Below are 62,500 nucleotides of genomic sequence, written 5' to 3' on the forward strand. Positions count from 1 at the left end.
ATACCTTTTACCTGCACCCCATAGAATGAGATCTCATACCTACCCCATTAAATAATGGGCCTGGATTTCCATTCTCCAATCCATGCATATGGGACTCTTTGTACTCATACCATTACACTACACTTAATTAAACCAAATCCCCCCTAGAAACATATATACTCCTCATGGCGGCAGTCGAGCCCTTCCTCTCCTTCTGGGTTTCTTTTGGTTTTTATTTTAGCGTTTTGTTGTCAAGTAGGTGTCGCTGGTTGTTTTCCCCCCTCCCCGTCGGCGCGTCGTTCCCCCGCCCCTGGTTCGTCTCCCCCATCCCCGTCGTCGCGTCGCTGCCCACCTCCGTTGCTGGTTGTTCTACCATACACCTGTTGCCGCGTCGCACCCCTACCCCGTTGCTGGTTGTTTTCTCCCGTCCCCGCCGTCGCGTCGTTCCCCACCCCTTTTCCCGTCGCTGGTTGGTTATTGGTGCCCTATTGTGGTGTTTTCCCCGTTCCCTTTTCCCTCCTGTTTTGTGTCGGCCCTCCCTACCCCTGTCCCCCCTGAATCTGTCGGGCCTCCCTTTCCCCTTCCCCTCCCCTGGTTGTCTCGGGCTTCCCCCTCCCCTTCCCCCCTGGTCTTTGGGCTTCCCCTTCCCCTGGTTCTTAGGTTTTCCCCTAAGTGGGTTAATTATCAGTTTGGTTATCTATTTCCTAGTATGTGTGGAACTTATTCAAAGTGTAGGAGTAACTTGTTCTGGTAAGGCATGGGGAACCATAGCAGTAGATATTGTGGTATTTTTGGACTTTGTGATGCGGGTTAAGGTGAATCAAGAGGATTGTGCGCGTGGTCGAAGCAGTGACTGTTTTTCATGGTTGGGACATGTTTTTTCCGGTTTCAAAAACCGGCAGTCGGTTCGAGAGCTCTACTTATTTAGCTCTCTTCTTATCTCGACATTGATCTTTATGGTCCTTGTCTTGCAAAATACAAATCTGAAGGCGGCATACCAGTTGAATCTGGTGGTTTGCAGCACGCCCACTCAAATGTGTTTCTCCTATCTAATGGAGAAACCTTTCCTACTCTCTCACGAGAGTACCGAGTCACAACGGAACGTGACTCTTCACATGAGCTTGAGCCCAGAATCCCAAACAATAGTTGTTTGTTGGGATTGCTCATGCAGCGAGATGCAATGCTCGCTATTGGTTGTTCGTTGTCCAACTCATGATCTACGCTCGCTTTTCTCACTATTGCAATCAGCCATCAAAGTTGTGCCTCCACCATCACAAGCATTGACCAGCGACGCCCCCCTTCACATGCGACTCCTTTCCGTTGTTGTTTATTTCTGTTTTCTATGGTTTGTAAGAGCTCCTATAGCTCCTTTAGGTTTGTTTGGTTTAGATTTGTTTGTATTATTATTAGGTTGTAATTCCTCTTTTAATTAATGTACGATTTCTTGATGTCAAAAAAAAAAAAAAAAAAAAAAAAAATCTTCCTTTGCCGTGGGACCAAATAAATATGACATAATCCTATTCGAGACTCCAGCTCCTAACTACAAGCATGGAAATCATAAAAAGAGATAAAACATGTAAGGATAAGCCATATGTCATGGTTGTAAGTGCTCGTAGGGTAACTTAGCTTCTATGTGCACGAATTCTCCCTCCTTCAAGTATTAATTTGTTGCTCTTTCACAGCATATTGCTCCACTCCTAGTCTCCTAGTAACATTTACTAACGTCAAACCTTCTTTACACTTGCTTGAGTCCACCTAAGACTAACTCACATACCAATTCAACTTCTAATTTTATTTATCCTTCTCCACCTTGTACTTGAACTATCACATCAGCATGCACTTTTACAAAACAATGCAATTCATTATAAAACGATAATTAGGTTTATCTCCATAGTGAGTACCTTTAGCAACTAATTATCACCAGAAACTTCAAGAATACTACCAAGGAAAAACTGAGTTTAAGAAATTAACAAAGATCCATCTCGAGGAAAATAGAGAAGCAACTTAACAACACCTCAGTGAACCACATATATCACCTCGTTACAGACATTTATATCAGTACTCCGATCAAAGAAGAAATGTAATAATGCCTTCTCTACTCTTTCCTCTTGTAGATTCTTCCATCGTAATACATATACATTATATCCATATGATCTCCACGTCCTACTTACCTAAGTAACCATCAAAAACTGATTTGGCAACTTAAATTTGAGACGACAAAATTTGAAGCATCACAGTTCGGAATGATTTGTCTTAAATTTCATAATTTCTTATTCCTAATAACTCCGCAAAATTCAATTACGTAGATATCATCACGAATCGACACCAAAATTCCGGGAAATTCGAGTAAGAAAGCGAAACTCAGCAGTAAAAACGAAACAGAATTAGAATTTGAACAAATAAAAATTCAAGAAAGTAAACAAACAGAGATAAAATTCACATGAACTATCATCATTCGCGAAACATAATTCGAACGAAAAAAAGAATTGAAAGAAGCCTAAATGCGGATGACCTGAGAAATGAGAATATGTTGAATGTAATACACAGAATTAGCAGAAGAAGGGGCTCTTAACTAATTAACTTCCACATCCCCAATCTCTATTCTATATGGGAAGAGGGGTAGGACACCAAAATATTAGAAACCCCATTTTACCCTCATAACATCTCTATTATAACTACTTCCTTTAATGAAAAATAAAAAAGAAAACTACCTAATTAATTTAAAAAATAAAAAAATATTACAAAAAAAAAACCATCAAGAATTCAAATATTCCTAATTTATTAGAAATAATTAATAATTAATTTAATTTTTTTCATCTCCTAAAAAAATAATTTTGTACGTATGTAATCACGCATCGCGTGCATATAAAAACTAGTACGTCTGAATGAAGCAGTGGCATTGCAGTTTGAAGATGAGAGAGAAAGACAGACGTGAAATTGGTGAGGAAAGGAAGGTGGGAAGTTTTGATGAGACGAGAGGAGGGAAAATGGCCGAGGAATTGCCTTTTGATGGGGCTCATGTGTCAATTCAATTTGACGGTTTAGTTATGGTTATATTCAAACAGTTCAGTTCAGTTTAATTTATAACAGTAAAAATTATTAACAGTTTAGTTTAGTTAATAAACTTTTCAGTTCAGTTTAATTCATTTATTTTTCTTCTCAATTTCAGTTCAATTTATTTGCAATTTAAATCAGTTTTACCCCAAAACATTTAAATCAACCAACGATTGAACCCATAGCAGTTAAAACACGTTGCGGTTACTTGCAATTTCGTTTCAGTTTATTTCAATTATTGACGAAAATCATATAAGTTCAATAATAATCGCATCGGATCGGGTAAAAGTTGGTCACATTCTTGTATTTGTTCGGGAAAATTGAAACTTTGTGTCGGGTTTTGGCCAAATATTTTCCCGGATTCAGTTAAAAGTAATGTGGCAAATAAGTGTAGTCTAACACTTGCCTCGAAAAACCCCAGCTGTACTTCACAAAAAAAAGTGTATGAAGGTGACATTGATATATGTGTACAAGACCGATATGTTCGACAATTCAGATTAAGACAATTTCATATAAGTCAATATTCAAACTTTAGTTGTATGCAAATTACATCGTGTTTCATATTTGGTTAGAAAGGACGTCTCATAAATTCTTATCAACTTACTCGAAAGACGAGTTATACATCTTTTAAAAAGTCGATTAGATCAATGTCTACTCTTACTATGTTAGATCAAATGGATTAATATAACTATATACTAGTCATTATGTTGTATGCATTTGAAAACTGAAAACATATAATCGACGTAAAAATAAAGTTAATAGTGGATTAGCTCAAGGTATTTATGTGAATCAATAAGTTAAATCGAGATAACAATACTCCATTTAAGTTAATCGTTAACAAGTTATATTCAATTTGAAACTCATGTATCTTAGCCGAACTGAAAGAACCTGATATTAAATTAATGAGATGAATGTATCAATGTACGTAAGTCGATAAAGTAACTGAAACTCAAAACATTTACTTAAATTCAAACATGTTGTTGGAATGAGTATATCAATGTAAGTCGATAAACTAATTCAAGATAATAATATTACTTTACTTAAGTTAATCATCATTAAGTTGAATTTATTTAGGAATCAAAAGCATATAATTCAATTGCAACAAATGCATAACAATGTAACTCAGTAGATTGGTTCAATATAACAATATATAGTCCGTTTAAGTTAATGTCTCTAAGTTAAATTCATATTGAAACTCAAAACATCTACTTTAACAGTACGTACCCTAAGTTTTAATTCAAGATAATAACAGTACTCTACTTAAGTTAATCATCTTTAAATTGAATTCATTTCGAAATCGAAAGCATCTAATTCAGTTGCAACAGATGTAGAACAATGTAACTCAATAGATTGGTTCAACATAACAGTGCTCTATTTAAGTTAATCGTCTCTAAGTTAAATTTTATTACGTTGTATTCATTTCGATACTCAACATCCAATTGAACTAAAATGAGTTGTTAATGGATAAGCAATGTATTAATGTAACTTAATTAATTAACTTAATACAAGATAACAATACTCTATAAGGTAACTGCCTTTAAGTTAAACTCATTTCGAAACCTAAACCATCTAATTGAAATGAAACAAGTAGTTACTTATTGTTGTTATGTCGTATTAAACCTCATTGCTTATTAGTAAGATCCTGATATGAAGCGAAAATTCGTATATGTAGTATACTATATAAGATCCATTATTGATTAAGGCTTGTTAATACAATTAAATTATTATATAGCTAAGTGATAATAAATAATTGTATAAGTAACGTTATAGGAAATCTAACTTAGAGAAGAAATAATCGTAGATTAATTATATAAGTTTATAACCAATAACTTAATAAGTATTAATGGAAGACCTATAAAAGTAGTAGTAGTAGTAGTGACTTGTGATTGGTCAAATAAAGCAAACACAGATCCTCATCTACCAAGTACCATCGTTGATTTGCTTCACCCACTTTCTACAACCATTGATTTACATAAAGAAGGATCACCACATTAGCAAAAGTTGACATAACCGTTGGTCATCATCCCCACAAATCAATACCATCGATTTGCCTCCCCCCATGTTTATGAAACCTTAACCTTCATCTCTCTTCCTCACCCGCCTCCCTCTGTTCAAGAAGTATGTATATAGAGTTTCCTAATATATTTGTATAGGGTTTCCTAAATAGCTTTGTATCATATATATTGTAAATCAATCAATGAGAAGGCAAGCAATTTCAGTCCCATATTATTTTCTCATGGTATCGGAGCCATAACCTATTTTTTTCTCTCTCTCACGCTGCCGCCTTGCTGCAGCCATGACTGGCGATGATCTCGCCCAGCCTAAAACACCACCTCCTTCTGCCATTAATATTAATTCTCCTTTTTATCTTGGTACGGGTGATCGTCCCGGCGATTTTATTACTCCAACTCGTCTCCGGTTGGACAATTATGATGACTGGGTTGCCGACATTCAGATGGCCCTCGAAGCTCGGCGTAAATTTGTCTTTGTTGATGGCACCATCACCGCTGCTGTCCCGCCTTATACAGTTTCGGATTGGATCACGGTGAATGCCATGATAATTTCGTGGATCACTAATACCATTGACGTTGAGGTAAAGTCCACTCTTTCGAAATTCCATGAAGCTTATCAGCTTTGGGATCATCTCCGTACCCGTTTTGCCATGGTTAATGGTCCAAAGCTTCACAATATTAAAACTTTAATTTCTAAATGTGAACAAACCAAATCAATGTCAGTCCATATATTATGGTAAATTGAATAGTTTGTGGGAAGATTTAAATAAACATGAACCTTTAATCTCTTGTTCATGCTGTTCTGGTTGTGATGCGGGCTCCCGTCATGCACTTCGACGTGATGCTCAACGTTTACATGAGTTTCTAATGGGTTTGCATTTGGACTTTGCTAATCTTCGTACCAATATTTTATCATTCGATCCTCTGCCGTCTCTTGACCGTGCATATCACTTGGCAGTTCAAGACGAGCGGCTTCGTACTTCTTCTTTGCCTCCTGATAAGCCCTCGGATGTGCTTGGTTTTGCTGTGCAAGTTGCAGGTCGTGGCCGTGGGAGGACTGAACATCCCACTTGTACTCACTGCCATAAACCCGGTCATGACTTCCTATTGTTAGTCCCTTCATGAGTGTAAGCATTGCAAAAAATTCGGCCATGATGCCAGCAAGTGCTATGAACTTGTTGGCTACCCCGAGGGCTCACCTGCTGCCAAAGATTCTCGGGCCTCCAAGGCCCCCCTCCTGGCCGTGGCCATGGCACTACTAAGGCCAACGCCGTACATGTTCCTTCTACGGCTGCTGCTGCCACCTCTTCGGCCGACTCCTCTTCGACTTCTCTTTTTTCGGCAGATCAATGGAAGGCTTTGGCCGTTTTACTTGGTAATACTCATGTTCCTGATGATCGTTTAAATGGTATGTTATCTTCTTCCTCTTATTGGATTATTGACACTGGCGCTACTCATCATATCACTGGCACGAAAGATTGGTTGTATGATATTGTTGATGTTCTGGATTGTCCCGTGGGTCTTCCTAACGGTGCTTCTGTTGTTGCTACTCATAAGGGCTCTGTACAGTTATCGGATTCCATTGTTCTCACTAATGTTCTCTATGTGCCTCAATTTTGTTGCAATTTACTTTTGATTTCACAACTTACCTCTGCTTTATCATGTGTTCTACAATTTAACTCTTCTATGTGTGCTATACAGGACCCCATGAGGGAGCTGATTAGAACGGGGCATAAATGAGATGGACTTTATTTCTTCTGCGGGGGTGCACACGTGCAGCATGTTTCGGCACATCATACTTCTTCGGAATTCGAGTTGTGGCATCAGCGCATGGGTCATCCTTCAGAATCTGTAGTGAAGTTACTTCCTCCTCTTTGCGGTCATAAGGGTAGTCTTAATAAGGCATGTGAGATTTGTTTTCGTGCCAAACATCACAAGTTTTCTTACAGTGATAGTCGTGCTAGTCGCATTTTTGAGAAAATTCATTGTGACTTATGGGGCTCTTATAGACATGTTTCTTCTTGTGGTGCTCGTTATTTTCTCACTATTGTTGATGATCATTCTTGCGCAGTTTGCGTTTATTTGTTGGTTGATAAATTGGAGGTTTTTCGTATGTTTATGTCTTTTGTTGCTATGGTTGACCGTCAATTTTCTCAAACCATTAAAATTGTTCAAAGTGATAATGGCACTGAATTTAATTGTCTTCATGATTATTTCAATGCTACTGGTATCATTTTCCAAACTTCATGTGCAAACACTGCACAACAAAATGGGAGGGTAGAGCGCAAACATAAACACATTCTCAATGTAGGGAGGGCTCTTCGTTTTCAAGCACATTTGCCTATGTATTTTTGGGGGGAAAGTGTCCTAGCTGCTGCCCATCTTATCAATCGCACACCATCTCCTCTTTTAGGCAACAAATCTCCTTTTGAACTCCTTCATGACACTATTCCTGCATATGAGGCCATTCGCACTTTTGGTTGTCTTTGTTTTGCTTATAATCATAAAACTAAGGGTGATAAGTTTGCTAGTCGTAGTCGCAAATGCATGTTTGTTGGGTATCCTTTTGGGAAGAAGGGGTGGCGATTATTTGATTTAAACACCAAAGAATTCTTTGTTTCTCGTGATGTCAAGTTTTTTGAGGATGTTTTTCCCTTTGCCAGTTCGGAAGATGTTAATATTATCCCTGACACTTTGGTGCCCCCTAATCCCCACCCTATTCATCCTGATTTTGCAGAAGAAATTTTTTTATCTTCTGAACCTTCGACCCCTCAAAAGCCGCCCAGCCCATTTCCCTCTATCTCACAGCAGCTGCCCCTTTCTCCTCCCTCTTCTCTCTCACAAACGGCCCAGCCCTCTTCTCTCTCACAACCGGCGCAGCCCGCTTCTCTCTCACAAACGGCCCCCCACTCACAGACGGTCCAGCCTCATTCTCCTTCAAACACGTACGGTCCCCTCTTCTCTCCCTTTGGGCCAGCCCGCTAATCTCTCTTACTCTCCCACACACACGCCTCCCTCTATTTCTTCAATTGATAACTTGGGCTCCTCATCTCAGCCCACTACTAATCCATCTCCTTTGGTTTCTAAGGCCCAGTCATCCTCTTTATCTCCTTCTAAGTCTCCTGATGAGTTGGGGCGTGGAAAAAGGGATAAAATCCCTTCTGTGTTGCTTCTTGATTTTGTTACCCATGCAGTTGCTACTCAAAGTCCATCTCCTAATGCACCGTCTCCTTTCGCTTCTTCAGGTACTCCTTATCCTATAGCACATTATATATATTGTACTAATTTTTCTGTGATATACCGAAAGTTTATTGCTGCTCTTGTTGCTACCACTGACCCCCGTTCTTTCAAAGAGGCTATGAAAGATGCTGCTTGGCAGGCATCTATGCAGGATGAAATTCGTGCTTTCGAAGAAAATGGTACTTGGACATTGGAGGAGTTGCCTCTGGGCAAGCGTGTGTTAGGTAATCAATGGGTCTATCGCACCAAATATTTTTCTGATGGTTCTGTTGAGCGTCTCAAGTCTCGCCTTGTTGTTTTGGGGAATCATCAGGAGGCTGGGGTGGACTATGATGAGACATTTGCTCCTGTGGCCAAAATGAACACTGTGCGGACTTTTCTTGCTATTGTTGCCTCCAAGAATTGGGAACTTCATCAAATGGATGTTCATAATGCATTTCTACATGGTGATCTTGATGAAGAAGTGTATATGAAACTTCCCCCTGGCTTTCAGTGTTCGAACCCTCATTTGGTAATGCCGTCTTCGTAAGTCCTTGTATGGTTTAAACCAAGCTCCTCGGTGCTGGTTCGCTAAACTTGTTTCTGTCTTGAAGGGGTATGGATTTCTGCAGTCTTATGCTGATTATTCTCTTTTCACTTTCACTCATGGTTCTGTGCAGATGAATGTTTTGGTATATGTTGATGATCTTATTATTTCTGGTAATGATTTCGCTGCGTTGACTGTTTTCAAGTCTTATTTGAGTGATTGTTTTAAGATGAAGGATCTTGGTCCTCTTAAATATTTTCTCGGCATTGAGGTTACTAGGAGTGCCTCGGGTTTGTTCTTGTGTCAGCGAAAATATACTTTGGATATTATTTCTGAAGTAGGCTTACTAGGCGCCAAGCCCTGTGCCTTTCCTATTCAGCAGAATCACCGGTTGGCCCATGATAATGGCCCTCTTCTCGCTGACGCCGCTGCCTATCGTCGTTTGGTTGGCCGTCTTATATACTTGGTGGTCACTCGTCCCGATCTTGCTTATGTTGTTCATATCTTATCTCAGTTTATGCAGGAGCCTCGTCAGGCTCATTGGGAGGTTGCGTTACGTGTAGTGCGCTATCTTAAAGGCACCCCGGGTCAAGGTATCTTATTAACTGCTGACTGCGACTTATCTCTCCAAGGTTGGTGTGATTCTGATTGGGCGGCTTGTCCCCTTACCCGTCGTTCTTTGTCTGGTTGGATTGTTTTCTTGGGCCATTCTCCTATCTCTTGGAAGACAAAGAAGCAACATATTGTTTCAAGATCGTCTGCTGAGGCCGAGTATCGGTCTATGGCTGCTATTACTTGTGAGCTCAAATGGTTAAAAGGCCTTCTTCTCAGTTTGGGTATTGCTCATCCTAAATCTATTCCATTATTTTGTGATAGTCAGTCTGCTATACATCTTGCCAAAAATCCAGTCTTTCATGAACGGATGAAGCATATAGAAGTTGACTGTCATTTTGTGCGTGATGCTATCACTGATGGGCTCATTCAGCCGTCTTATGTCTCCACCTCCGTTCAGTTGGCCGACATCTTTACCAAGGCTCTTGGGAAATCTCAGTTTCAGTTCTTGTTGTCCAAGTGGGGCATTCTTGAACCCTCTCATGCTCCAACTTGAGGGAGGGTGTTAAGGAAGTATGTATATAGAGTTTCCTAATATATTTGTATAGGGTTTCCTAAATAGTTTTGTATCACATATATTGTAAATCAATCAATGAAAAGGCAAGCAGTTTCAGTCTCATATTATTTTCTCACCCTCCTTCCTCACCCTCTTATTTCTTCTCTGTTTTAGTTTCTTTTTGGGGTTTTGTATGTAAATCAAGTGCATTGTTAAATTTTTCTTTACGTAACTTTATCTTCTTCGGATGAGATTTGATATATTATGTATGGGTTGAAAGCTCAGGGAGGAACTAAATGTATGTTGTGAGACTAGGTTTGAACCATGCACCAATTTCTTCTCCATGAGATAAGTTTTAGATTAATTCGGTGATCGATTTAAGTAGCCCGAATCTAAAATTTTGTTCATTTTCAATTTAGTAAAAATCTCAAGATATTCCTAATAATGTTAAAAACAACTCTTGTGATTGAACAACAAAGTTCAGTGTCTGGTTTTGTGAAAATTGAGAAATGCTACTCTTAAGCTTTGATGATTACACATGATTATATTTGAAGCAAGTAATACTCAACTTAGTACATCTAACTTCATATTTCTGTTAAATTTCAACTTCGGACGATTATTTTTTGTTAGATAATGTAACTACAATCTAGTCTGGATCAGTAAATTAAAGTTGGTCAAGTTAACTTTTTGCATGATTTCAATTTCTAGCTATTTGTAATTTTCTGCTTTTTAGTTCTTTCTGTTGGGCGGCAAGATTATTGTGGTATTTTTCATTTTTATTTGTTTCTTGCTTTTTCAAGTAAGTATTATAACAAAGAAGTGTATTTGTTACTTGGTTTATAGTTCTATCTAATTCTTTGAACTTTTTTGAAGTTTGATGATTATCATTCTATAATCTATAAATTTGACATTTGTAAGGATTTGGATCTTGAAACTCATTCAAATGAAGTGAGTGCAATGGAGAGAAGCTCAATCTAAATCTTAAAACGCACTATAATATTGTAGCTAAGTTTTTGTTCTTGTTTGTTTAAAAAGGCAATTCAATATTATAATTTGTATTCAATTTGTATTTTTTCAATTGTACGATAATGGTAAACTTAAAGGTAATTTGTATTTCATTTGAAATTGTTTTTATATTAATTAATCAAATTGATTTTTTTTTTTTATGTTCTTATTTTTCTTGTTTCTCTAGCCTTAATATAGGAAGAGTTGAAATGGGCAAAAACCCTTAGTTGTTATGGTTGTTGTTTAAATTCATTCTTATTACTTGTAATTACTCTTTTTTTTTTGTATGGATAGAATAGTTTTGTAAAATCTGAATATTGGAGAATGATGAAAAAAAAATGTCAATTTTGTCATACTTTTCTCTATAGATAAGATTTTTAATACAATAATTTTATGTTAATGTTAATATATATTCAATTAATAATATTATTAGTAAGTAATAGAGAAAATCATCTTAAAGGGGAGTAGAATTAATTTGTAGCAAGTAATATGGTGTTAATAGTTATGAAAGAAACAAACTTATGTCTGAAATAAAGTTATATTTCATGCTTTTGTAAAAGTTGGATGGATTTTTTTGAAAATATCAACTTATCATGAAATAATTAAAGCTATAATGTCATAAATAATAAAATTATCGTGATAGTGAGAGTATACCATGAAGTTGGGTAAATTATTTATTCAGTTTGGAGTATAAAATCAGTGAATTTGACATAGTTGAAAATTATCAAGAAATTAAGTTATACTTTGTCATAAATTCAAGTACTAATAAAAAATTATCATGAAAAAAAAATTGTATGTGAATTGGAGTATTATCATGAATTGGGTAATATGTGAATTTTGTTCGAGTATAGTTAATTAGTTTAAAAAAATTTTAGTTTAAATTGGATTTAGTTCAGTTCAGTTCAATTGCAGTTTGAATCAGTTCAGTTAATTTCGTTGCATATTCAGTTCAGTTCAGTTCAGTTGATCGATCAACTTTTTCAGTTTTTCACAGTTATTTCAGTTACAATTTGTTTCTGTTCAGTTGCAATTCACTTTTGTTTTTCATTTACAGTTTATTTCAGTTTCAATTCAACAATTTTCAATTGATTTAAGTTACGTTTACTCTCGGTTCATTTTACTTCAGTTCAAATTTCAATTGTTTCAATTCAACCATCAGTTCATTAACCAAACTGACACACAGTTTGTTTCGGGCCTTCAGTATCTCGTTCTCCTTGCAAAAGGAGGAACCTAGGAATATAATTTATCTTCGATGTACTCTTTTTTCATTGGGATTTCTGTATTTTCTTCCGTTTGATTTTGGTTACCCCTTATAAGGAAGGTAACTAGTTTTAGTCGCGAGCGTCTGGCGATTTCTCGAGTTATTAATATTTTCATGTTCAAAAAAATACTTTCTCCAATCTTTATTAGTTTACCCATTTCTTTTGAAGTGAGTCTTAGGAGAAATAGTGTTGTGGCACATAGAAAGAAAGAGAAAAGATTAATTTATACAACCTCTTTATATTTTCAGTTGCACCATTTGTTTTTTCACATTTGTCGAGACTATTTATTGAACGTTAATATCTCTTATTGGGTGTAAGTAAAAATTATAAAATTTGATATTTGGAATCCTCACATTGTGACTAATCTAACAAGATCCCATTCGACTATGTTTTTTCTTTAAAAAGTACAGAAGTAGATTTGAATGTGTGTTATGGAAAGTTAGTGAACCCATTTCAAAAATAGAAACAAAAATGGATAAACTAATAAAGGATATCTCAAAAAGAAATATAGGTTAACTAATAAAAACCAGATAAAGTATCATCTAATGTTGCATAACTTATTGATTAGAACTTTAGTATATTAATTTGATGTCATTTGGTCGAATCTTATATGGATCACGTTTGCGCATAGACTTGCTTAAGAATGCTCTTTAATGTATATTACCCCTTGCTTCCTTCCCCTCGAGGTTAGAAGGTAACTACTAACTAGTATAGATTTTTCGCCTTATTTTTTCTTCAACTTATCTTAATTTTATGAAAAGAATAATCAGATAAGTGCAACTTTTCTATGTTTGTGGTAAAAAAAAACTCATTTGCTAAACGCCGCTCTGTTTTTTCCTACTAACGTCCTGTATTTTTGTATAAAAATACAAGGGTCTTTCCTTCTCTTTCCCCTCCATTCCCCATTCCCTCACTCATTCTCTTTCCATCCCCCCTTCATTCCTCTTCACCTTTTCCATCCCCTCTCATCTTTCACTCTCTCTCTATCATCCTTCCATTTCCTTCATTGAAGGACTACGAGATTTTAAAATTTTCCGACAAGTTCACATTTTCCAACGACTTCAAGCTTTTTTACCATTTCGTTATATTACTAAGGAAATGCTAATGTAATTTTAAAAAATTTTCGAATAAAACTAATGGAATGTCATAAGCACGACACTTCGGAAAACTTAGCACGAGAGTCTAGCTATTTTAGGAGCCTGACCACAGGTTCGGAGGCATATTTTAGGCAACTGACCACAGGTTCGAGTGCCTATTTTAGGCGCCTGAACAAGTCATATTTTCAATTTTCGAAAAAGTTGCACGTATTGTAAACGGAAAGGTTGCCGGAGGAGTGGCGGTGTGATGATGTCATTCAACCTCTTTCAATATGTGATGAGAGAGAGTGACCGGAAAAGTAGTCGGAAAAATTGCCGGAAAAGTGGTCGGAAAAGTCCTTGGATGATGAGATGGTGTGAGAAAAAATGAGAATGGGAGAGTGAAAGAGAGTGAAGATATATGAGAGTGGGAGAGTGACAGAGAGTGAGAAAATGTATGAATATAAATACATAACAAGTATAAATACATAACAAGTATAAATACAAAAAGGCGTTAGTAAGAAAAAATAAGATGGCATTTAGCAAAACCCAAAAACCAACTCCATTGTCTTCTACTTCCCAAAACTTCCATCCCCGTGTTTTATAATGTCAATTGAACTAGTAGGTGCTTCTTTATTTCAAAGCTGATTTGGAGTACCAAGAACGCGATGAACGTTCACTGGGATACACAATATAAAATTGCAATGTGTACTAACAACTTCAAATCCAACTTGCACATAGTGGCACAAAAGCCAAACATTTACACATGACACTCAAATCAAAAGTATAGCGGACAAAAGAACCTAGAATCCTATATTAGCCTCCGATTAACTACAATATGCAACATACATCCTCCCACATTCTCCATCCATGTGCTTTATGTCTTTATGATGATAGAAGAGAATGTGATATACCAATATACCATGATCTACCTACACCCGGATAACCGGATGTATGGTAAATGAACTCCCGATCAGCATAACGAAGCCTCCACCTCTCTTGGGGTACTGTCCACGTAGAACACAAGAAATCTCTTCAGCATACTAATCAATTGGAGTGTTTCCTCTGCAATCCATTGCTATTCAGCTCCAGCTGCATTCGGCCAAGACTAACAAATCATTTCTCAACTAGGATACTTCTTGGAACATACACCAATTAGTTCAAGATTCTTTGCACCAAAATATTCTTCCATGATCTATGTCCATCCTTGTGGCCTGGGTCCGAGGAAAATCATCAGTGAATTCCCTTCGCAACGAGTAACTATTTTTCTTAACTTTTTTCCAATATACTATTACAATCCATGAAAAATTGCAAAGAAAGATGCACCCTATAGGCATTTACCAAAGACATTCTATACAAGATCATACACAAACTCATTGTGACTACATTAACCTACGTTTTTGTATCAAACAAAGCGACACGTCCTAAAGAACACTTTATGTTGCCAAATTCTTCTATGGCTATTAAGTAGCTGACGAATTCAAAGAATAAACTTGGGGCTTCTGCGTCATACCTGTATTTCTTGGATTTATATGTTGTACCCCAACATTTGCAAAATTTCACATGACACTCTCAAACTTACCACATTTTATGCACTTTGTCCTTACTATTAACTCGAAGGCAAATATTTTGTCTATAATTTGTAATCTAATGAATTAATCTTGCTTATAAAATGTGTCCATTAGTAAAACTGTAAACAAGTTAGGGTATCTCCTAAAGATCACAAAAAGTTAACAAACTTTATGACATCTAGACGGCAATTGGGAACTATACATTAAAAAGCTAAGTTAAAGGGTACAACGTAGAACTTTCAAAAGACTCGGGTATAACATAAAAAACGAAGAAACACGGGCATAATGTAGAAATTCCCAATAAACTTTTATTTATTTATTTATTTTTCTTTGGTGGACTCCATAGTCCATACGAAGAAAGCCGGACGAGGAGGATATACTTACCAAGTTACCATCATTATAGTGTCCATCGCAGAGTTGCCCTCTTCAGAATATCTTCTAGTAGCAACCCTTGAACGATAATTGATCAAAGCATCACAGATTTGAAGCCTATAAACAGGAGTTCTCCACCATATAACAAGCTGCTTCACTTCAATATTGAAACAAAACGGTCGTTCCCTTTAAAAAGACTGCAACTTTGCTGCGTTACAAAGGAACTTCAAGCCTTTCAGCATTTTAAAATGTTTAGCCATTCAGTGGAGACGCGCAAAAAGATGTAGCCCGAAAAGCAGGCAGAGAATGCTGCCTATAGATACAAGAAGGTTTGCACTTTGCAGACTCAAAGATACTATCGCCTTCCTTGTGCAAGCTGAAATGAGTAGTATATCAGCAGCGATAAGATTAATGCTAAAATCCAACTCCTATTGGGCTATACTTCTAATTAAGATCATATTCAACATCACAGTCAATATAAGGCCAGCCAAAATTAATTAGGAAAATGGACATAACTAAATAAATGGATCACAACACATTAGGAGTGTTGGCTCCTTATTAATATTGCAGTCTTGCAGAAGTAGGATAAGGCTTCTTGGTTTATTTGCAATCAGGTTTTGGTCTCAATTCAGTTGTAACATCAGCCAACAGCCTACCAGACAAGAATGTCATCAGATCAGTTATCTGCTTTTTATGCTCTTTGTGTACCATAATTGCGTGAGAACAATTGCTACTCCCTCCACTGTATATTAGTTGGAACACTTTGACTTTTGCACTATTGTCATCTCCCACTTTGACCATATTTCTTACTAATATATGAAAACATTTATTATGTAATAGTCCCTACAATTCTTAATACTTGCAACAGTTTGACTTTCACACTATTCATCTATTAACTTTGAATATAGATAGTGGAGGATAATTGTGGTACATAAACTACGTTTCTTAAAGATGATACTGAATGAAATGCCCCATTATTGAAGTCTGATTTTGGAGCAAGGTCTGCACCTAGAAATATTGGATGATGAAGGTGAGTAGGTGACTACCTAATAGTATCTATATGTTAAAAATTGTTTCACCATATCTATCCTCTTCCTAGTAACCAGATGTACATTATAGGAAGTATAACAGCATCCCCAGCTAGGATACAAAACCAAGACTCATCCTAGTTTTGCACTTAGAAAGACTGCTCGGATATCACGCAGGAACTAATGTTTTTTACTGCTTCTACTTTTACAGAAGGTTCAAGGTTCAGCAAACTTTTCAGCCTTCCCAGTTCCAGATCTGAAGTTGGTGCAGTCTCCAGTTGTTTTTTTTTTTCTCAAGCATTATATCTACCACTCACGATTCAAGTAGATATAAACATCTAGGTATAAGTCTTATAACTCCCCTAACAACCAATACATAGAGAGCAAACAGATCAATAACAGTGTCCGTCCACAAAAGATTATCACGGCACATAAATCGTAACCTACCATTAATCAAGTGCTCTAGAATCTTTTGATGCATTATCTTTTCCTCTCCTGAACCGAGTAAGGTGTTCATGATACTCTTCCAGCTGCTCCTCCAATTTTTCGATAAACTCACTTGTATGCTCAAGGGATTGTTCATATTTATACTTCTCCAAGGCCTAAAGAAAAGCAAAGATTAAGGTCATGATAGAACAGACATTGCAGCAGCTTTCTTCATATACCAGATCAAACACCAATAGAATGTAAAGTTACCTTTGTCTTCGACAGTGTATCAGGAGGAGACATAACTTCTGGTCGCACATAATTCTTTCCACGATAAAATATTACAGTGTTGTCAGGTTTTATGTCAATAACAATACCTTTGCTCAGCCGAGCAAGCTCTTCAGCAATTTCATGAACCTGTCCAGGTTTACAGGGTTTGCAAACAACCTTAACTGTTTCATGCTTTTTCCAATGCAGATGCATATTGAGTACAACTCCTCCAAAGACTCCTCTTCTCCCAACAGGTACATAATTCTTCTTTTTCTCGCCCGTACGTTTCAAATAAAATCTCTCTTCCTCTGTTAAACTCTCAGGATCATATGTTTCAGCTGGAGGCTTAGGTAACTCCAACTTCCTCAATTTTTCAATCAGCCAAGCTTCCTTTCGTTTTGCCTAAGGAGAGAACAAAGATATATTAGGATGTTGGCCAATCCACTATACGGAAATAAAGTGAAAATTTCAAAAGCTTGTGTCGCAACATGGTTTATCTATATTAGGATACGAAGCATTTAGTAATTCGTCAGCTCAAGAACCTTCAAAAACTGAGGCAAGAAATTGGAGACCACTGCCGGACTCACACTCCCACAACTAACCAGCAATTACAGTTCATGTCAGATCATTTTTCTATAAACACACCCCCCTCCTTCAACCCCCCCCCCCCTCTCACACCCTAAACACAAAGACACACATTATGTTACTCGTACTTTTCACTTAACCACAAGTCCCAGTGTCAAATCCTCGAAACTCCAACATCACGATGGCACTTGTATGCTTCATCTCTCCGCTAAAAGCATGGAAAACATTCATGAGATAGCCAAAATGTATACTTGGATGTGTACCTAAGTCCGACATGAGTGCCAAAGTCCGTGATACGAATTTAAGAGTGTGCGTGCACACGCACGAATTTAAGAGCGATATGAATTTAAGAGTGTACGCGCAAACACACAAATTTAAGAGCGCGGACACGAGCACTTACACACATAGGCAGAACAAGATCTCAAAAGCATATGTGATTAGGGAGAAATGACCATAAAACGACAAATTGTCACTTCCTACTATCATCTTGTAGCATCCTTAAGTTACGAATATAGTTAACTCAATTAGCATCTAGGAAATATTTAGCACCGCAGCTAACCCATATAAACCAACTAAAAAGATATGAACAGTTGAGACAATGTTATAATTTTAAACCAATAAACTATGTAACAACAATCATTCGACCTCAGGAGAAAGTCACTATATAAGAACTATCCCATCCCAATATAGGACTTGATATAAAGAAGGCAGTCACTGAAGTTGTTGGTTTCATACTTTCATCAACTAAAGTGCACTGACATTTGAGAGAGTCAAAGGGACAAAAACATTCTAATTAATGAAAGAATGCATGATGATGATGCAAATCCCAATCATCATATTTTAGAGCTTAACTTCACAATTTATGAAAGAAGTTCTAGTAACAAGCTACAAGGTTCCTCTGCAAAATTGGGTACGAGTGAGAACCCAAATTATATATTCATTTCAAAATATTAGGCTCCAGTGATTTCAAAGGTCATAAGATGTGTTCTAACCACATTACTAGTAAGACTATGGTTGTATAACTTCTAGTACAGTATAAAGTTATAGAATATAGAGCACAAGATGAAAATAAGACAACAGAAATCAAAGGTGACGGGCTAATTTTGAAGTCAAACGATAGAAAAGGACTAGTTAGAGAACATCTATTGTAGAGAGCGAGAGAGAAGACGATGGTGGGAACCATTCCCCAAGTGCAGATATTAAATTAACCCCTCTCTTTAATTTTCCATAGAACATGTTCTCTAATTATCCCAACTCACATGGTAGCATGCTCTCCTAGATAGAAATGAAAGGCAAAGAAAGATTAATTTTGCCTATTGTACAAACACAGCTCCCAGTTATGTACAAACAAATAACAAGTAAATCACAAATTAGACAAAAGCATCAAAACTCTTGAAAGAACAAACACTACCTTCCCAAGCTTATATCTAATCCTAACTTCGGGATTCGATGATTTCATCTTCTTCTTCGCCTTCAGGCGGTAAAACCTCAGTTCATTCAGCTTGGACTTCCTTGAATTCTTCTTCTTTTTCATCATCCTCCCCCTTCCTTCATCAGTGACAACACCTACATTACCCTTCTGATCAGGCGAATCGCCGAAACAAAACCTAACAACACCATTATCAGCCTTTATCCCAACAGATGAACTGCTCATATGCCTAACACATAGCCATCTGGAGGCAACATCACCAGAAATAATGTATCTATTAGAATCCCACGGCTTATAAAAAGAACTATTTAATGAGTATTCCAAACAAGTATGAAAATTTAAGGAATATCGAGATAAATAGTTCACAGGTGAAGAATCCCTGCATAAACATCAAAATTGCAACTTCAATTTCATGAAATATTAGCAAAAACTATGGTAACAGTAGCTAATTGTAGAGAATACTTAATAATAGAGAAAATAAATTATCTGCCATTGAAAAGGAAGCAATTAAATAGAGAGAATAACTAAAACGAACCGTAAAATGGAATGGAAATGAGAAGAGTGGGAAACAATGCACTTCGTTCTTCTGAACAGTGCCTGCATCATTGGGTTACCTTCCCGGTTGAGACTTGAGAGAGGTGAGATTAACAAAGAAAATTTAAGGTATGTGCCCACTTTAAACCCTTCACGGGAAGTAACACGTAAAAGTGAGATTTAGCTAGTGCGTTTGGTTGGACGGAAAATATTTTTAAAGGGATGTGGTTTTTGATGAAAATCATTTTCCAAATGAAAACTCAATTTTGTATTGATTTTCCTTTGTTTGGTGGTAAGGAATGTAACTTCTTTTTTTTTACGAAAAATTGTTTTAATTAAGTCAACATTTGCGTAGTCTTCCAATTTCAAGTCTAACTTTTGATTATTCATGTTCAAGTTTACCTTACATTAAGATCAACTATAATCAAGGTTTATGACTACTTAAATCTGGAAATACAAGTTGTATCCGGTAAACTTGCTGTTGTGTCAATGACCGTTCGCTTTACTTATTTTTTCCTTTTCTTAAGTCTTTCTCCCTCCTTTCTCCCTCTTTTAACTGAACATCTTCTCTCTCCTTTTTTTTTTTTCTTTCTTCTTCCTCTTTCTCCATTTCTCCATTTGTGCGACTAAAATATGTCCTCCAATTTTTTTTCTCTTTCCTCCTTTTTTTTCGTCGAAATTATGTCAGGAAGGAAGGAAGCTTCCTTTGGCTCAGGATGTTCCACTAATTCAAGGAGGGTGGCTCAGGTTAAATGCAAGTGTGGGAACAATGCAGTGGTATGAACAGTGAAGAATGGGCCTAATGTTGGTTCCAGATTCTATGGTTGTCCTTTATGGCCAGTAAGTGCAATTTGTCCCAACTTTTTCCCCTAATTTTTCAATTTGTAGGCTTCTTAATTTCTCCCTAATTTTTCAATTGGGAACCTGATTCACATTTGTTGTTTCATAGGATACCAAATGCAAAATGTTCAAAATCATTGATGATAGCACTGCCCATGAAGATCTTCAATTTCAGATTTTTGAGAAGGATACGAACATAGCTGAATTGGAGGTTGTTCAGACATTTAAGGACAAAAAAATCATGAAATTGCAAACAAAGAAGCATAGCTTGGAATTAGAAATTTCTGAATTGAAGAAAGAAAATGTTGAATTGCATTGTAACTTGGTGCAAAGTGCCACAAATGAGAAGAATCTGAAATTTGCTTTCATTGTGTTGTGCTTCTTATTTTGTATTTTGTACTACCTTAAGTAGAAGTACTATGTTTGTTAGGTTGATGGATGGATGGATGTTAGATGTAATATGTGCTCACTTTGAGATGGTATTAATAAAAAGAAACTTGGTTCAAACTTTCAGCGCATAGATAAATAAAAAACAGTATTCCAGTGCTTCAAATTTGCTTCAAAAGTCTTCTTCAATTTCCAGCAGGAAGCTAGTACTTACATGATTTTAAAATAATTGCAACAATTGCAAATTCATAGCATAATCAAAATTCAAAAGCGTTCAGAGCATAACCGACCAAATTTGTCTCGTCCGTAACTAATTGCAACAATTGCAAGTTCAAAAAGCTTCATTACTAGCTTAACTGGGTGCCATCTTTTCCTCTTCCACCAAATGCACCCATGCCTTTGCCTCTCACAACAGATCTGCCTATCCCTTCACCTCTACCTCCTCCACCAGTTCTGCCTCTTCCAACCCCTGTTGATCTAGTTAGGTTAATGATCAGGGCTTTATCATCCATAATCAATACACCTACACCTACTTGCTATAAGCAGTTAATGAATTAAGGACAAAATGAAAGTTGATATACCTGATTTCTTCCTCTCCCTCCGCCTCTTGCAATTGTAGCCCCTCTTGCACCAGAGCCACCACCTCTGCCCTTTCTAGTTATAGACCCTCTAGCTCCTATCCCACCTAATATCATCCTCACACCCCTGCCTCGTTGTGTAGGATGTGCAGGGATTGAATGGTGGGATGTTGATGCTTCTATAGGAGCTAAAGTAGGTTTTTTGGTTGGTCTTCCTCTTTGTTTCTTAGCTGGGGGTTCAAGTGGCTGTGCAATATCCTTTTTAGGACAATCTCTCTTATTGTGTCCCTTTTCCCTAAACAAGGTGCATGTCATTTCCATGCCATGTCTTGTTAGTTGTCCTGGCCTCTTGGGATCCTTATATGGATCTCTAATCCTATTCCTTCTAGGCCTCTCTGGTCCCACCTTAATTGGAGGGGGATCCAACTTATTCTCCACCCGAGGCCAATGTCTTTCACCCTCAATAAGTGGTGTGGCAGCAGCATAGGTTCTCAGGTTAACCTCTTTTCTGTAACACTCATCAACGTAAAATTCTGCTTCTTTGTTAAGGAACTCAATATAGGCCATAACATGGCAACAAGGTACACCTAATTTGTCTCATTTCTTGCAAGTACATGTTCTAGCCTCAAGGTTTACTATCAACTGATCAAGATAGTACTCAACATTGAAAATGAAATTTGTTGAGGGGATAACATCACACAATGAAGCTTTTTCCTTCTCTTTATCTAACATTGCTTGTATCCTAGGGAATAAAACTGAATTACACTTCTTCATTTCTTGACTTTTGGTCAGTAGTCTTTGCATTAGGGCAACCCTAATATCCTCCAACATGTAAATTAGGTGTTTGGTCCTAGCATTGACTATATAACTATTAAATATTTCCGCCATGTTATTAGTTATTGCATCAGATCTAATATCATCACTCATGAAAGCCCTATCGAAGCAAGTTGGGTTATATGCCCTAAAAGAAGCTGCAGCATCAACATGTTCTTTCTCTAGTTCATCCAATGAGTCATTGTAGTCAGCCACGCTATAAGATTTAGTTATGCTCTAATATTTTAACTTCATGTCATCTTCCCCTAAAATGCTTATGCTAGTGTGCAATGACATGGCAAGCACAATGTATGTGCTCTGCCTTTGGCCACACAGTGGCCACAACATATAGTATAGCCTAAGTAGCAAAAGCACATAGCAAGGCAAGTTAGTATTAGTAGGCAAGTTAATACTAGTGTGCAATAACAAATGTAAGTTAACATTAGTGTGCAATAACAGATAATTATCATCACTCATGTGCAATAACATTAGTGATCATGGCAACATTAGTGTGCAATAACAGATGCTAATCAATAACAGATGATATAACATTAGTGTGCAATTGACATTCACATAATACAGTAATAACATAAAGAAGGAGGATTAAGATGCTTATAAGATGCTCCTCACTAACAATGGTCAATCCAGTACCATCTCCCAAGTCAAGGCAACTCTAGAGGTGAGTGATGAACCACATCCAAGATGAATTATTTTCTCCCTCAACTGCAGCCCAAGCAATTGGAAACATCTGCCCATTGGCATCCCTCCCTACTGAAGACAAGATCTGACTACCAAGGAATGTCTTTAAAAATGTAGCATTAATGCAGATGATCCTTCTGCACCCTTCCTTCCACCCCATGGCCAAACCCTCATAGCAAGTGAAAAGTCTCGGGTATGTAGGTGGATTTGACTTCTTACTTGTGTCAACCACCAAATTCAAGATTGTATCTGGGCTTGTTTGCTTGATTGCTTCTATGTGCCTCCCTAACTTGAGATAATGATCTTGCATTGACCTATGAAGTAGCTTGTGGGTATGATACTTCACTTTCGAGGCAAAACTCTTCTTCACCAGCACCTTACAAGCTCTCTTCATTGTTTCTTGTATGTCCTTGGCTGGCCAATGAGGCCTAGCCTTGAAAACCTCCAGCATTTCCTTAGCTACCCATGTAGCCTTTAACTGTCTATTCTTCTTCATGTTTCCGTGACACTTATGCACTCCCACCACCTTCCTCCCAAAAAAACTTGCTTTCAATTAATGTCAAGACCCATACAAGTAAAACCCTTTACCAACCTCGCCCCAAGTTCCTGCCTCCTTGAGCTGTTGCTTATCAAAAAAATGAGGTTCCTTCCTTGCAAAATAGAGTACTTAGCCACTGCCTGCTTAAAATCATCTCTGGTTGCAAACCTTTGGCCTGGCTTCCACTCAAACTTGCTAAAATCTGTTTGAGTACTAACTAACACCCCTCTCCTAGGTCTACTACTTCCCTCTACCTCATCACCACTATCTGGAGATGTGTTTAAGTCCTCATCACTTTCAAAGTACTCACTCTCATAGCCACACTCCCCTGTCATAGTAGATCTCCCATTTGTAGGATTTGTTTGGGCATTTAATGTGCCTTCTGTAGCTTCTTTTTGAGTTTGGTTAGCTATATGTAATAACTTGTTGTTAGTACTCCTCCCTCTCTCCTTAGCAATGTGATATTCTTCATCACTGCAATCAGACTCTTCTAATAGAGATTCCTCCTCATCTTTTGCCCCAAAATCCTGCTCATATCCCTCACTCAGATCTGCATCCTCACTATTTTATCCCTTACTCAAATCTGCATCCCCGGTTTGTTCTTCCTCTCCAACCACCTTCCCAATTCCCACTTGACCTCCTTTTTTCTGGTTCATGTAATGAATCCTCAGATGCATCACTGTAATGGTCTATCAGCTCATCCAACCTCAATGGACTTTCATTAGGTCTAGTGTCAATCCACTCATAGTTTTCCAGAAAATTATTGTTCAAGGGTGATTCTATGGCTAAGGGTTGAGGTATGATTTTTTTCTAGTGTTTTTTGTGGGCTTTTAGGTTTAGGAATAGCAGTAAATGGGTCTATTACAGGCTCTGGAACTTTATGTACTTTAGGTGAGGTGTCAGTCATAGATGAGGTGCCAAAATCCAACAAAATGCACACATCAACACTCCTCAACCTAGGTCTAGTTAGCAAATGAGTTTTAGGAGGAGGTGGACCCCTTCTTGGTGTCAATTTTTTTTTAGTGGGTTGGGAAACAGAAATTGGTTTGGGAACAGGAATTGGTTTGGGAATTGTACTTTTGGGTTTTTGAGTGGAAGAAATTATATTCTTACTTGTTTGGGGATCATGAATATTCTTCAAAATGCACACATCATTGCTTTTATGCTGCACATATAAGTCAATTGAACTATTCTTAATGTCTAATTCTCCAGCTTCAAACACCTGAGCATCACCCTCAATTTTGTCAACCCAACCATCATAGCTTCTCCTGGCCTAAGATACCAAATCCCCTCTATGTCATCATAATTTCCAATTTTGGTAGCCATCTCATGGACCCCCCAATAACATAATTCATCTGAATTTGCTTGAAAGGTCCTGCCTTTACCCCCTAGGTATATCATCTCCCCAGTGTTAGCTTTCATGAATTTCTCTCCATGCCAGAAACGTAAAGTTACATTTTTTTAACAAACTATCTGACATTGCAACCTAATAATCATGAAAGATGATTTAATAAACAGTTAAGCTAAATTAAACATGCGAGGTAAAATTATAAGCTAAATTTAAACATATGAGCAACACTATAAGCCATCAATCAAGATTAAATCCCAAAACCCTAAAATGTTGAAATCGAAAAAAAACCTAGAAGAAGGAATTGAACACACTTACAATGTTAAAGATGATGGAAAATACCCTTTCGCAATTCACTATAGATTGTCCTTCACAATTCCCTTCGCAAATTTCAGCAATTCCCTTCGAAAATTTTCGCACTTCCCTCTTGTTGTTTCACTCTGATGACATAAAATGGAGGAGAGAGAAAGCAATTGGTTTTGTTTTGGGGGGGTTTCCGTTTTTTTTGGTGGATTTTTGGGTGGGTAATGTTATTTGGGTGGGCTTTTGGGCAGGTAATTAATTAGTTTTGGGTAGGTTTGGATGACTTTAATAAAAGTCAGACTTCCAACCACCTTTTTTAATTACCAATTGTGCAAGTAAGTAGTCTTAAACCTTGATTACAGTTAATCCTAATGTAAGGTAAACGTGAACATGAATAATCAAACGTTAGACTTGAAATTGGAAGACCACGCAAAGATTGACTTAATTAAAATAATTTTTCCTTTTTTTTAAACCTATTTTCATTTGTTTTGTTGGGTTAGTATTTTATAAGGTGGGAAAAAGTGTGGCTTTCCCTGCCTCCTTATAGAATAATTTTACACTTTTGGAAAATGAATTTCAACCCATATTTTCCCTTTCTTGATCTGATCCAAACCAAACAAAGGAAAGTGTGGAAAATAGTTTTTCTGGAAAACACTTTCCTCCCAATCAAACACACCCTAAGACTGTTTTTAGAAGACTTGTTCAATAGATGGGATTGATGTGGGTTACAATTTTACAAAGTAGTTCGGATTAATATGAGAACTAGATTTTAGACTCAGGCTATGTCCATGGTAATTATGTCTTTCATTTATTAATATCAAACTTTTAAATGATAATATCAAGTATCACTTGGTTTAGTTGTTAGGACTTTAGTATATATGTTTATGATCACAGGGTTTAATCTTATACAACACATTTTCTAATATTTTTATTGTACATGGGATTACATGAAGTTAAACACTCTAAAGGAAGAGCCACGTGCTACCGTTATTTATTTAGAAAAACCTTTTAATATATTAATATAGATATGGACAATAGTTTGGATTAATTCTTTTGATTTTTCTTTATTTTTTTACTCTAATAGTTTGAGAAACCACCAATTCATTTATCATGGTGTTAGCACAATGACATTTATATGATTGTTATTAAAGAAAACAAACACGAGACAAATTTTTTTGAACATTCTCCTATACTTCTGGAATCTCCGGTACTCATAATTCTCTTTAAAATTATAAGTAGTATCCTTGTGAGATATGCTAATATTTCAAATCACCATGATAATGTGAAATAAGCTCCTAATAGCTTTGACTATGACATGGACAATTCTAAGTAAAACTGATGAAAAGAATATGAAAAAGACACAAGGAGAGGCTATATGTATATTGTATATAGTTAAAGATAAAAACAACCATAGTTGTACTTAGATAAAGATTGAAAGGATTTTCATTAGTAGTGTTATCGTTAACTATAAGTGATTGCTCTGGATACCTCTAAGAGGTGAAGATATAATTGTCCAAGATTCAAATCCCGCTCAAAAGCAACATGAAATCATGGATCCAGAGTATCATGTTATTTGGTCATGTTAGCATAGTGCATTGGGCAATTTTTAAATGTTTTGTATATTATTTTGAAACTTAAGGAACTCTAATTGTCCAAGTTATTATTAAATAAGTGAAGTTGGTCCAATTTGAGCCTAATATTAGCAAATCGCTCATATTTTCTTCTTTTTAAACGAAATCAAGTTTATTCCAAAAAAAAACATCTAAATTTGGTCACGAGTCGAATTTTGGGCAAATACAACACTTAGTTTGATCAAGACTAGTAATTGGTAGGTACTAGGTTTGTTTCTTTTCATGAGATGTTGTAGTTATTTATGTACTTACCTTTGGACTATGTATATAGACAATTATCTTGTACTTACTAAATTATGTGTTTTCTTAAAAGCTACTAAAAGGTGAAACGAGAGAGTCATAATGCTATTTAAATTATTAAATTATTTATAACTCTAAAAAAATTTGTAGATGAATTTCAACTCAATCTTAAATTATGTAAAGATTCTCAAATTTTGTCATAACTAATGAAGTTTAACCACTGTACTTATCCCCCATCAAGAAAAAATAACATGATTTACCAAAAAAAAAAAGAATTCAAGAAAAAGCTAAAGCATTATCAATGGTCGAATAATTCAAGTTGAATCGGAAATATATTGCATTAAATTTATTTAGCCTATAATTATTCTTTTTTAATATATATTGTTTTTAACAACATAAATCCCCTTTTTCCAATATCGCCGCCTCTACCACCTATAATTACGCATGCTAGCATTAAGTCCACGCAAAATTTAGCTAAACAAAGTCTAATTTTTGTAATCCGAGTCGATTCGAATGTCCAGGCACTCCTCAAATCATGCATAGTCCAATCTAAAGCCAAATTTTTAAGCAAGAATCACAAGGCGCCAGCATATTCTTGCCTTTCCAGGTGAAGATCAATGGGCAATGGCATGTCCGCTATATTAGTAAAAAGATCTGAGAAAGCCGAGTTGCAATGAGAAAGACTAACATCATGAGTTACGAAAGAGAATCATGACCAGCTTAGACATGACTACATGAGTACAACATGGAAGGCACCCCTTTTCTATTTTGTTTATGCTGCTTGTAAAACGAGAATACTAGAATTGTTACAAGCTTAAGAGTTTATCAAGAGAGGGAAAAACAGGGAGCACTTGGTAAAAATATAATGTTGTAGAACTTACCTTTACATCGACAGAACAATTGTGAGAATTGAGCAGAGGCATATCCTCATCAAAATTTTAGCAAAATACAGACCTACTCTACAAAAAGATAGCTCCTGCAGTACCAATGGCATGGGAAACATGAGATTTTCAGCCTCAGTAGTTCCTCAATCTGTGAGCTCTAATATCACTGCCGGTTTCAAATTCGAATGTTATTTTTCAATGCCTCAGTAGTTCCTCAATCTGTGAGCTCTAATATCACTGCCGGTTTTAAAGTCGAATGTTAACTTTTCAATGCGAAAGATCACAAGAATAAGGTGCTCTTCTGTTAATCCTCCTAATGGCAATAAAGTTTGATGACAGAATCAGCACCAGCAGTAAACAACCAGGGTTGCCTAGGATGAAACTTGCAATCCAGAATACCTCCTGCAGATAAAAAATCAGAAAATGAAAAACATAGGCAAGGGTTCAGCAGAAACCAGAATACCTCATAAAAAGTGGAATGAACATTGTACCATTACCATCTTGTTTATTAATGATGCTAGTAAACACACTGGTAAATGTTGGAGAATGAACATAAGATACTTTATAGACATAAAATTAAAAAGAATCCATATCTACCCATTCTTTTTGTCTGTAATAGTGCGAAAAGAAGTCCCAGCTCCAAGTTGTTCAAAACATAAACAACAGAATTAGTGGCGTTGAGTTTCTCAACCCTTTGCCTTACATTTAGTCAGTTCTCTTTCTCGATGGGGACAGGGTAGGGATATAACTCAGTGGTAGAGTGTCCTACACTCCTACTATATTATTAATGCATATTCTTTTAGATTAATAGATACTGATAATAGAATTGAAAAAGAGAAAAATAGAGTTTGAATCTCAATAAGCCACAAGAGATTATTATCACATAGGCTAAGCTATACAATTTGAAAGAACAATTTTTAAATCATTGGACAGAACTTGCAATATACTTGAAACCAAGACCCATTGGTAATAAGTATAATGTTTATTCATGACACAAGTCAATTTATATACTTTTAAAGTGCCACACGAGATATTTATTAACATTTAACAAAGTAAAGTTAAACATTAATTTTCACCAATTAAGAAGTATACACATAAAGTATACAAATATACAATAACTACAAGTGAAGTAGAATATAAACTTTGCTAATCATATATGGAGTAAGAAGTTATCTTATAAGGAGTAAACGGCAATACTCCTAAACAACGCTCATGCACATAATTCGAGTATGAAATCTTATGAGGAGAATCAGAAGATCATAGAATTCATATGCAAGTAGAATACCAAGACAATAACAGTCCTACAACTAAATTTTCATATACATTGATAAAAAACCAATATTTCATGCTCTGTAGACAAGTTGCGCACCTTCCCACAACATACTTCATTCCCTAATGTCTTATTCACCTAGTATATATGTAGTCAAACTAAAAAAAAAACTTCGCGCCCATTCTTTTTATCATAGATAGCGATATAAATTATGTCGTACCTTAGATTTGTTTCTAAATGTGTATTGACAGTTATCCTCTATTTGTTTTTGTTATAACGGACGTGAGAGAGAAACAAATTATGAATGCAAAAAGCGATAAAATCAGACAACAGATTTACGTGGCTCACCAATTTGGCTACATCCACGGCAGAGAGGGCGAGAATATTTTATTGTGCGAGGAAAACCAGATTACAGAGAAAATTTAGGCTAAATCGGCGTTTAAAACCTAGGTACAAATAACCTATTTATGCTTAGTGCTCAAAAACGCGTTTCCGCGTTACCCGCCGACCCGCCCGGGCGGCCCAGGCGAAATCCGCCCGACCGGGCGGTCCCCAGATTTCCCAGACCAGCTTGCGCGCCCGACCGGGCGACGAAAACAGTTTCGTCAGTTCTTCGTAAAACTGACATAACTTTCTCGTTTATCAGCGGAATTGGGCATATGACCTATCGTTGGAAAGCTCTAGGAACAAGCTATCACCTCCACTTTGAATCACCTCAAAATCATTTATATATTGAGAGATATGTGCATTCAAAGTCAGCCTTATGTCATTCCTTCTTCACGCATCCTATCAAACACCTTCAAGGCACCATTCAAGTCACTATTCTTACAGTTTTAAAAGCCTTTCACTTTCCCATTCGGGGTGTAATATTCTTAATTAATTAAGGGATCAATTACAGACTTAGAATAAGTATGAAAAATTATTACTTGAACAATAATTTTTATAATTATGGGGTGATTCACATGGACATTTTAATAGAAAAGTTATAAACCATTCACATGGGAATAACAGCTAATCTTGCTGAAACTACAAAAATCAAACCTTATATCCGACACGCTGCAGCCAATTACCTACTGATTCAGCCAAACAATTTTACCGTCGTTATATATTTACAAAATATCCCCTCTTTTCCGGGTTGTGAAAGGGTTAACGCCTTGGAATTTCCTCCAAAATTTCCTCCCCTTGAAACTGATAACATATTATACGGTAGATGTGTCCCCATCTTTTCAACCAGCATTAACTCCTTGGAATCATCATTTAAGACATTAACTTTTCTGCTTCAACACAGCTGGACACACATTACTGACTACTGAGCCTAGTGTCCTAGACAATGATTCAAGCTTTCAGCCACATAGTTCAGGCCTTCAGGGAAAGATACCTTTCAGCTTGAAAAACCCTGGCAAACTGTCCTATGTGAGATTATACCAAATCAAACAGCTTTTGTTACTTCAAAAACTAATCTGAGCCTCTCCCCTCTCATTGTATTGGCCACATGGACCTCTTCGGCCATTTAACGTATCCAGAGTCTTCCCAATCTCACCTTTTTATCCTGGTGTCTCAAAGCTGTATCAAACCAGTCTTACACATGAACAATGTGGTAAGTTTGCATGCATCCAGACTGTTTCATTTTGAATGTGACTCTAGCCAGTGGCGGATCCAGGTTTTTACCCAAATGGGTTCCGAATCGTTCCACAAAAAACTCAAGCTAAATTGACTAAAAATTCCAATTTATTAGTCTAAATTTTAAATTATGACCAATCTCTATCGTATAAGGGGAGAGAAGGAGAATACAAAAAAAATACCAAATAACTAACTACTTTCTTAAAAACTAATTTGAAAATTAAGTACGAGAACACGGCGCTCGATACTTACTCCCTCCGTCCCAATTTATTTGCTACATTTCCTTTTTCACACTTTCCAAGATACGGTTTCAAAAATTAATATCTCAAATTCGGTATATGAAAAAATTACAAAAATTATATATTTGAGAAATACATATTGAGACGAATCAAAGAAAATCCCACATGAATATGTTTACCATTACGTATATAAAAGACGGTCAAAGTGGCAAAATGAATAGTGCTCAAAGTCAATATGTAGCAACTAATTTGGGACAGAGGGAGTACTTGGAAGTCAATAACTTCTAAAATCCACATTCTAAACTATTTTTTTTAAACAAAAATTGCTAGTTTAATGACAAAACTCCATTGATTAACAATTCGTTTTAAACTTTTAAAAAAATACAAAACACTATATACAAACTGTCGTTTTTTCGCTCCTTCCTTCCATAATTTTTTCTCTTGTCCGTTCCAATAATTCTTATTTACTATACTTTTATAGAATTTTATATGATTTTACACACATCGCATGCATGTAAGACTAACAACTACTAAGTTAGCCCATTGTTTAATTTTTTTAAAAAATGAATAAAATATATCCTATCTAAGAAAAGTTAACGTAATGTTGTATCAAAAAAAAAGAAAAACAAGAAATAAAAAACAAACTGTTAGGAATTGCCAAATAATTGAAGAACGATTAAAAGTATAAGAAAAGTAGGCTACTGGCTACAAAAAGTTGAAAAGAAGATAATGAAAAACAACAACCGGAAAACAAAATCAGGCAAAATGATACTCATTGGCGTCTAACCCGTGTGGGCACACTAAAGCACAGTAGACTTCTGGTGCGCTTACTATCACTGAACCAAACATTTATATCTGCTTTAAAGCACGCGTGTACTATATATATAATTTGTTTCTTTTCGTTTCTGCATCGTTTTTCTTTTTTTCCAGATTTTCGTGGGTTCAGTTGAACCCATTGAATCACGCTAGATCCGCCCGACTTTAGCTAGAACTCTAACAGAAAAACTTCATTTCAGTTTTTATTTATTTATAGAAAAATGGTGACTGCAAAAATTCAAGAACATCCTGGTCATTAAGATAATTTTATGTGTAAACGACTGTTGGATTGCAGAATGCATCAAGACATCTAAAGTCTCGACATGATATTACTCTTCCCTTTGGTTCATCCTTGATCACACTTTTCTACATATCAGTTATTTGCAATAACAAGAGTACTTGAAAGTAGGGAATATGCTAAACTTTTCTTAAAACAACCATCAATTCCAGTCCCATTAGTAGTTAAGTAGCACACTTCATCAAGTAGATAGAAACGAGATTTTGTTCTGACCTTTTCCTTTTTGGCTAGAATGCCCTTGGAGAATCCTCAGTGGAGCAATGAGTGGATTTTGATTTAGGTCAGAATAAACCATGCCATGGAAAACATGCGCTATACCATCTTCCGAACATGTAGCAAATAGAGGATACGAACGGTGAAAAGCCACATTTGTTATATCCTTTGTGTGATTCCTGAAGAGCATTGGAAGAGTGAAATCAGTATGTCACATCCTTTCGAATTGATATACTGGATAATAAAAGAAAAGGCACAAGGACAGTATTCTGCTATGCAAAACTGAAACCCCCTTGCCCTGGCATCTCGACCCAAGAGAAAAAGGAAAAAGCGGGAAAACTATCCTAAGATTGGATGAAATGAGTTCTTAGCAACTTCTACTTAACTACTTTGTCAAAGATTGCAGCTCATTCCTCTTTCATTTTGATCTCTCTCTTTTCGATATTCACAACCGTAACCACTCTCTGATCTACTAAGACTCGAAACATTAAGGTCAACACCAGTTGAAAGCGAACTCAAACACAATAAAAAATTATTAAAAACAGAGATGGGTAATTTTAAGAGCATGTACAATGGGGTTCTTGAGAGGCTCCCCAACTAGCTCTCTAAGGAGAGAGAAAATAGAGAGCTATTTCTTAGTTCTTACCCAACAGTGGGGCTCTTAGGTATCTTGAGTGTATCTCCATGGAGACACTTTGAAAAGTGTCTTTTGGAGGAGAAATCATTTGGGAAAAATGGGAAATGACTGTCCATTGCCCCATCATATTTGTGACACATGGCACAAAGGAGTGAGTTTCATTACTTGACATGAGGACCATTACATACTGAATAGTAAATGGAGAGCTTTTTAAAGACCTTTATTATTGTTGGGTGTTTTTTAGATATAGTTTTTAAGAGTAGCTTAAAGAGAGGATAGTGACTAGAGACTTCATTGGAGAGTCATTATCATTGTACATGTTCTCATGTCCACCAAATTGAGCCATGAGAAATGGAAGCATTTTAACGACTGGAAACATACTTCACGACTTTATAAGGTGTCGATGAGAGATCCATGTCAAACCAGCACCATTTTCCTTCCCTGCTCCCGACGATCAAATTGTCACCTGCATAAAATTCATAGCAAATATTTAGATGCAAACAGTTGTACAAATGAAACACTAGAAACATGATAGCAAAGGTTATAAATAAAATCAGACATAATAATTATTTAAGGAGCAAAGACTAGATAGCTACCACCAGGATGTACTGCGATGCTTGAAACTTCACGGAACTTTGTATCAAGCTTCTTGATCAGTTTTTCTTTGAGTAAATCATACACACGAACATGCTTCTTTGTTGAGACAAAGAAAATGGAGCGAGATGGATGGAAAGCAGTAGATACTGGAAGTCCATGCAACTTGAATGGGACTCTCTGACTTTCTTTCTTAGACAGCTGATGTATCACTATCGCTCGAGATTCACGTTTAATGCAAGTCAAGAAAACACAGAAGGCTAGCGGGTGACAATAGTCAACCATAGAAGCACACTAGATGAATTTCCAGCCTCATACAAAGATAAATATGCAGTATGCAACACTACAGTGACTGTGGTTCATTCCTCAACAGCAATAGCCTGGCATCTCTTTTAGCAACAAAAGTTACCAAGTCTAGCCAGATTAAAAGGCCCGGATATAAAAAACCAGTTCCCGACCAACGGAAAACCAGAAACTCAACTTGAACAAAGTAGCTCAGCTGCTCAAGTATAAGAAGATTCATTCTGAGACAAGATCTTATGCGCATAACTGCTACACACTGTTCGAGTAAAAAAGGTCACATTTTTTTTTTAATGCGACCTACTGCATGACACTGGATGTGATTTTTTACTGGTGTATGCATATCAGGTAAAAAAATGATGAGTAAATTGATATGGAATCATGGCCTCTAATTAAAACAGCTAGAGCTTATCATCAAAAACAAAAATGCAATAAGCCAGTTACAAGAGCACCTATTGGAATAATCACAAAAAATACTCCAGAACCATGAAACAAAGAACCGTCTGTTAGGATTATCACAAAAAATGCTCCAGAAAATATGTGGATCAAGTGAAACTATGAAAGCAATATGTGCTCCAAATTCATCTAATTTTCATGATGAAGTAAACCGCAGTAAGTTAAGCACTCAACAAGGTAATAGGAAGATAAGACTAGATATATCCATATACTCACCTGGTATGTATTCATATAAATTTTGTACGAACATAAAACCCCCACAGTTTCTTTAAGTCAAGGCTTCAAAACTTAAGCACACACAGAACACCACCAACACAAAGCAGCTTTATCAAAGAAAACACAAAGACCACACTCCAAAGTCCAAAGTTCCCCAAACTTTTGATGTTCAGAGTTCAGACTAAAAATTCTGGTGAAGAATAAAGTCATGTGATATAACATGACAAAATGATGCAAATTGTCTGAACAATAATAAAAAAAAAAATTCAGAAAAAAAAACTAAAAATACAAAAATTACATGATAGATACTGACCAATGCAAACGATGACTAATTAATTAATAAAATAACATGAAATTTGTATAAAGGACAATATTGAGCATAATGAAATGATTATGTTCAATTATACAACAGATTCAACAATGATACATCATTACAACTTACAGCTACTACACACCTACAATTAGTTTTATCATCAACTTCAATATTAGTTGCCATATGATTCAATACTTTGTTTCTTAATAGATAAAGCATATCGATTCAAACGCTTGCGCACACAAATTTGACCATCGGTATCTTAAATTGTACTTCCCCCACTCCTCCAGTTCTGGTATTATTCACAATCACTCGTATAACTAGCTTTTGTGTTCCACATGTATGGAAAAGAAGTCATGTGGAATCTTGTTGGATTTATCTAATTGTATAGTTTATTAATATCTAATTTTTAAATTTTTACCAAAACATAACTAAAGATATTAATAGTGTAAATTGTGCATCGGTAAGCATGAAACTGGAAGTGTTGCAATTAAATGGGAGCAAAGGAAATATATGACTAAAAATTACAAAAGAAAATTAATATTTCGAAAATATACATTGAGATATCAACCCAATAACAAATAAGACAATGACATTCATCTTTACATATTAGTAATTATATATGGTCAAAGTTAAGATCTAAATAGTATAAAAGATCAATATGATGCATCTATTAACGATAATAATATATGAAGATTTATGATTGAAATCAGAAATCAGAAATCAGCAATCAGATAATCCAGGAACATTTCCTTAAACCTTTATGGATTTATGCTATTATTATATGATTGAAATTAGAAATTAGCAATGAAAGGTCATAATAGATTGAAAAGAAGGATATCTGCTGGAATCACTGTTGAGAGATAATCTCCTCTGCGGTGCCACTCAATTGATGACACAGTCTGTAAAATTCAATGACAGTCCGCAATCACATCCTGTACTAAATCGACTTCTGCATAACTCATGTTTAGCAAGCAGATGATGAAAACTTACCTTGAAATGCTTCAATCTCAAACCACCAAGTTTGTCATCAGGAAGCCAGCTTACAATGCCAGCATCACCTATGTGTAACAATAATATACAACATCAATAGGCTAATTGGTAATGTAGCAAGGACATGCAACCAAGCTTCAATGGAACAAAGAAATAACATACACAGTATTACGAAAAAGCTATAATAGTCACAGTAGTAGAAACCAGAACCACTGACCAGATTCATCTGGAATAATAGGTTTCTCAATGTGTAAAAGATCTTTGATTTTCCCCTGCTCTTCTTCGCTACCCAATCCAGTATCTAAGATAAGTACATCCCGGTCCCTAAAGGGTAGAGGTTCGCCAATTGTCATGCAAAAGAACATAAGAAAGGAAACAAATCTACCAGACAACTCAAAGAACCATACACAGAGACAGCCAAGATCGGTTGATGTGGTAAGGGATTCCATACAACATGTCTGATAGCACCGCCAACTTCCCACACACGGACACATCTTCCAGTAGCAACCTCCCAAATGCGTACAGTTCCATCAGTTGAGCCTTACAAAATTAATAACCAGATAAGGACAATAATTAGCCTATATGACATCATCATAGAAAACAAAAGTAAAAGACTAGATAAACATTAGCATACCTGAAGCTAACCATTGCCCTGAAGCCTCGGTCGAAATGGAGACAACAGCGTCAGTGTGACCCTTGTACTCAATATAACATGTAGTCGGGTAAGGTTTAAGATCCTTTGGATCCGGCCTCTCCGGTTTCAAAGATTCAGGATCAATATCAAGCTGGAGACACCAAAAAGAGATTAAGGTAAACATCACATTATCATTTCTGTTCAGAAGTGTATTGGGCAGTTGGGAACGCCAGAAGTACTGTAGGATATGAAATTGAGTTCACACAAAAAAACCAATTTTACTTTTACCAAGGAGCAGAAACTCACGCGTTTTTTACGAACTCTAGGACACATATACAGGTCCAAACAACGCTCAAAACATTCCTTGATATACTTGTCGTACGCCGGAATGCCTCTCAAAGATGTATACCTAATCAATCAAAAAGGTTAGTGTGTTTAGCCGTCAACACAGAGGAAAAATCATTCAGATTCAATATTATAATTCCCACATTTTTTTTCTTCTACTGCATCATTTTGACTTTTACAGTATTCATGTACTAGCTTTAACAAGAAGTTTTAACCAGTTACATAAAAACAAATGTAATTAATTACGATGATGTTAATGGTCAAAGTATAATTTCAAAATATCAACTTCTAATAATTTTTGTACTAATACATAATCAAAGCTATTAATGGTCAAAGTTGTGCATTAGAAAGCGAGAAATTTCATATGATGCCATAGGAAAAAAGAGGAAGTATGCTAGTAACATCAGATATATATTAGCTATACCTTGTGGGAATAAATTTAGGTCTATCTTCTTCATACATCAATTGATACGAATTGATTTCTTCTTCAGTTGGTATGAATTCCAAGGAAGGATTGTAAGCTTCCTCATGACCTGAAAGCAGAATACAATTAGTTGAGGTGATACTTACAACTCAAAACAAAGAAAGCACTGCCTTAGCCCCAAGTATACATACCAGGCAGTTTTGCTTTTGGAGGAGGAATATATGACAATCCCCTTGTTTTTTCGGATGAGCTAGAATCATCACCCCACAATAGGTAGAACCTCGGCTCTTCCTTGGGTTTATCAAATTTAATTCTTCCCTCTCGGATTGCCCTCACATACTTATTTCTCTGCAGATTAGCATGATAACATAAGAAATTAGAGGAGTTTAAAGATGATGACAATCATGACTACTATCCCAATGAAGTCTTAGGAGCCTGCCCCGTGGCTGATCACACCATTTTTACACTAAGCCTAAGCAAAGGATGCAAATTGCAAAAGAATAGACCACTTTGGATATTAACAAAACAAAGGAGAAATGCACCAAAGACCTATAGACATTTAAGTTAAGCGTACACATTAACAAACCCAAGGAGCAATACCAAAGACCTACAAGATGTTGGAGTAAAGCCTACACATCGGACGTCTCATGAATACACCTAGCTGTCACACAAATAAATGTCCGTAATTAGCTAAGGCACTCTAGAAGCGCAATTTTGCAAATAAATAATTGCTTGCAACAGCCATGGTCTCTCTGTCTCTCTCTCTCACACAGGCACTCATAACTCAGAAGTCCCAATTGGTAATTCACTACTCCACATCAACAAATATCACATGCTCAAACTGTCTTATTATCTACCCTCAACCTCTACTGCTCAGCCCCTTGTCCCTAGACATCAGCTCAATATCCTTTGATTTAATCCCCTTTCCATCTCTCATTTAATATTATGCCTCAATTTAAGGGGGAGTTTGGTTGAGGGGTGTTGAGAAAGGAAAAGGGTTTCCAAACTTAGCTTTCCCTTACTTGATGTTTGGTTGATGATTTTTTCTTTTCCCTTTACCTATTTTTCAATTTAGGATTACCCCACTTCCCCTTACATTGATCCTCTAGATTCTAGAAAACCCCCCCCCCCAGGTTTTGAATTCCCCTAAATCCCTGTACACCATAACCACAACTGACCCTTACCCCACCACCAACTCAACCACCGAACTGACCCTAGCCTACACCACTCCTCCACTCCTCCAGTGAGCCGCCAACCTTATACCCAAAATCACTGTTGACCCACCGCAACTCCACCCTAAACACCTGCAACTCCACGAGCCGAAACCCCTAACATGAAACTCCGAGCACCACCTTGACCCGTCTAAGCCCTCAAAGCCACCAACATTACCACTAAGGCCTACCCCATCCACCGAAACCAACCAACTTTACCAACTGAAACATCACCCCATCTCCGAAACAACCATCCCTAACAACCGAATCCACCAACATCACACCAAAAACCACCGGGTCTACAAGTCAGAGGAGAGAGAGATAGAAAACTCAGGTGAAATGCTTCAGCTAGTCGTAGGGAGAGACAGAACAGAAAGTCTGGCGGCTGTGTGGTCGACATCGGTGCCGGGCCGCCGGTGTAAGTGAGAGAAAAAGATAGGAGGAAGGAAAGGAGGGAGGGGGGAGGGGGGAGGGGGAGGAGAAGGGTTCAACTTTTGTAACCCTTTTTCTTGCCTAACCAAACATCTTGGTGATTTTGGGGTTGGGGGTTGGAGTTCCTTTCCTTTGCCAATTGCCAACCCTTACTTGATTCCTTTCCTTTTCCTCTCTTCCAACCTTTGATTACTTCAGCATCATTTGTTGAAGCAGCAGCCATCAGAAATCATTTTGTACAAAGACTACACATTTTATAGAGTCCTTTACTTTATCCTAATCATTTCTTGTCTTCAGTTCTGAGCTCCGTTCCTTCTCTCTTGCTATCCTTTGTCTTCCCCTGTCCCAGCTCCAAGTCTTTAGACCGCAGCTTTATCAAAAGTTGTTCGAGTCATAATTTTCTCCATTAGTGTTGTTTCACCTTGAAGATTCTCCATATTAATTCCCTCCTCTTTGATTATTGGTCTATATTATTCCTCATCATTTTCTTTTGTTTTCTCTAATTTATCCTTTTTAGTTCTTTTTCTTGCTTAATCCAGAGAGGTCGAGAGGAAAAAAATGTAAATAAGGGGAATGTTACACACATTATCATAAGCATTTAGTCCCCCCGGGGGACATCCCTTTGTAAGACAAAGGGTGAAAGCATACTTGTCTACTTGCCTGACGCTTTGCAAAGGGTGTCTAAGTAACAGCTAAATATCCTAGCATCTTAGAAGAACATGTAAATATTCCATCATGATATGACCAATTGACATGTATTATAAAGACGCACATACATCTCTAGCACGCATAGCTGAGAAATCCAGTACATAAGTTACAACCCATTGTGTACCTATACTTAGAAAAACATGTAAGAATAATTGCCTACTTGCCTGACGCTTTGCATACGGTATTCAAGTCACAGCTAAATATCCTAGCATCTTAGAAAAACATGTAAATACTCTATCACAATATGATCAGGCCATGTCAAATATTTACTTTTCACATGTATTTTAAAGACAGCCACATATCTCTAGCACGCATAGCTGAAAAAGGAATATACATAAGTTATAACCATATAGTTCAAACCATTGGTAGTCTGTGCGATCTAGAGCTATAAGCCTCCTCATATATTATTTCAAATGTCAAAGAATTTAGTACCAAAAAAACAAAAAAGAAAACCCACCAGTGTCTTTGAAAATAGAAAAAAGAGGCTAGCACTGTATCAAACTGACACTTGTAACAGAGAGTCCTGAAAAAACACACCTGTCTGGCCTCTGATTTTGAAAGGACGAATCGTCTCTTTGGCTCCGGTGCGTTTGATAGAGGATGACCTTTACCTTCCCAATGAAACCAATCGACATAAGGCTGCAAAGATGTATTACAGTTATAAAAGATAGACACAAAATAGAATCCTGACATATCTATAATCTATCTACTTATCCATCTATATATATATATATATATATATATATATATATATATATATATATATATATATATATATATATATATATATATATATATATATATATATATATATATATAGATATAGAAAGAGAGAGAGCAGCAGCAGGCTACCGCATACGGATCCGCATCAGCATGTGGTGTCTTTCCTTTCATGATACGGCGAATCATCCTCATGTCGTCTCTCTCTATTGTCACTTCTTCATCATTGTATACATCAACAAACTTCCGCCTGAGTATATTACATAATGTAAACAAAGACAGAACTTGTCGCATGAAAGAAGCATGTACATTTACTAAGTGTGGGAAAAGAAGAAAATTATCATATTTCACATATCTTGCCCCAGAAAAAAATGAAATAAATCCTGGACATTCAATAATCACTTGTCCATGCCCTAGTCATGTTAATCAATGACCCTTAGGCATCACAAGTGTACAGGCAGATTGAAGTCAACACTGGAAAAAACACTGAGAAACTTAGATATAAGTGTTGTGACCAAAGTTCTGCAACAAGTGGCCCTCAAGATGAATATGTACACGCACGCACGCACGTGCATGCAAACTCACACTCCCACGCAGGCGCGCACACACACACATTATATACACACAGACATATATATACACATACAAACACACGTATATACCCACTACCTCCATATATATATATATATATATATATATATATATATATATATATATATATATATATATATATAACCTTATGTGCACGCCATGCATGCCTTAATTTCAAAACTTGTTATTTTATTATATTATAATTTGAGTTGCCAATTTATGGAAGAAATGACATCACTTTCTTTTCTCCTTTACTAGTTATTGAATTTATAGGGATAATTTTGAATTTTATTTTAGTATGTACTCTGTATAGACTAAAAATTTATATTGTGCATTAATTGATTTATTGTACTAATAGACATAAATTAAATAATATGATTGTTTTATTTTTGATAAAATGTAATCGATTGCTATGTTTATTTGCAAGTTTATTGATTGATTGATCTTTTCGGTTCTTTGTTGATTAATTGACTTGTTTTTTTCAAAACTAAATATCCCTATTCTATACTCCCTCCGTCTTTTTTTATTTGCTACAAGCACTTTTTCACAAAGACCAAGGAGGGAGTGGAGACCATTGACATAAATGGAATTAACAAAAAAGCAAATAGGTAAATTGTGGAACCTATGTTATTATATGGAAACATTTACAAAATCAAGAAGGGAGTGATGGCAAATTTGTAAATAAAGTGTGGGACCTATGTACTATATATGGAAATATTTGCAAATGTAGCAAATAAATTGAAACACCCCTAAATGGCAAAATGTAGCAAATAAAAAAAGACGGAGGGAGTATTTAGAGAAAGGGGTGAATCAAACTTCTTAGGTGAAAAAAATGTATTTACCATTTTTAACTTGTTTAGTGTGGCAAGTAGAAATAAGAAAGAGTTCTCATATTATTTTCTTTTGTAATTTTTTCATTTAATTTATTAAGGGTATTTTACTCTTTTTAGAGGGGTACACCATCTTCCTCCCCGATAAAATGTTGAGAACTCGAGATGGTGCCAAGAGTTCATCACAGAAGAAGGGACTCGATGAGGCAGGATCACTAACTAATACTAATCTAATATAATAGAAAAGGACCGTCCTTTCTGTATACTTTCCAAGGTTCTGAGGAACACGGAGACTAGTTAAATGGAAGGCTCATTACTTCAATTGAGATAAAAAAATCATTTCATTTTTTAGTTGGAACTTTAGGAGGTTCTCAAAAAAAATATAGCGAAAAGAATTATCCCTACCGAAAGACTAATAGAAATGTACAAACTAATGCTTCCATACATTATCTTTGCAAATATGAATCAATATATATTTTATCCTTTCACAAGGAAAAACTTTATTTTTAATTAAATTTTACGAGTAAAACTTTTTTAGAAAAAAGATTCTATAATTATGAGTTCTGGTAATGGTAGGTTGGTCCTAGACTCTAGTCGTACCTATCCAAACAAAAATGGAATAGTAACAGAATTATGAACTAGAATAATTGCTCGCTATTTCTTCGATTTGAGTCATCATCGTTGTGTAGGAGAGATGGCCGAGAGGTTCAAGGCGAAGTGTTGGAACTACTATGTAGGCTTTTGTTTAAAGAGGGTCTTAGTTTTAAAAAGAGCTCCCTAGGCACGCCTCGGCGCACGGTGAGCCAAGGTGCCCACCAAAACGCATTTGTCAGCCTAAGTGAGCCAAACAACGATAGGTGCTCATTGGCGCGCGCTTCTGGAGCCTTTTTAGGAGGCGCGGGGGGCATGATGTGATGATGTGTTCGCTATTTGGGTTGAGGCACACGTATGGGCCACACCCCCCTATGTTTTTCTTTTACCACGTTTTTGAATGTTATTTTGCCTCTCGTTGCCTCTGTTTCGCGTGTGGACTGGAAACCCTAGAAGCACAAACATCCTAGCCGAATTTAGTTATGGTATTGGTATATATGGAAAACCTAGAAGCACAAACCCTCTGTTTTTCAATGTTATTAGTTATGGTATTGGTAGAAATGAAAATGACTAAATTTGAAGAGCAGAATTTTCACCAAGACCCCTCACCCACAATATCCCTCCCTTTCTTCAATATTTTTTTAAAGAAACGAAAGTATCAGTTGCTGTCTACATGCAAACCTCCTGATTGCATATCTCTTCCGCAACCAGCCACCAATTGGAGAAAATCAAACCAAGCAAGGATGGCATCTTTGTGACAAACAAAATTCCTAGAGTTCCATATCCATGCAAACTGATACCAAAAGTTTCAATTTTATGGTTTAAACAATGTAAATAACATAATCTAGAAGAAATTGATGATAACTCCATTACTTCAATCAATTCAACTATTATCAAAGAGAATCAAGGAGGAATTGCATCCCTATTCTTGGAATCCTACCAAAGCCCGTATTTGAGAAAGGATACGCTTATGTCGTCAACTCGGCACAACTGAATATTGATAAAGCTCCACAAGTATAAATAATCATGTAATACATTAAGACATCAATGTTACTCAATTCGCTTATTCCCCCCCCCCCCAAACGAGGTGCAATCCCAAAGAAGGGGAGTTTCTTAAAATAGATAAAAAAAAAAAAAGAGGTACATGAGGTACTAGTGGATCCCTATATTAGTGAAAGACCACCACGAACCTAAATTAGTTGAAACCCTATCTCAGTAAGAGACCGAAAAAAAAAACCAGAAATAACAAAAAAAAAAAAAAAACTAGATTTCTTGACAGAGTCACCATTTTCCGGGCCGATGGCAGTGGCAAGCCGCTGTCCTCAGGAAGCAGGCAACAGATAGCGTTGATACACTCTCAGGCTAATAAAAGTCTAGGTAAGGAAATGTGTTCCCATACTAGTACTCGACCCGCAAGACAGGTCCTAGTGTCAGAAATAATAAACAAAAAGATAGACAAAAGTACACTTCTGACTTCTGAAAACCAGGTAACTAAAATAAGCCCGAAACTTGAGAGCGTCGAGCAAATATAGGTGGTGTTATCTATCGAAGAGCAAACATCACTCTAAATTTTGGCAAAAAAATAAACTCATCTAGCTTATGGAACTCATAATGTTCCTAGGTCCAAGCACCAGGCTCCAAACTTCAAAAGAAAAAAAAAGGTATATTTGAGGTAAATGAAGACATTAACAATAGAATGTGCAGGTTCGAAATGGCATTCATAAAGCTGAGCATAATGATCTAGCATACAATCTAGCATCATTTGAAGGATATTGCATGTACCAGGCTTTCTTATCATCAACATTGGCTAGAAACGTTTCGAGTCGATCTTTCCTCTCCTTCTTTTTAATCTTCTTCGCGGTAAGATCATAACCAATATGTTCCTCATCTTTGTAGAACTCCAGTGGAACATCTCCAACTGTATTCCGAGGAGCAACCTGAAATTATAAGCAAATGCCAGGGCAAACATCAAGCACAGCAACAAAAATCCCCTTACAACTAATTTAAGCTAATACAATCATCAAACCTCGTCTTCTGACGAATCACTCTCTTCAACAGAATGATAAGATTCATTATCATCATTGCCGCCTGAATTTACATCGTTATATGCACTAACTTTGACATTTCCATTGGTTGAAACATCTCCTGCAATTATCGAAACAACCTCATATTCGACAGCGAATTGAAAAAAAGAACACAATGTTTTTAAAGTTCTGAAGTACAAAAGTCTATTATGAGTTGAGAAAATTACCATGTACCTCATCTCCGGAGGTTTCCCTTTCACTATATTCTGGTTTTTTCTGCTTTTCCTTCTTTTCCTTCTTTTCCTTCTTTTTGCTGTTCTTCTTAATCGTCGCCATTGTTGCCTTCTTGACCTTCAACTTCATATTTCGAAAATTACCATGTACCTCATCTCCGGAGGTTTCCCTTTCACTATATTCTGGTTTTTTCTGCTTTTCCTTATTTTCCTTCTTTTTGCTGTTCTTCTTAATCGTCGCCATTGTTGCCTTCTTGACCTTCAACTTCATATTTCTCTGTCTTCCCCTTAGCGAAGCAGAGTGGCGAAAACAACTTAGGGTTTTTCTAGGGTTTAACAGGGAGTCGAAGTCTCGAAGAAGATAATATAGAATTTAGGAGTGCTAAACAGAAAAGGTGGCCCGCTAACCCTTCGAGCTTGGCTCGGTCAAAACTCAGTGAAAGCTCGGCTCGAGAGGGTTCGACTCGAGTTTGGAATCGGCTCGAGGCTTTAATAAGCCAACTTGAGTCTAGTGAATTTCGGTTCGAAAATTCGCAAACATGTTCGATATATTTTATATACTAGCTTCTGGACCCGTGCAAAAATGCACGGGAAAGGATTTGCTTAATAAGAAATTTTTTCCAATGAAACGAATAATAGACGGAAAATTTTCTAATGAAACAATAAGTAAAAGTTATAATAACAAAAAATTACAAAAATGTGTATGAAGTTATACATTTTGGAACACTATCTTATAAACAACATTTGTAATATTTTTGCACATATTATTCTCTTTATCACAAATAAAAATTTTAAGTCCTTTTTTGTTCGTGACTCGGGAAATAGCGACATATAGCTGACCATGACTGAAAACAGGCCTTGGTAAATACAACCCGACGTGCGATAATGATTGTCCTTGACTTTTGTTTATAGTCCTGGCAAAAGACACAGTTAAAGGAAATCGTCGTCTTTAATCTGATAGGAAATTTTGTTGAGTCAGACGGTGTTATAGTCATTCGTGGGATGAATACCTTGTCACCAACATTACTCCCTGAATGACGGTAGCTTCAATCACTTGATTGCCTAAATGCTTGATAACCAGCCTCGTGCCATTACACAATCCAGATGTCTGATCAATATTACGAAGCAACATGACCGGCGCACCAACTTTTAACTTAATACTATGATTTGGCAGGCCCGAACACTTTATTGTGTAAGATTATATTTCATGAACCCCTAAGTTCCCTTCATCTTTACTAATTGCATCACAACTCAAGTAATTTTTCTCATCACCTGGAATTGTGGACAACACAAGATCATTTACCTTCTTAACTATTTCATTAGTTGGAGCTAGAATTGCTCTTTCTTGGAAGTATTTGTCTTCCCAGAGGTGATCAGTGAGTGAAGGGTATGTGCTGTCGACAATTGATGATATGGGGTCATCTCCACCGTCTATAAGAATATCTTCAGTGATTTCAATATCCACTTCTCCATCATTGGACCCTCCAGCTCTGCCATCACCAACACTCAGTACCCATTCTGATAACTCCCTTACTTCCTTAGCAGTCGACGAAGAAGAACATGATTGAAGTCTGAATATTAACTTGTGATTTAAAGTTATTATAGTCATATATTTAATGTTATGGTGGAACATGTGAGCAACAATATTTTAGAAAATCTGACTGAAAATTTCTTTGCTTTCCCCATTTAAATAAAATTTTACTTCACACCACTACTAACACTCAGTCATGCAACCACTTCTACTCCTGCATTCTACATTCATGCTCTCCCCCTCTTTCTTATTGTCTTGCACCACTGCTGCACGCATGCACTATACCAGGCCACCCACTGGCCACCACCCACCAGGCTACCACTGCTTGCGGCGGGGGACTTCATCAGATGTTATCTTACAAAATTTTTTGGCATATTGTATAAATTAAGGGAGTGATTCACAAATGAGAATCACCAATGACCTGTCACAAAAGTCTCATCATATTATTTCCTTTATATAATACGTCATTATATTCCTGAAATTCCAAGCAACCTTTTTATAATCATATCGTGTATTAAGAATATATAAAATTGGCTTACGACCCATATGTTCAGTAACTAATATAGCTAATATTATGGTGGGACATGTGACCAACCATTTTTCTTTAAAAAGGTTTACAGAAAAAGTCTTCGATGTGCCCATTGCTTCACTTAGAAGCTCATACAAAATCACAATTCGCATCACTATTACTACTCTATCATGCAACCACTTTCACTCCCGTTTTCCCCAGCCCACTGATCACCCTCTCTTCTCTTGTAATCTTGCATCATCATTGCAATGCACCAAGTCACCCACTGACCACAACCCACCAGACAACCACTACTTGCACGGGGACTTTCTTCAAACGTTATCTATTTAGAAAATTTTGGCCGATTGTACAATTTAATTGAGGGAGTGATTGCACAAAAATGATAATCTTCAATGACCTGTCATAAAGTCTCATCATATTATTAACGTTATATATACCTGTTTTACAGTCTTGTATCATTGTATGTCACGTTCAAAATTAATATGAATTAATTTTTAATGCTCCCTTTGCTTTAGAGTAATCCTAGCACCTTTCATAATCTTTTCTCTTAATAGTATTTACACTTTGATGATGGAAATGATCCTTCTATTTAAAGCAGCTTTTGACTTTGTTACATTATTTTTTTGTCATCTTGTATTATGTCATTTTTCATTTTTTATTCATTATGTTCTCCAGTTATAGATTTCAGTTACTATGTTTTTTCTATTTGTTAGAAAACACCAAATATGTTGCTTATTTCACGTATCTTGATATTTTGTATCTATATGCAAATGTTTAACATTCATTCTTACAATTATATTTTCATTCTATTAGTAACATTATGTGATAATATGTTTGCACAGACTCCATTGGTCATCAAATTTTCATGCATTCATAAATAATTATCTTTTTACCTTAATTATATGATAATTTACTCCTCCGAACCCATCTGATATAAATCCCTCCACTAATTATATCTCTCACACACATCTTCTCATATTCATGTGATGTGGAGCCCTCCACTGTTCTCTTTCTTACTCAATCAATTTTTTTTGTTTATACTTGTACACTTTTTGCCAACAATACCTACACCCCTGTCCCCTACTATATACTCTTCATATGTGTGTCCAAACCTTACATGACAATTATTCAAGAATGGACGGAGTATACTTTATAGAACGATTTCCTACAATGGCGTCTAAAAGAAGAAATCTCGTTTCAGTCTAAGAAAAATAATTATTGCACAATTTGGGGACTAAATTTTGATTCGTATAAAAGAATGAATGACATAGTGTTGGAGCAAAAGAATTTCTTATTTTGGTGTTAAGCCAACTAATGATATTATTTCAAAATTTTATTTCACTTTCCAAAAAAGATGATTGTAATATGATTTTTATGTAGATTTTTATAATGATGCTCATTATATATGACTCTTTTTGTAATATTGTTAGAGTATGCTATAAAGCGGTAAATAAAAGTTCAACTTTTAAATTTTAAGAGTGTTGTTATTCAAGGATAAATTTCGATTTTGTGTTGTGATCTAAAACTTTTCCATTTTATCAATTGATTTCTTTTTCATCCCTTGATGTTTTTGTTTGTGTGCAGCAAGTGAATGATTCATATGTACGTTAATCTAGCTGATACTTGTATAGTACTAATTGATATTATTGGCAAAAATAAAGACTACTTCTGAATGTAAACATATATAATTTCTAATGTAATTTAGATCACTAAAAGAGGGATGTTTCATTTCTTGGTTCTACAAAATAATACTCACATTCTAATTAGAAATGTTTTTTGTTTGAAACTTTCTTTCAATTAAAAAACAATAAACAAAGTTAATTAGAGAAATCGGAAAAAAAAAAAGAGTTCTTCAAATCAATATATGACTTTGGCAAATATTAATGATGTTTCAACATTTTATTTTTAAATTTTTACAAAGATGGATGTAATATCATTTTTTAACTTTTATTTCACGATTAATATGATTTTTAACGAACTTTTTATGATGGTGCCATTATTTATTACCTAAATTGTTCAAGTCCCTTTCTATAATATTGTTAAAGTGCATTTCTATTATGTGACTAATATTATAAATCAAAATGGTTTTTTGTCAAAATCGTTAAGCAGGGTATTTTTTCTTATATACTTGGTTTCAACTGACATATACCAATTCTAAAACTTCTAATTCGTCAATTTTCTGATTATAACATAAACCGTTTTCATTTTCATATTGTACATAGATATTGTAATTTGATTTTTTTTATCCCACTGCCCAAAAAGTATAAAAAACTTACTTATGGTAGTTTCCTTATATGAAATGGATATTGTAGTATAAAAAATTTGTGTTTTGAGGATCAATTATAAAATTTTGGGGATGAATTGAACATGCATATGCCTACATTGCTATGGATCAACTGAGTTTATTTATTTTATGAATTAATTAGAAATTAAAATTTAAATTGAGAAGTTATATTTCATGGATTTATAACTATAATTTTGTATGAATGGGTTTTCACTTCAGTGAATGATGACATATTTATAGTAATATATATATAAAAAAATGAATTCCTTTCTAAAGCAATAATAGTATTGCATGGGAATATGATAACAATAATACCATATAATCACGAACACAAAATTGAGTGAGTTATTTATTAGTCAACAAATAAATATGATGATAATAAAACGGGCAATACGAACATAAAAACATACTAAGAAGATATAAATGTTAGAAAAAACAATACTAATAAGTTGTTGTATCCCTAATCATAGCTTGCTATATAATCATAGATTGTTCATGAGTTTGCACAAAAATATAGATTGCTCATCAGTTGGTACCGTTGACTTATAATTTTGGGTGCAACCCACTTTCAATCGTATGGTTGACTTATAATAGAATAACACCACCGAAGAGAATATAATATAATTATGTGATATGTACTTTGAATGACTCCTACAAAGCTAGAGTATAATGCCTATTTATAGTTGCAAAATTGTAAGCCGAACAACTTCTCCTTCGGAATTAGCAAAAATAATTCCTTAACATTAGCTGCATAATAGGCTATTATTAAGAAGGGAATATACATGTTTCCTAATTGTAGCAAGTACAATATCAATTACACGCATGATTGTAGGGATTATGGCCATGTATAATTAAGGTTTTTATTGAATTTATTTATGTAATTTACTCACAATAATAACTAATTGTTTCCTTAATATTAGCCTGAATGGTTTATTTGGGAACCTAAATAATTGTTTCCTTAATTATATCGATTACGTATCAATTACAAAGCGTGATTGACGTCAATGTATACTACTAATTGACATTATTTTTTTGAATTAAACGTGCAATTTGATTGTGAATCTTACTGATTTCCTAATTTAATTCAATTTCAAATCAATTATATGCGTGATTAAGGGCATGTTTAATTCAGTTCAAATTAGTTCAGTTCAGACCAGTTCAGTTCAATTAAGTTGTTTTATGCCGAAGAGAACATGCCCTAAAAGAAAGCTTGAAAACATTATAATATCCCATGCCAAACAAAATAATATAATCAAAATAGAAGTACTTATCGAAAAACTTTCTTTAAAACGTAAAGACAATTACATCTTATGAGGAACATAATCAAAATATACTTTATTGATCTAAAATGAATTTATTACATATAATTTTCCCCCAATTAGGAAAAAAATGAGAAAAGGAAACCTATTCAATTTTTTTATTCTTTCTATCGTGGATCTATCTACACATGAGTCATGAGTTGTGACATATTAAGGTCTTGTTGTCAAGAAATCATGCTCCATCAAATAAGATCAAAGACCTTGATCATCATTTTCCATAAGATCACCAAAACCAAAAAGAACCCCAAATCTTCATCCTCTTCCACTCGTCTTCGTCTCCCCTGTTCGGCTGTTCCCCTCATTTTATTATTTTTTTTTAGCAAATGATGGTATCAAGTACAATGAATTTGAAGCTTTACCTTGAGATTTGGTACGCGTACAATCTGAAGTACAGTGAGAATCAATGCAATTCCCTGATCAGAGTAAGAAATCAATTAGCAATTGTAATTTCTCAACAAAAAGCTCCTAGAACGGGCAAAAGCATAATAGATCATCCCCAAGTTTTCCCTGGATATGGAGCAATCTAACCCATACTGAGTACACTCCCTTCAGCCTTAAGATATCTGAATTTTTCTCCTCCTTTTCTCCATATCTCCCTCCTGAGAAAACCTAGGTGAAAGAACATTTATGCTAAATTGCTAACAATCCCCAGCACTGCATAACTTAGGAACACTATGAGTGGAAAGGTAGTCCAAAGAATAATTGTTTTGTTTATTTATAGTTAATTTCTTTTGTTAGTTAATCCAAGTCTTCATTCTACCCTTTCCAAACACTGGTGTCTAACCTTTGTTCCTCCTTGCATATTTGTGATTTGACCAATGCAATTAGCCTATTTCAAGACCATTAGAACAAAATGCATCTAGCAGACGCAGCGAAAATGCCGAAACAGAAAATTAAAGCGTAAAATTCAAGAAGGAAAAAAAAGGTAAAATTAAGGACATAACAAAGTATGCAGAATGGAGTAACAACCATTTCCAGATATGAGACTGCTCCAAAGATGGGCACTTTAACAAAAGTTCCAGCAGCATGTTTACACCACCTGAAACTACAATTGTTGGCAAGTCATTTTATATTTGTAAATTGTAATTATACATAAAAATGAATGTATAAGATTACGTAAAAATTTCTAGCCAACACACTTAGAACTGGATATACAATGCCACCACAACAGGTGACAACATGCATCATGGAAGCATACCTTGATAAGAACGCTACCAAGCACGTTTGCAAACCCTGTACACAATCATAGAGCTCAAGATCAGAACAAATATTTGCAGTGAAAAAAAACAATATTCAGGTAATACATTATACCACTCAAACATCAAATGCAGAAGATAATATAATCTATATGTTCTTGCAGAGCATACGAAGAGTCAAAGAGGCCTCAGGATTACGATCCAAAGGAGAGGGGTGAAAGGGAGGGAGAAAAATATGAAGGATAAAGTATCTTTCTTTGGCCTTGATCTCTTGAGTTTTTAAACAGTTATATAATGAAGTACTTGAGAGATCAAGCCAAAGAAAGATGCTTTTAAACAACTATTTCGTCCCAAATTAAGTAATTTTATAATTCTTCCTTCCCCCTCTTTGTCTTAAGTTCAGTATTTAAGCCCACAAAAAGTTGCGAAATCAGTTTGGGAATAGTAAATCAGTTAAGATGCAATGCGGCTCTGAAAGCAAAGTTAAACATGCTAATAAAAGTCATAGATAAGATGCCTCTCTGACCAATGATAAAAGATATTGTAAAATATATAACTAAATGTATAAGTTGTGCTCACCTCCGCCCCACCAATGCAGAACAGAACCACCAGAATATCGATAAACCAAACTGACATAAGTTTGTACAGCATAACCAGAAAGCCTGAAGCAATCACAACAAAAAGAAGTGCTGATGTGGTACTGATATCTACAAAACCAGCTGAGCCAGTTTCTACAGAAGCTGCCACCTCATTTGATGCATCCTACAGAACGGATTCAAATAAATGCTTGTTCAAACAATATGTGCCGTCCATCTTCCAACACCTTAAATAAGTAAATACAAAGTCATCCAAAGATAGCAGGGAAGAACCTTTAAAATCTTGTCATGCTCAATAGCTGCTTCCCTTGCATTCCACGCGGACCAATAAGACGCACATAAAATAGTACCAACAGCCATGAGCCACAAAAAAACTTCTGCGACATCAACTGCTGGACGCTTAGGGGAATACAGCTGCACATAAACTGAAGAAAGGGAATCCTGTAAATTGTAATGCAAATGAAAACCCATGTTGAAAATAATGGCTGATCAAGCCATACATGGTTACCAATAAGTGTCAATAAAGAAAAAAGCAACTATATCTTACCCCTGGAATTGTAAAATTAAGGACATAACAAAGTATGCAGAATGGAGTAACATCCATTGCCAGATATGAGACTGCTCCAAAGATGGGCACTTTAAAAAAAGTTCCAGCAGCATGTTTACACCACCTGAAACTACAATTGTTGGCAAGTCCGTTTATATTTTTAAATTGTAATTATACATAAAAATAAATGTATAAGATTACGTAAAAATTTCTAGCCAACACACTTCTCTTTTTTGCATATGAGTAATGGTGGTTATTATAATTTTTTTTATTATGCATCGCGAAGCAGATGTATCAAAATCAAAACTAAAAAGAAAGAATATATACTAATAGCTTACTGTAATGTAATATAGATTATAGAGTTATTTACCTTGATAAAACAAAGGAAAAATTGACAATAGAGGTCTGAACTTTGGGCGATAATTTTTAAAAGGTTTGAACTATTGATTAACATGTGTAGGTCCTAACTTTAGGGGGTCTTAACTTTTAGCGGGCCTCGGTGACTTAAAACTGACGATTTTTTTTAAAATCTCACCTATTAGTTCCTAGTTCCTACTTCCCTCCCTCAATTAACCCTTCTGGTGTGACCCATGTTTTACAAGTTATGACCTATTAAGCCAGTTTCAAGTCACAAAGGCCCGCTAAAAGTTAACACCCCCTAAAGTTGGGACCTACACAGGTTAATCAATAGTTCAGACCTTTTAAAATTTATCACCCAAAGTTGAGACCTCTATCGTCAATTTTTCCTAAAACAAATTGAGCTACCTTTACCATCAGAATACCTTGTAATCTCTCTCTCCACTTCCACGTCTAGATTTTTCTTCCACCTACACCTCCAAAGATGATACATAAAACAAAACAGCAATTACAATTCAAAATTATGCTAACTTTATATTGAAATCCTAATTCAGCAAGAAAGGAGTTTTTAAGAAACCTCGTGATTGATATTTGAGATGAGAAGATAGCGTTCTTCGAGTTTGACAATACGATTATCTTCTTTACTTCTTCGATTCAGAATTGCTGGTAAAATAGAGTATGGTGATGTTTCATCTTCTCCATCTCTCTCTCCCCTTTTCTTTTTTTTAGTTCAAAAAGCACATAAAAGTTTGTAATAAAATGTTCACAGTTGCAAATTGGAGAAGACTATCTTTTGCACCGTGATTTAAGCAGAAGATTTGCCTAAAATCATGGAAAATCTTTTGCACCGTAAGGAGAAGATTTGCCTAAAATCATGGAAAATCTTAATTTTGCACCGTGATTTAAGCAGTAATAATCCGTGTTTCCTAAAATACAACAATTAAAATCTCAATTAAGAGGCATAATTTCAGGAAATTAATCTCCTAATTTATCCGAAATTCTTCAAAATGAGATCATTGCCACGTGGACTATCTCATTAAGCTTCTAAACAATGGAGCATGCTATTGTTTCCTTAATTATATAGATTACGTATCAATTAAAATCCGTAATTGACGTCAATTATATAGAATACTGAATCAATTATATATGCGTGATTAAGGGAAGGGATATGCGTGATTAAGGGAATTTTATATTCTTTGATTGCCTTGCCACGTGGACACTCTAATTGAGCTTCAAAAAAATACTGATCAAAGGAGCATGCCACGTCATGCCACGTGGGATTGAAATCGCTAACTGAACGACACGTGGCTTGAAGGATTCTACTTTAAATATATATATAGATTGATTTTCAATCCAAACTTAAACCTTAATTGGACTCTACTAACAAAAAAAATAAGCCCAACCTTCTAATCCCAATTCCCAACACCCAAGACCCAACCCACTTATAGAATTACATATTACCGAATAAGAATGAGAAATTTACTAAGCCCAACCCAAGACAAAAATACACTTTACTGAATGAGATAACAAAAGAATGTGAAGACTGATAAAAACCCTAATTCACATATCGCACGCTGCACTTCAGCATACGGCCGGTGAGCAGTGCGGTTCGGGATGGTGAGAAGCGGGATTCATAGCAAAACTTAGAAAATGGTTGATGAGCAAAATATTACTTTTCCTTCTATTTTCTTGATTTCCTCCTTTGGTTGTATAATCAATGATGATGAGTGATGACTGATTCTCTCTTCTTTTTAAAAAAATTTTCTTTATCTTTTTCGCTATTTCATCCTTTGATATTTGAATATTATGATGATTGTTTGTCCTTTTTTTATTTTATTTTTTTCCTTTTTCTTTTTCTTGATTTCCTCCATTGATGTATGATGAGTTGATGATCGATTCTTGCTCTCTTTCATTTTAATTTTTTTTTTCCTTTTTTATGATATTTACGGTTTTCTAGTTGAAAGTTTGCTAACCTTTTCGAGTCGAGTCGAGGCTCACTTGTTTGGAGCTCGAGCTGAGCCCAAAATTTTGAGCTCGACGAGCTTCGAGCTCCACCTTTCTCCTTCTCGAGCCGAGCCAAGCCTACCCAGGTTCGGTCTCTGTTCAGCTTGTTAACACCCCTAATATAGATGAAAGAAGATGTTTTTTTCTTTAATTCCCCTTTGTTTTATTAAATGTTGGTCATCTTAGAGCACGTTTGGTTCATGATTTTTACGCTCCAAAAAATGAAACCAATTACCAATTATCCGATTTTCTTTCTTTTTGTTTAGTTCAACCTCCTGGACTCCCCCAATTTGCTGTCTTTCGGCTTTCCCTCTCCCTCAAGTAACAAAATGCATTATTTGGCGGTAATGGTTGTTCCACAGCTTAACACCTCACAAAGGTAACAATTTTCATTACCATTCCTCTGCTCTATTTGTTTCCGTTCTCTTTCTATGCAACCTGTTGAACCAACCGACCCTTAAGTGTAGATGTTATATGATTTCCTATTAATTAATGACTTTTACTTAAAAAAGATTGGATTGTGAGCTTTGTTAAGTTCATGACTCATATTATGGATAATTTGTTGATAATTATTTTTTATTGCAGACTAGTTGTTAGTGTCTAAACTACTCCCCGCGTAATTTAATAATAATATGCCTCCATTCATATATAATCTACACGGTTTGTTTTGGGGTATAATCAAGGAAAAATTGAAAAATAAAGTATGTGAGAGAGGAGGAGAATTTCGAAAAGTGGGGTGTAAGAAATACAAAAAAAATAAATAAAATAATAGAGGAAAGAGAGAAATGAAATGGATGGAGGCTTTTAAATGGTTTAATTTATTTGGTAAGCGAACACATGGGGACAAAAGTGGGGAATGTCGATTGGACGTTTTACCTTATATAAAATAAGTAATAGTGTAACTATTAAAAAGGAACGGTCCGGAAAGAAAAGTGTGTAGATTAAAAAGGGATGGTGGTAGTAAATATGATATATAACTTGGGGTTGATATCCTGTTATAAGCACAAGTAAAGTAAGACAGTGTGATTCATTGTAATGATGTTACTTTTTCTTTTTTTACTTAATGTCATTTGCTTATCAGTCTTAAATATGCGATCACACATTTTCTTATTACTTTTTTTATGTTTTGATATGTATGCAAAATTTCTCGGTTCAATGTGTGCCATGCATGTATACCATGTTTATGCTGCACTAATGGGTAATTCTATAACAAATTCTACAAATAAACAAAATTTTACTCAAAATCTTATCACTTATTCTAATCAATTTGCTCATTTCTTTCCTCCTCATCTTATTCATTATTTCTCTTACCATCAATTTTCTCTCTCCTCCACTATTTCTCACCTCCAAATTGATCTTTCTTCAATTGTTTTTCACCTCCAAATCTTTCTCCTACATTGTTATTCTCTCGCCTTCAAATTCGCAACTTTCATTAAAATTAATGGATGGCAAAAAGAAATATCAGAGCTCCGTATTTCATCTATGGTAGAATTAGTTTCAAATTTGAGTATCAACCTTATAGTTTCCAAAATTCTTTAAGGGGTGATTAATGTTCAATAATGCAAAAGATGATTTAAGAATCAACATCAACACTGCTAGCTTTAGATTTGTCTTACCTCCATTGTTTCTCTTACCATAAATTTCTCTCCTCTATTATTTTTGTTACCATTAATTAGCTCAATTGTTTATCACCTCCAGATTTATCTCTCCTTTATAGTTTATTCTCAGCATGGTCAATCAATTTGATGAATTGTAAAACATGTTTGAGAAAGTATGGCTTCATCAATGGAAAAACAAATATTGGAGTATAGGAGTTCATCAATGGTGAACTTTTTTTACATTTGAAATAATAAACCTATTCCAAATTGAGGAAAAACTTATGCTCATTTAAGACAATGAGCGAAAAAGTTTACTCACTTGGGTTAAAGTGTTTGCTTATTTTCTCAAATGATGAGTAAAAATGTTTGCCCATCTGAGAAAGTTTGCCCATTTTGAAAAATGAGTAGGCTTCTGCTAATTTGGAGATTTTCAAATGAACAATGAGGAAAAAAATACGGGTTCGGGTTTTCAAAAACTTCACCAGGGTGATAAGAGGTTTTTAGTGTGTCGTTAAGGCATCAAAAATCACTTTTCAACACAATATTTATAAAAGCTAACAAGTAATTACTAAGGGTGCGTTCTGCTCAACTTAAAAAATTAAGTTTCAGGTCCAATAAGTTCAGATAAATTCAGATAAGTTTAAATAAGTTGCAATAAGGTCTAATAAGGGCAATAAGTTCCAATAAGGTCTAATAAGGTCCAATAAGTTCCAATCAGGTGCAATAAGTTACAATCAGGTGCAATAAGTTCCAATCAGGTCTAATAAGGTCCAATAAGTTCCAATCAGGTCTAATAAGGTCCAATAATGCTATCTACTTACCTTCACATTAATGAAAGTGAAGTGAGAATTTTTTATATGTGCCAGTTTTAACTTGTTAGCAATAAATGTTAATTAACTTTTGATTTTCTACTAGTGTTTTATAAAATCAAAACAAGACTATTAGATATATTAGTGGTGAAAGTTATGTATAGGCAAATATACAAAGAGTAAATGTTTTTGTTAAATTAATTATCATAAGAGATAATTAATAATCATTATTTTTTAAAGGACGAATTATAATAATTATTACTCCATAAATTTTTTTGAGAGGTAGTATTTACGTTAGTGGTAATATTTATGTTATTCATGGTCAATGTTTTTGTCTAATAAGGTCAAATAAGTTTCAATCAGGTCCAATAAGGTCTAATAAGTTTCAATCAGGTCCAATAAGGTCTAATAAGTTTCCATCAGGGCCAATAAGGTCTAATAAGTTTCAATAAGGTCAATAAGTTCCAATAAGGTCTAATAAGTTCCAATCAGGTTCAATCAGGTCCAATAAGTTGAATCAGGTCCAATCAGGTTTAATAAGTTCCAATAAGTTCAGTTCAGGTTCAATAAGTTCAGTTCAGATAAGGTCCAATAAGTTTAGGGCCAATAAGTTGAATAGAAAGCATCCTAAGAATGTAGTAAAGGCAAGTCAAGGGTCCATCTACAGGGAAAATGGGATTAATTAAAGTCTATCAAGTCTAAATTACTAATTGAAGGATTTTGGGGGGTTTAAAATGATTTGGTAACAACTACAGGCTAATATCAGAGAACTATCAAATAAAGTGAGTTAAAATATCAAAGAGGAAAACACTAGAGTTAAGGTTACTAATATGAATAAGAATGGACGATGATCGTTAATGCGATTGTGAAGCAAAGGAGAAGATTATGCAAGTTTTAGTTTTCCTCTAAAATACTCGAGTCCTCTCTCGAATGGTCCTCAAGAATAATCAATTAATCAATCAACTAAATCCTCTTTGAATCTACATTGATTAAGAGATTCAATAACTTCAAAAAACCTATAATAAAGGATCCCTTTAATTTCTACCCAACATCTTAGCCTAGAGATTAAGTTGATTATGGGGGATGATAAAAGAGTTCAAAATTCGATTTACGAACATTTGAATTCAAAATATCTAAGCATAAATGTGATCAATATCTATCCTAAAGTCTCAAAACACCAAGATCAACGAAAAGATGGAATAAAAAGTGAAACTTTGAAATTAAATTGAATAAAAAGGACCTTCGAAGTTGTAGGAATCACAAACTATGATATAGTAATCTCAAATCTTTGGCAAAACTAATGTGTTTATCTCTCTAATATGAACCCTAACAATACTCTCATAATCTAGAATAATAAAAACTTTAAACAAAAACTCTCGTTTTTATGCAGCCTCGAGTTTTTTATTTTATTTTGCGGATTCGAATGGTGCGGGCGCACCATTGTTTCTGATCTGGTCGGACAGTTCAACTTAAAACGAGCATAACTTCTTCGATTTATATCCAAATCAAGCTTATAACCATTCATTGGAAAGATATCGAAACGGGCATTTACCTCAAACTAGAGTTACCTTCATATGATTTGTAGTTGGAAAGTTGTGTCCATTTAAAGTTCCTCATACAAGGTTTTATGGCACTATGTGCTCCTTTGTGCGAGCGGACTTGGGGCATGGCGCAAGCACACCATTTCTCAACGTGTGCCCTATTTTCATTGCTTCATTTTGCCAAATCTACAATCCATATCCATCTTAGGTAGCTCCACCTATATTAAGAATATATAAAATAGGGTGAAAGCAAATGTACTAGAAATTCAGTCAAAAATTACTGAAAATCTAGCAAAATATCACTATGATCAAGAATGATCAGGTGAATGAAACAGACGGGGAAATGGAGAAGAAAGAAGGAAGAAAGGGGAGAAATAGGATCAAATTAAGCTAAAAGGAGTCCATAAATTACGTTAAAAATGCACTTATCAAACTTCCTCAAGCTTAGCATTTTACTTGTCCTCACGTAAATCAAGAATGAGAAACAAGAAAGAAAAGAGGAGAAAAAGATGAAAAAGAAAAACCATGCAATACACTAGCCTAAATGCTCCATATGCGAAGCCACAAACATGACATGCAAGCTAAATGAGTTCATAAAAAGATTGAGGAGACCAACCAAACACAGGAGGGAAGATGACTAGGAAGCACAAGAGTGACTCAAGAGATCCAATCCACCGATTAACCGAGTCTCCTTGAAAAATAGGTTTTCTAAGAGTGATTTCTCACTCTCTCCACTTCCAAGTCCCGAGTTTGACTCTTCCCTACGGATGCTCAACCACAATAGCTCACCTCTACCACATTTTGATGACCCTCATCATGACTTGCACAAAATCTCACCCGGCACTACTAAATCAACCAAGTCCAATCTAGAAGTCAAAAGGGACTTTATTAAGGTTATAATGGGGTTAGGTTAAAGGTGTGGATGACAATTTAGAAATGTGGTACAAAAAGGGTAAAGAGGAGTACAAACTAGGGGTAAAAACTCTCCCAAGCAAGCTAGTCCTAACCATGGAAAAAAAAAACGCGGTCGCGGTCGGGTTCGTGGTAACGGTCGCATTTTCGCGGGAACGGCCCGTAATGGTCAAATAGAACGTTTCGCGGCCGTCGCGGCGTGAATTTATTGGAAAAATTCACATAAGTTGGTTTTGAAGCTTGTTTTTTCATTTTTTTTTGTTTATAGTACCATATTAGATTGAAATACACTATTTGGGATACTTGTCACACATTAATAATTATTTAATAATTATTTAACTAATAAATGAATTAAAATAATCAACAATTATATAACAACTAATTGTGGAAAAATAAAATACTTAATATGTGTGCTTCTGTTTTAGATAACTTACCTTTTCCTCCTTCACCCACTTTATTTGTGTGCTTCTGTTTTGAAGTAGTTCAAATTCAAATATCCAACTTATTAAATATAACATTGATAAATGCAACTTAAGATTTTGGATGTGGCAATGCATACAGATTTACAGGGACTATAAAACATTCAAGGAAAAAGTAAGTAGTTTCATTAGAAAAAAGAAGAAGAATAAATCAGCTTACCATGTCGAGAGAAGAAAAATCAAATTCACGCTCCATGATTTTCCAAGTCAATGGGCAGGCAATTTCCATTCATTCTCCAAAGTGGGACGACAATCTTCAAAGTGACGCTCATAATTTTGTTTTCATTTTTGGGTAAGTGTTAGGAATTGAGGTTGAGATATTTAGGAAGGGTAGTAGTGAGGTGGTGGGACTTGTTTTTGATGAAGGAAGTAAATTAGTAATGGGTTAGGATTTTAGGAGGGAAAAAATGGAGGGAAATATGGAGGGATAATTAGGCTCCTTTATGGTAAAATACATGTAGACACTCGATTTATTTCCATTCTTTTTACTTATTTTTTTTAGATTAACATATTAAGAAAATTGGTACCATTAGTTAGCAAGTCGCAAGCATAAAATTTAAGCAACTTATTTTTGTAACAAAAATAGATTATTAGAAGTAACTAGTAGTATAGTACAGAAATTAAATAAGTTATTAATTATTACATGTCATTAAAAGTAAAATATCAAATTATAGACCATACTTATAGATATGATTACCACCAAAATGAACGACGATGGGGTTCTTCGTTAGTATCATCTTTAGCCGGCTCACCAAAAAAATATGAGCCCATTGCCGTGTTCCCCATCTCATATGTGTTATTTGGTTCACTTGCTTGACTCCAATTACTTGAATTTGTGGAGTAATCATAATTTACATTTCCATAATTAATGGTCCCGTGGTTGATGATTTGAACGTGATCACGATATTGAGCTCTATAATTAGTAGATGTATTAGGCATGTTCCATCTCCAATTTTCTTCCCAATTTGCTTGAGGTTGTTCATGGTATGACTGAGGTGGGACTGGTGGTTGTACCTCCATCGCGTCTCCCCAATTCGGTGTAGGGTATGTTTCGTGAAATATATTATTCCCAACGCTGTTACTTGAATAACTTGAATCACCCATATTACTCCCCATGAAATTTGGAGTGTTATCATTTGGCGTTTTGTACGAGCCTTCATCATTCACATGGCTCTTTCCCTGATTTTGTCGTCTTTCATACAATTGAGTTGGTTGAGAACGATGTGTCCTCTCATCATTTTGGTGACCATGCTCTTGTGGATCACGGTCATCTAAAGCACTTGAACCTGCTTGTCTATGTGGATTATGATGATATCCATATTCGTCCTCATATCCACCCCCACCATCATCATCATCAGTCGGGGGTGTAATGCAGATCTACCCGATGGGGAGGACTGTCGATTGGTATCATAGTTTAGAGGTGGAGTTACACCAACTCTTAATTCTGGATCATCATCTTCAATCTCAATTGTATTATCCTCATCATCACCAAAGTTCATCGACTCTAAATCATCATCTTTAAAGACCGGTTGCTCTCTTTCTTCCAACCATGCATTAAGTGGATCATCCTCAAAAATATGATCCAAATTGATTGGTTTGAAGCTTCAATCGATTTCTTCCCGACTCCTCCGTTTTGCATGTCTTCTTTTCAATTTCATATTATAACGGAGGTAAACTATCATATGAAGTCTCTTATACTGCAATCGATTCCTTGCCTTGGTATGAACTTGACTCCACATGCTCCAATTTCTTTCACAATTTGAGGAGGAAGTAGTTTGACTCAGCACTCGAACGACTATACGACATAGTTCGGGAGCGCTTTCACCAAAAGTCATCCACCATTCAGCTACAAAATTTTAATTAGTTATAAATTATTGTTCCTTTGAACACATTATAACATTAATAATTCGTGTCAATTACATATACTTATTTTTCGTACTTGGATTCATGTGTTTAATAGCACCCTCAGCCATGCTATTTCCGAAACTATCAAGCTTCTCCTTGTAGACGTATAACTGTAAATATTATAACAATATGTTATACTATTTACCAAATATATAAATACAAATCTGAAAGTTAAAAGCTAAGTATTACTTGATTCAGAGCTTTAATGGCATTGTCCATATTGAGTTCTATTTTCTGGATGACCTTCTTCACCCCCGACATGACCTCATTGTCATCAATAATCTTGTCATTTGAATAACAAAATTGTGGATTGAGAAAATAACCTTCATCCAATAGTAAAAAATGATATAATAGTCAGTTTTAATGATTGTAATATTAAGTAATAATATTTATAGAAATTTGCTTTTAGTTGAACTCACCAGTTGCATGCAGATCATGATGTAGTTG

At 35.6% G+C, this 62,500-nt stretch overlaps 3 protein-coding genes and 1 long non-coding RNA gene across 10 annotated transcripts; 1 reads left to right on the plus strand and 3 right to left on the minus strand.

The window, feature by feature from the left end:
* Nucleotides 1-13,958: 13,958 nt before the first annotated feature.
* LOC104896036 (hypothetical protein) lies at nt 13,959-19,636 on the minus strand. Of its 6 annotated transcripts, none has more exons than XR_007274946.2 (6): nt 19,479-19,636; nt 18,926-19,322; nt 16,930-17,331; nt 16,681-16,835; nt 15,218-15,362; nt 13,959-14,476 (listed from the first exon to the last, which is right to left on the minus strand). XR_007274946.2 is itself a non-coding variant. In XM_048645785.2 (5 exons), the coding sequence occupies exons 1-4, from the start codon at nt 19,547-19,549 to the stop codon at nt 16,683-16,685; spliced, it is 1,023 nt and encodes a 340-aa protein (XP_048501742.1). In that variant the 5' UTR covers nt 19,550-19,635; the 3' UTR covers nt 14,993-15,581; nt 16,681-16,682. The 6 variants fall into 6 exon arrangements, 1 of the variants encoding a protein (XP_048501742.1); XR_007274945.2 differs by having other exon boundaries at nt 13,959-14,354; nt 15,218-15,581; nt 19,479-19,635; XR_007274944.2 differs by having other exon boundaries at nt 15,218-15,581; nt 19,479-19,635.
* Nucleotides 16,157-17,212, plus strand: LOC130591750 (uncharacterized). The gene is made up of 2 exons (XR_008969820.1): nt 16,157-16,235; nt 16,445-17,212. It is a non-coding gene; the product is annotated as an uncharacterized LOC130591750 (long non-coding RNA).
* A 7,886-nt stretch (nt 19,637-27,522) lies between the features above and the next one.
* Nucleotides 27,523-44,804, minus strand: LOC104896037 (ribosome biogenesis protein BOP1 homolog). Of its 2 annotated transcripts, none has more exons than XM_010682720.4 (17): nt 44,591-44,804; nt 44,216-44,334; nt 43,972-44,126; nt 40,310-40,427; nt 39,995-40,096; nt 37,298-37,454; nt 37,107-37,215; nt 36,644-36,746; nt 36,338-36,488; nt 36,111-36,243; nt 35,921-36,027; nt 35,704-35,771; nt 35,552-35,612; nt 33,428-33,655; nt 33,213-33,297; nt 32,195-32,373; nt 27,523-28,140 (listed from the first exon to the last, which is right to left on the minus strand). In XM_010682720.4, exons 1-17 carry the CDS (start codon nt 44,715-44,717, stop codon nt 28,052-28,054), a joined length of 2,091 nt encoding a protein of 696 aa, XP_010681022.2. In that variant the 5' UTR covers nt 44,718-44,804; the 3' UTR covers nt 27,523-28,051. The 2 variants fall into 2 exon arrangements, with proteins under 2 accessions (XP_010681022.2, XP_010681020.2); XM_010682718.4 differs by having other exon boundaries at nt 44,441-44,804.
* Nucleotides 44,805-50,937: 6,133 nt separating this feature from the next.
* On the minus strand, nt 50,938-52,456 carry LOC130591754 (signal peptide peptidase-like 2). The gene is made up of 5 exons (XM_057395640.1): nt 52,449-52,456; nt 52,175-52,326; nt 51,885-52,067; nt 51,308-51,342; nt 50,938-51,154 (listed from the first exon to the last, which is right to left on the minus strand). The coding sequence occupies exons 2-5, from the start codon at nt 52,259-52,261 to the stop codon at nt 50,953-50,955; spliced, it is 507 nt and encodes a 168-aa protein (XP_057251623.1). The 5' UTR covers nt 52,262-52,326; nt 52,449-52,456; the 3' UTR covers nt 50,938-50,952.
* Between the last annotated feature and the right edge of the window lie 10,044 nt (nt 52,457-62,500).

Source organism: Beta vulgaris, chromosome 6 (assembly GCF_026745355.1).
Source record: "Beta vulgaris subsp. vulgaris cultivar EL10 chromosome 6, EL10.2, whole genome shotgun sequence".
Taxonomy (NCBI): domain Eukaryota; kingdom Viridiplantae; phylum Streptophyta; class Magnoliopsida; order Caryophyllales; family Amaranthaceae; genus Beta; species Beta vulgaris.

Coding starts and splice junctions, on each gene's coding strand:
- LOC104896036 (XM_048645785.2), bottom strand. CDS start 19,549: ATGATGCAGGCACTGTTCAGAAGAACGAAGTGCATTGTTTCCCACTCT. Junction 19,323..19,478: donor CATTTCCATTCCATTTTACG/GTTCGTTTTAGT, acceptor ATGTTTATGCAG/GGATTCTTCACCTGTGAACT. Junction 17,332..18,925: donor TTAGATATAAGCTTGGGAAG/GTAGTGTTTGTT, acceptor TTCTCTCCTTAG/GCAAAACGAAAGGAAGCTTG.
- LOC104896037 (XM_010682718.4), bottom strand. CDS start 44,717: ATGAAGTTGAAGGTCAAGAAGGCAACAATGGCGACGATTAAGAAGAAC. Junction 37,216..37,297: donor TCCAAAAGCAAAACTGCCTG/GTATGTATACTT, acceptor TTCTGCTTTCAG/GTCATGAGGAAGCTTACAAT. Junction 36,489..36,643: donor CTAGAGTTCGTAAAAAACGC/GTGAGTTTCTGC, acceptor TGGTGTCTCCAG/CTTGATATTGATCCTGAATC.
- LOC130591754 (XM_057395640.1), bottom strand. CDS start 52,261: ATGGCTGTTGGTACTATTTTATGTGCGTCTTATTGGTCCGCGTGGAAT. Junction 52,068..52,174: donor AGCATGACAAGATTTTAAAG/GTTCTTCCCTGC, acceptor TCCGTTCTGTAG/GATGCATCAAATGAGGTGGC. Junction 51,155..51,307: donor TTGGTAGCGTTCTTATCAAG/GTATGCTTCCAT, acceptor CAACAATTGTAG/TTTCAGGTGGTGTAAACATG.